The following is a 60,948-nucleotide window of genomic DNA, read 5'->3' as shown; positions in this document are numbered from 1 at the left end:
CACAAGAATAGGGCATCAGAAATTTTTCTGCGTTTATATGAAGCGGTAGGGTCAAACCGATGATCGCTAAAGCGATACGATAGGTGTTTAATAAATTTGGATTGGATATTTTCTACAATCAATCAATGTATGTTTGATATTGAGGATTCGAAATGACAAACTCGGGTTGTGACCTTACATATGACATATTATATAGGAGAATTAATGTGTGTGCTATAGTGAAAGGCTTTGTAATGCGTATAATAAATCCCAATTGTTTATAAGCTTTCTCTAAAATATGTTCAATATGGTCCTTAAATAACATTTTAGAATTTAGCAGTACTCCAAGATCTTCGATTGATTCTACTCGTTGTAGGGGTACATGGTTTAATTTGTAAGTATAATTAATCGGCTGTTTTTTACGCGTAAATATATCCAGTAAGCCAAGTCTTCAGTAAGTTCACCAATTGTTTGTTTTGGGCACAGTTTTTAATTTCAGCAGGTAACATATTAAAACAACTGGGAAGCATATAGTTTAACGTTCTTTGTCCATATTTATTTGTATTCTTAGGTACAATAAGTCCTTCATTAAAGTTAAAACTAGTATTATGATGGTGTTCTAGCCTGTTTATATATAAGGGGTTATTTATGTGCTGAAATATAATTTTGTACCACAGAATTGCTCTCACTGAAAGAATTGTGAGACTGATGTAAGTATGGAATATTATGCCTTTCTTTGTATAATTTTTTTTCATCTTATAATTTAACAAGTGAATTTTGCATGGTTTGAACATGGTCAATATTAGTTTTAAAGGAAAATCCCCAAGCTGTTATTCCTTACCTTCAGATTCAGCTAGAGAAAAATAAACTATTCAAAGTGTGCAGATTGGAACAAATTTTTTTAGTTTATACAATCTGCTTACAATTGATCTTAGTCGTGCACAAACTTGTTTATTTGTATATCCCACTTGAAAAAGCAATCAATATTGATACCTAAATAAACATATTCTTTAACTAGTTCCATATTTTCACATGTACACATTGCAGAAATACCATCGTGTAAGCAATCTGAGGTATGGGTCTTTATTTCTGGTGTAATATATACCTTAACATTAGGGGATCTTATGTGTAACAATTTAGTTTTTTTGGCATTTATTGAAGCCAAAGTCATGAGATCATTTTAAGAGTTCAATGTAGTCTTTTTGTAAAAGGTGTATACAAGTTTGCAAATCACTGCTGAGAATCGTGCCTACACAGAGGGGCCGTAGAAACGTTCGGCTACGGCCCGAACTGATCGGCCGTGCGCCGTCATGACGTAGCAAAATGACCGGCGGTACGCCGTCATTACGTTCCACACAGGCACGATTCTGAGAATCGTGCCTAAACAAAGGATGGCAGTGGTAACGTTCGACCACCAAAATGACCGGCGATACGCCGTCATCGCGTTCCACACGGTTCTCGATTCCGAGAATCGTTAGCGTTCGACCACTGCCCGCGCCCTATAAAACAGGCACAAGGCCCTGAAGAAGGCAGATCGCCAGCAACCATCATCAGCTCTACAACACTCTCTCTGCTCTACCATCTACCTCACTCCGACTCCTGCCTCTGCTCGCCTTCTTTTGCTTCTGACCCTCGCCTCATCCTGCACCACGGACTTCCCTACCTCTTCGGGCCAGACCCGGACTCGGCAACAAGGACAAGCGATCGGACCAGCTCTACAGCGGCTACAGAGACGGGTTGTTCTCCTCCCCCACACCACTGAAGGAACGACATCTTCCGCCTCCATGGATCGAGACCTCCGGTACTTCACAATCTTGTGTATCTCACCCTATCTGATAGAGTTTAAGAGTTTTAATTTCATGCATCGGTTGCTAAGTAATTTTCAACAAGTTTTGGTAGTTTTCCTCTTATTTCTAGTATTTTAAGGACGGGTGGTTTCGGAGAATTTGAACAATTCTTCAAATTTCAAAGTTAATTTTCATGTTCTGTGAAAGATTTTTTCAAGTTCTGTTTTTATTTCAGTTCTTCCAAGCAACTAGCCTATAATGATATAATAACAGAATGTGAATAGGACATTCACAGAACCCGTCAATGAACGTTGAAATTTGATGAATTGTTCAAATTCTCCGAAACAACCCGTCCTAAGTAATTTACCGTGATCAATGGTATCAAAGGCTTTTGAGTAATCTATAAATAAGACTAATGTATGTTTACAACAGTTTAATTCATTATTTATCATGTTGGCAAATTTTTAAAGCAGCAATTCTGTACTCTTTTTTTTTTAAAGAAAAATCTTCTAAATATCTTATTAATTTCATTTGAATATATTTTTCAAGATTTTTTTCTAGTGATGGTAAGATACTAATTGGTCTGTAATTACCCAATACAGTTTGGTCACCTCCCTTATTTATAGGTCTTATAATACTACATTTTAATTCATTGTGAATTTTTGCTTGAAATAAGATTCTATTTAGAAAATGGGTTATAATTGGACCTAAGATTGAAATATGTTTTTTTAATATCTTTCAACCTGATATTATCAATTCCTGGAGAAGAACTCTTCATTTATCTAACAATATTTTCTATATCCGCCGCTGTTGCCCTCGGTGCTTTGAGGCATCTTTTCTGGTTCAAATTCAATTGTCTTATGGTTGCACTTATGTAACACTTTCAGAGAAGTAATCACCAAAATCGTTAGTTAAACTTTCTTTTGTTCGATCTTTCATCAGAAAAATGCTTCTAAATAGAAGCATTTTCATCACAGTCATTTTTACATTTAGTTACTAAAATTTTATTTCACTCCTCCCATGTTTTTTTTGAGTCTTGAAAATAGTTTTTGAATTTATCATTATATTAAGAAGTTTTTAATTTAACTAATAATTTATTCAATACATTTCTAAAACATTTATATTCTTTCTCGTAATATATGTTTGTTGGAGCATTTTCCAACGTTTATATAAGTTATCTATTTTATTAATTTTACATAAAATATCAGAAGATATCCAATCGTTTTTCGCATAAGGTCGGGTTTTGGATTTTTTACTTATCAGAATTGTGCTATTTTTATACAAGTCATCAAAATAATTTGGAATAAATAGTAGAAGAGTCATTTTCTTCTAGAAGTGATTTCCAATAATAATTTTGGATATTATTGTCTATATGTCTCTGCGAAAGAATCGTTATATTTTCAGTTTTGTTAAAGTTTACTTATTCTATAGAATCTAACTGAACAATAATGGCCTTAGCGAGGTTATCTGCAATACATACGCACGAGGAGGTTGAACTCACACCTGCAAAAGCTCCAGTGGATTGTCTTCCGCTAATACTAATGATAGATACACGAGCTATTTATTTTCTGTTGAACTATAACTTCTATTGTTACGTCATCTATACATTTTATTAAATAATTATTTGCAAGGATATTTTCATAAGTTATAATGACAGAATCATTTCTATTTAATAATAAGTTTAAATTTATGTCACCAAAATATATGACATTTTCAATTGGGTAAATATTATTTTTAAACACAGAAGATATTTCAGACAAAATGCTTGTTTATTGAGATTCGGAGGTCGGTCAATTTTCCAAAAACGTTTTCAAAATATTTTGTGTCTACAAATATTTGCGAGAAGGCGAGATTATTTTTAACATATAACAAAATACCTCCACCGGATTTTTAAATTCCTGCAATAGTGAAACGAATTAAATCCGGGAATTTCCAACTTGTTCCGAACGTATTGCTGTTTCACAAAGCAAAAGTATGTCAATGGGATTTATACTGTTTTTAAATTAAGCATTAATGCATATCGACCTAATGTTTAGTTCTACACAAGTTAGATTGTTTGTTTCACATTTCCTTGTAGTCTGTATTTGAATCCATTCATGCAAATTATTAACTTTGCAATAATTTACATCTCTTTCATCATCAATATAACTGAAAGACATTTTTCATTTGAGAATATTCACGTGAAATCCTACCATCCGTATGTTTAGAATGTAATAGAAGCGAATAAAAATAAACAATTATTTTAACGAGAAGGTAACATGTCACAGTGTTATCAATATAAAGTGAATTAGTTTTAGTTACACAGTTTGATATATACATTAAAAAACTTACATTCATTTGCTGCCAACAGTTTAGTGTGAGTTTACATATCACTAACACATATATATTAAATTAATTATCTTCATTAATGTTAATTATAAAAATACTAAAATATAACAAAGGATTCTGATTTAAAATATATTGTAGCATTTTTTTGATATGTAAAAATTAATATTCAATATTTTATTCAGCGATTGCGAGCATTTTTTTTTATATACCTTACAGTTGTTTTTGTCATTTGCCCTATGATCTGGAAATGCCATTTTATATTTTTCATTTTGAATACAACAATTATTGCAATTTGGTTGTTTGTTCTTGTTCCCGCATTCGCTGTGTGTGTGTGATCGAGACCGCACTAACTGTAAACAGGCTTTTCGTCCTTCTCTCTCTGCAGACATCTTGCAGTACCATGTCCGAAGCGTAGACAGTGGTAACATTGCATAACTGGATTTGCGTCTTCAACAAAGATTCTTTGGTATCCGATTTTAATTTTTTCTTTGTTTACGAGTATTCTCTGGGTTTCACTATCTACTTCGACCACATAGTTAGATGTATCATTAAATTTGTTTTTAATTATTTTCTTGACGTTGAAGACAGGTATATGTTCTTTATTTTCCGACATAATTGTAATCGAACGGCTAGGTCTTTTACACAGACTGTATTATAGAGGGCCGTTCAGTCCTTAGGTAGCCGCTAGGTCCGGGTAGAAATCTGCTTTACCCTTGCTCGGGTCGATAGAGGATCTGCTTTTATCATTGCTCCGGTCGGTACAGGAATCTGCTTTATCCTTGCTCAGTTTGGGGCCGGAATCTGCTTTATCCTCAGTGCGGAAAGAGGCAGGAATCCAGGGGGAAGCCAAGTCAAAGAAGATCCAAGTTGAGATCCACAGAGAAGCAGTCAGGAAGAACCGGAGTAGAGTAGCTGGTGGCGGTCCAAGGCAGAGAGTGCCTGCTGAAGGCTGGCACGCCGTATTTATTGCGCAATCCCCCTCTCCCGATTTTGGGGAGGGCGGGGTCAACGCGCTGCCTTCATTCGTGGGCCGTTGATGATCCGCGGGCTGCGACGTCCGATACGATTTATTTAGCGGAGGTCACAACCTTTAGAACTACTCTACTCTTTATGCTCTTTTAATCGATCCTAACCATTCCTCTCTGGCATTTTTATTTATCAATCAATTGTACATATATTCATTAGCGCACTGATGAACCAACGACATCTGGAATGTTCCCGGCTTTAGACCCTATATAAATGCCGCACTACAGTCTCAGCACTCAGTCTAGTACGAGCACCCAGCTACAACTGCGACGGGCGACTATCCCGTCCCATTTGCCAACCGCGCCGCGCCCCCCCACATCCGCCGTCTACCGAGCTACCGACTACATCGCTGTGACCACACTCCACCACCGTTCATCTCCGCTTCTACGGTGTTGAGCATCCGCCTGGTGAATTCACCATCGATTAGCTCCACCGCTGCGGTGTCGAGCAATCGACCTGTAGGATTTCCCATTGATCATCTCCACCACAGTGTCAAGCACCGGTCCGGAGGAGTTCAGCATCCAGTCTCCGCCCGCTGCGCGTCAAGCACGCATTCACACCCACCATGTAGTATCCCATGTACACCGACACAAAGTAAAGATAAATCACGGTGATACCAACCACACCTTTCATTGTCTCTACCGTAACCCACAAATGTTTTGTTGAACCTCCGACATTATGTTATGATCACAATGCTTGTAGGGCTTAGTTACAAAAAACACTTGGAGGTGGACAAAACATGACCAGCTCAACTAAATTATAAGTTAGGTATAAATTTAATATACTTAATTAGTGGATTTACTTGTACCTACAATCTAATTCTAAAGCGCGCAGAAGTAGGGCTCTGGACTCACAGTTTAGATTGTTTAAATAAATATTGAATATTTAAATAACATGAAACAATGTAACTTTGTTTGAACCACTATATATATTTATATATATGTATTTTTTAATAAACGCCTTTAATAAAGCCTTTAACGCCATTTTAATAATGGCAGTTATTATAAAATACATATATAGTGGTTCAAACAAAGTTATATTGTTTCATTTATTTATAATGGATAACCACAAAGTTATAACTACTTTCAAAATTATGAATATTTAAAATATAAAATAAATATTTCATCAAAATTATGAATATTTAAAATATGTATAAAATAAATATTTCAAATAACAGCTTGAGCTTTTTACACCACACAAAAGAATTTCCCTAGAACATTTATTTTAATCACTACCTTTGGACAAAGACACCATAAATACCACGCTATTAAAGCATTCAACAGTCTTCCACTTGAAACAAAAATTGAGGAAAATAAAAATAAATTCAAACACAAAATAAAAAAATGGATTAAAGAACAAAAAGACAATATTACCAAAATTCTATAACATAAAAGAATAAAACATATACACGCAACACAAAAAAATATATAAAACACGCAACACACACAAACACATATATCATTATAAATGCCGATTTACATTCTCTTTTGATATTTTTCTTTTAGTGTTATAATTATATTTTAATTTTTAATCTTTATTTTTATTTTAAATTTATCTTTATTTTAATGTTGTTTTTCTTTTTTTTTTTAAATGTATAAATTCTTAAATTATAAAATGGGGGCCTCAGCACGGGTAAACAACCCAGTGAGGCCAACATTACTGAATTGAAATATGAAATATTGTAAAAAAAAATGTATCAACAATAAAAAAAAAAATAAAAAAAAAAATAAAAAAATTGTTATTGTCCCCTATTTAAACAATAATTCCTTTGTAGTTTGCTGTAAAATAAAAATAAATCTTTATTCTATGGCTAAAGCTGTGTATAAAATATTTTAAACATTGCAGGATCGAAGGTGGAAGGTGGAGTGAAAGGTGGACCACCATCTGTTACATAAATAACAAAAACGCTATATCGGCGCTAGTCCAAAATATTATGTTCAAATGTCTTATTCGTATGTACATCATCCGCTGAGTAGATTGTGACATGCTCCTGATTATCGATATTCCTTATGAAACATGATTTTATTTTGTAACAAATTTTATATTTCATAGGATCGCTGTATTATTGGGAATTTCTTTGAATAAATATTTGTTCAATCCCCCACAAGCAAGGTCCTCTTTTAAGACAAAAGCTTCTCTCTAGAATAGAAAGAGCGCTGAAGAACAAAAGAACGAACAAAGCAAAAAATATAACAGCAAATTACCAACTTCAGAAGTCAACAAATTAAGTAGTGTGGACTTTATAAATATGCCTACAAACTTCCAAAAAGACTTGAAAAAAGAAATTAACGTTTGTGACATCTGTTTGTGATAGCTTACATAGATAAACTTTTGCTCTGTTCTGTTTCAAAACAATGTTCCACTACAAAGCAAAACTTTATTTGGCATAAAATAATATATATTGGTAAAATCAGTACATATTGTGTTCGGAAAAAGCAAAAACAGCAGTTATCAATGGTTAATTATACATAACTTTTAGTTAATTAATCCAAACATCAATATAGTCAACTACAAATGAAACACTAAATATCATATCATATAGGTTCAGTTTAGGATTGGTCCCAGACATATAATAATTACATACATTGCTTATATTAATCATCTTAGTTACATAATTACAACTACGAGTCTAATCAATAATATTGTATGAAGCCCAGATACATCCGTGAGCGGTGACCGGGTATCTCATCTAAATGACAGTTCAACACACCTACAAAAAGTGATGTAAAGTCATGAAAAGTGATGAAATAAAAACTAGGTTAAATAGTTACCGATGTAACCTAGTTTTTGTTTCATCACTTTTATTGACTCTGTATCACTTTTTAAAAGTGTGTTTAACTGTCGTTTTGATGAAATATCATGGAACCATCCGTGAGCATGTACGTGTACGAGAAGGTAGAAACACAGAGAACGGCAAATCATTTCACAGGCGAGCAGCTGCCCTTTTTCTGGTGTTGCCGGCCGAATCCCTTCACATCTTAGCCACTTCCTCTGAGCACCTTCCATCCAGTGTGTAAAAAATGTATCCTTCCTTCCAAAGTGTAAAATCTCCAAGATGAAATCAGTGACAACTCAAGTGTGAAACATTTAACCTTTTCTCTGCGTACAAAATAAATTATTAAATATACAAAGGGCACTTTTAAAATTCCCAATGCAAATGACACGGCGACGGCAACGGCTTGGCGACCATGTTTCATTTCTTTAATACGAGTGAGGGAGATGTAAGATGAGATTCATGCATAGTTGTCTCAATACTATTTAGTGTGTAAGAAAAAGCCGAAACATTATTTTGATAAAGAACGTAGTTTTTATGCATTTTATTTATGCCGTTTCCATAGGAATTTTAAAAGGGTCTAAAATATACTCAAATTTGATCTGGCATTTTTACATTTCTGCAAATCATTGATGGATACATGTACATGGTTCACTCTTGAATCTCTTAGTTGACTTGACCACAATAAAGAAAAAAATTATTTAATTTCTAAAAATGTAGTTTTTCAGAACGACTTCTTTCTTTTTACCTTTCCACTTAATATTTAATAAATTAATCCTGGACATAATCCTGGATTACCCAAAAATATCCTAGGAGGCATTTAATGTTTAGCAAAAAAATAAAAACAGGAAAATTAGAATTCAGAATAGATAAGCTTCACGAAAAAAATGAAATTTTTAAAATTCCTCGTATTCCAAGTTTTTCCAGGTCTCAAGAACTTTTAGCATTGCGGTGCAAATTGAACACCTAACTAACTGGTGCAAACCAAATGCTGAACTAAATACACAGCGGGCCAAGCTGTCCTTTAGCACAGCTCACATTATTTATAAACTTACACAATAATTATTAATACAAATACAATCTCATAAATTTATTTCTAATTCTTAATTTCTACTGAATGCGTTCTTCTTGAAAGTTGAATAACATATTTTTATAAAGATTATTTGGTTTTTATTTTACAAATTGTTAACATTAACTGCTTCCCGGCCGAATTAATTTGCAAAATCTTTTAAAAAACCTACGTATTTATTTTTTGTCATTTATTTAAAGCATATCAATATACATATAATCATAAATAAATATACTTTTTTTTAACTCTCGAAGTCTGAAAAATCATATTTTTCAACCGTATTTGCGTAATTGCCCAGGAAGTAGTTAATAATATTCCTATTAATTTAAAACAATAATAATAGTAATCATACAATACTAACAATAATAATGGCAACAAATAACATTATTATAACAGTCCAGTATCCTGAAACAAAGGAAAAACAAATATAAACTTAACGTAGGCATATTTGGTACAGAGGGATATATACACGTGTTTTAAATTTTACACAACTGGTGAACAACCAGGAGTGAATGAGGGGGAAATGGTTGTTGGCACTGGTACTATCTGTGGCAACTGAGAGTAAAGACGTGCAGTCCATGTTTGGCAATACTACACACCCACTGAACAGACTGTCTCTGAACAGGAACGTACATAGAACTACCGGCAGACAGACATGCAATCACAGGTGCACAACTGGTGAACAACCAGGAGTGAATGTGGGGTAAATGGCACCGGTACTATCTGTGGCAACTGAGAGTAAAGACGTGCAGTCCATGTTTGGCAATACTACACACCCACTGAACAGACTGTCTCTGAACAGGAATGTACATAGAACTACCGGCAGACAGACATGCAATCACAGGTGCACAACTGGTGAACAACCAGGAGTGAATGTGGGGTAAATGGCACCGGTACTATCTGTGGCAACTGAGAGTAAAGACGTGCAGTCCATGTTTGGCAATACTACACACCCACTGAACAGACTGTCTCTGAACAGGAATGTACATAGAACTACCGGCAGACAGACATGCAATCACAGGTGCACAACTGGTGAACAACCAGGAGTGAATGTGGGGTAAATGGCACCGGTACTATCTGTGGCAACTGAGAGTAAAGACGTGCAGTCCATGTTTGGCAATACTACACACCCACTGAACAGACTGTCTCTGAACAGGAACGTACATAGAACTACCGGCAGACAGACATGCAATCACAGGTGCACAACTGGTGAACAACCAGGAGTGAATGTGGGGTAAATGGCACCGGTACTATCTGTGGCAACTGAGAGTAAAGACGTGCAGTCCATGTTTGGCAATACTACACACCCACTGAACAGACTGTCTCTGAACAGGAATGTACATAGAACTACCGGCAGACAGACATGCAATCACAGGTGCACAACTGGTGAACAACCAGGAGTGAATGTGGGGTAAATGGCACCGGTACTATCTGTGGCAACTGAGAGTAAAGACGTGCAGTCCATGTTTGGCAATACTACACACCCACTGAACAGACTGTCTCTGAACAGGAATGTACATAGAACTACCGGCAGACAGACATGCAATCACAGGTGCACAACTGGTGAACAACCAGGAGTGAATGTGGGGTAAATGGCACCGGTACTATCTGTGGCAACTGAGAGTAAAGACGTGCAGTCCATGTTTGGCAATACTACACACCCACTGAACAGACTGTCTCTGAACAGGAATGTACATAGAACTACCGGCAGACAGACATGCAATCACAGGTGCACAACTGGTGAACAACCAGGAGTGAATGTGGGGTAAATGGCACTGGTACTATCTGTGGCAACTGAGAGTAAAGACGTGCAGTCCATGTTTGGCAATACTACACACCCACTGAACAGACTGTCTCTGAACAGGAATGTACATAGAACTACCGGCAGACAGACATGCAATCACAGGTGCACAACTGGTGAACAACCAGGAGTGAATGTGGGGTAAATGGCACCGGTACTATCTGTGGCAACTGAGAGTAAAGACGTGCAGTCCATGTTTGGCAATACTACACACCCACTGAACAGACTGTCTCTGAACAGGAATGTACATAGAACTACCGGCAGACGGACATGCAATCACAGATATCATGACTTGTCCCAGTTTATGATTGAAATGTGGCAACAAACAACGTTGGGGAGTGTTGTGCGAATTGTCATTAGGTGTTAGGTTAAACCTATACACATGATTGAGATTGGCCCTGATTCCTTGATTTGTTTAGAAATGTTTTTGCAAGCGCAACAATGGTATTATGCAGTTAGTAATTAAAAATGAAACCAGTCCAAAGATGTCGATAGCTGATTTGGTCAACTGTTGAAACTGTGTGGAAATAAAAATTAAACAAATAGAATAAAGTTTCCAGGGCTGATTGATAAGTATTCAAAGCCGTGTATAGTATGTAAGCAAAAATTTTTTTTTTTTTTTGGTAATTCTCATACTCATCTTTTGTATTATGAAAAAACGTCAATCATTGCCTCATTAGTACATGTGTGACAGTGTTTGGAAGTGGCAGAGCTGAAAAACTTTTCCAAAATGGAAAAACATAAGGGGATGCAATCTGAAAATGTATTATTTTCTATTTATTTTTTTGGAATAACTTTATTGAGTAAAACCTCAAATTGTAATATTTAATTATTGAAGACAATACTAATCTAAAATCGCTAACGATTTCTAAACGAAAATCTGAAACAGAAAAATCAGAATAGGATACGGTCACATCTAGGACTCGAACTCATGACCCTTGCCTTGCCGGGGCACCGCTCTATCACTGAGCTAATACCACTAAGCTAACTAGGTGAAAAAATGACATTGTTGGTAGTTCTTATTCGAAGTATGATACAGTTAAAAGTGACCGAAGCGGATAGGGTCCCATTAGCTCAGTGGTAGAGCGGTGCCCCGGCAAGACAAGGGTCCTGGGTTCGAGTCCTAGATGTGACCGTATCCTTTTCTGATTTTTCTGTTTCAGATTTTCGTTCAGAAATCGCTAATATTGTCTTCAATAATTAAGTATTATTTTCGTTTCCATTTAGGAAAATTATCAGTTATGAAACTTATGATTGCATTACAATGAAATAATGATGTTTTTATTCCGGAATGTGGGAAGGTTTGTGAAATATCACATCACATAAAGCATACACAATATGTACATACAAGTAAAAAATAAGAATGTTCAAGCAAAGAAATATATAAAAAAATTTAAAAATACATTAATGATCTATAGCATTTAAGATTGACGGGGCCAATAACTTTCTCCAGTGTGCTGCGATGACGGATTCAAGAAATAAGAACATTTGGAGATGTTTATCCTCTCCCTAAACCTGCCATCGGGCTCTTATGAGGGCTGCGAAAGCTGGTACTTGATCCACCGTGAGCATGTTGGAAGTACTGCAGTATCTGAGAAGATCGGACATCATGCAGTAGGTGCTGTTATATTGCATGCGTAGCCTTTCATTGCTGCTCTTCTTAAAGTTGGCCCAAAGCTCGCAAGTATAAAAGGACATACAAAACGTAAGGAATAACTTTAGGAATCTTCTACTGAGCATGCTTGACTTTACACTGAGTGCCTCCGAATCTTTGGTATGTTTGCGGCTTCTAAATACTGATTTTGCACTATTTAGGATTGCATTCTCTATATTTAAATAGAGACAGTTTATGTTTGCACCTGCAGGGTTGTCATCGTCCTCATAGCTCGTAATTTCAAAAATTGAAACATGTGTTGTGTATGTAATAACTCTTGAGACTTACCACAAGTGGCATCCTTTCTGTCCACTGATCTGATCTGCCCTGTCTCATTCTGCATTCTTCCGTCAGTTCTGTCAATGTGGTCAGCCAAGTCATCTATTATTTCTGTTAACATAAATGTAACATCCCATAATACGTACACATGTTTTATAATCTTATATTCTGGTGTCAACATCCCGCCGTTTTATTTCAAAGTTAATAAAATTGGATATCTGGAATTTATCATTATCTCTAAATAGTATAAAATAAAGTGGCTATCCGCATCTGTCTGTTTGTGCCCTTAGTTCTTCTAAACTATGCAAAGGATTTTGATAGGGTTTTCACTATCATTTAGAGAATTTCTTCCGGAAGGTTTATATATATATAACACATGCATATTATATATATAGAAAGTAGAGAGAATTTGAGCAACGCCAGGTACACGTCAGCTAGTTTGTGCTCGCAAAACTCGAAAAGTAGTCGACCGATATTGCTGAAAACTTTTAAGTTTGTTGTTATTAGTGCCAGGAGTGTTTAGAGATGTTTAAATGGACGCCCGAGGAATACTTAACGCAATAACTGAGCACCAGTACAAGATACGGAGTGGAATTAAAGTTGATGTAATGTAGTTTTTTAACATTAACATTGTGGTATACAGTAGTGAATGGTGAAAGAAGTCGTAGGTGCCCAAGAAAGACTTTAGCAATAGCGAAGCATTGCGGGGGATCCACTAATAATTGTAAATATATATTGATAAACATCCTGATGTAAAATTAAAATTAAATATTTATTTATTTATATGAATATGAATTTCACGTTCAGCTGGGCTTTAATACAGGGTGTCCGGGGGTAAAGTGCACTAACTTCGGGAGATGATTCTACGTGATAGTAGTACAAGAAAAAGAAAAAATTACTTCTTTCGAAAACTTCCAACTTTGTAGGGTACTATTTTTAGGTAAAAACTTAAAAATTGGTCCGCCATGTGGGATTGGCATTATTATTTTGCATTGTTGCTACATCTACCGTCCCACGTCCAAACGCTACCATTCCGTCAGTCTATTTACACTGCCAATAACTTTTGTTCTTCTGCCTTGTGTCAATAATCTTATAATTTAATGTGTTCTGCAGATTTAACTTAAAAAACTTGATTGTTTTAAACAAAATTTGTTAATTTAGTATGTCTTTATCTAGTATGGATTTATTAAGACTTATTAAAAGAACATATTTATTCAGTGTGTATTTTCTCTAAAGACTTTTAACATTGTGTTTACTTGTGCGTAATTACTGTGACAATGCCTGGCTTGACCCACGAAGGTCAGACATTCATTAGGTTTACGGGCTACATGATGTAAATACACAAGAAAGTGGATATTTTGAATGTTTTTTAAATTAGTGAGAAGTGATTAATAGTTGAATAATTTTATCATTCAAAGTGTAACTACATTTTGTTAATTTTAGTACAGTTTTCTTTTTGAGTTTGGTTTAAAACACACAATATTGTAGCATAATTGTAAACGCCAAAATCTCGTCCTAATGTTTACGTGGCCTATTGTTTACGTATGGTTTCAATGGATACGGGCCAATCACAATGCTGCCACTTCATTCTCGACAAGTTCACAGCGAATTTATCGGGTAAGTTTGTACCTCACACTAAGGATTTTTAGAAGGTATGTCTTTTTGTATGAGAAAAAAAAGTTGGAATTTCGGAAAAAGTTATTTTATCTTTTTTACTCCTACCATCATGTAGAATCACCTCCCGAAGTTAGTGCACTTTAAACTCGGACATCCATTATGTTTATTTTTTTTGTTAACACAAAGAACATCTAAATAAGTTTCACATCTCAAAAACAAAATACTCTACAATGCAAGATAGAAAAATAGTAGATTAGGAATACAAAGTACAATAAATAAATGAAATAAGTCCAAGCAGAGCTAGGCAGTTTGTTTAAGATTAAACACGAAACTCGTTATATTCTACGTGTTCATAGATGATGTTAATTAATTTATTTTATTAACCTTTTGAACGCGTTGATTTGCTCCGTTTTATCTATACCCGTACGCGGTACATATTTTCAAATACCTATGCACGCAATTAAATGTCAAATTATAGCATTCTGGCATGATTTATTGGACTATATAGACAGAACAGATTATTCTCCACAATATGAAAACAAATCCTAGTGTGTCAACACTCTTAGATGTTTATAAAAACAAAAACATAAAATTTCATACAAAGACGTACCGTATCTTTTGAATGTGGTCCCGCCATTCACTCGGCGTGTGTCTACTTAGGCCACTGCGTTGATAGACACAAGTGGGACACCATGATCACTTATCATTTTTAGTTATGAAAAGTTGTGAATGACATACTAGTACTAACGCTATCCGTTGACAAAAATGTAAACTAAAGGACTAAAAGGCGCGAAGAGGCGCACTTCACAAATGCAGTTATACTGTTATGTCCGCCCATCAAAGAACTATTCTACAATCAGATAATTTTAATAAATTTAGTTGACATAGTAGAGAATCATAATTGACACTTTCCCTTGTCATACCCATTCTGAAGTTCATAAATCGTAAGAATTTATTTTGAATTCTTTCTATCGTGAGAGAATGAATAGCGATCAAAGTATACAATCAAATAATTAACCTCGGTTACAGTTGTTAGCACTACATCATCGATGCAGTAATCATTAATTAATGGATTCTTCATTCTATGAAATCGCATAGTAGTCCAGTCAAGTTAAACATGAAAAGGGGGTTGTGCTTGCAAAAGGTCCAGTCATTCTGATTTTTTTATATGTTGTTAGGACCTAAACCAGTATTAAAAAAAAAAATTTGCAACTTCGAAAGTGCTGTGCGAGCGGCGGTGGACCTAAAAAACCAGAAAATTTTCCGATTTTTTTTAGTTTTTGCTCAATATCTCAGTAAAGGAAGGGTCTTACCGGTGTAGTTGGTATAAATACTTTTAAAGTAGACTAAATTTGCTATAATTTGAGACCAAAGCAAGCTATATACAGCCATTGGTTTTCAAGATACAGTTCTTCAAAAATAGGCAATTTTTTCCAAAAAGTGAAATTTTTTCGAAATGGTCTCTTATTTTGTAAAATAACTTCTAAAATACGCATCCCACGTCAAATATTATGGGAAATAAAGTTGTTGTAAATTTAATTAGCTTTCATTTGAAACTAGATTAATATCTGTAGACTAAACGGTTCTCTCAAAAATGGCAGATAACCAAAAACAGTCATAAGTGGATTTTGGGTGAAATGTAAATAAACTGTTCTCACGTCTTTTTATGGTTTTATTTATCAAACAGTTAACAGATTTTTGTTGAAAAAAAGAAAAGATATTACATCTATCGGGAATTACGTCATCTTCAAACATTGTTTTATATACCTACATACCAAAATGCTTGTACAAACATCATGGTACCTACTATAAGGACAAATTACATGTACACAAAAAATAAAACTAATATAAATCATGTAGGTATTGTGTCTTGGTTGCCAAATCATGTCTTTCTTTTTATCTTAGCTGGGAGAGGCGCCCAGTCTGTAGTCGGGTCATCTTCATCGTCCGAGCATTTCAGCTCCACATCCGGGACGTTAATGCAAAATTTTCCACCGCATGACTGACAGAGGACTGAGCAGTGGAGCCCAGCCTTTCTACACGAGCAGCTCCCAGAGCATCCTTTATTGCATTTACACCAAAATTTTCGCAAAAGGGCAGGAGGTGCGGGATCCATCGTGGTAGGGATGGGGGTGAGTCCTTGAGAAGACAGCTTCCACCCCCATTCAGTGGGATTCAAGTTGACTCCCCGCCACTTCTGCACTTGGAGGTAGCACCTTGCTGCATGGTGGCCTGCAGCATCTTCCGTCGGTGGCAAACGGGCGAGGTTTATGTTTGTTGAAGTGACAAACGTCTTATACCTCAGGAAATCCAAAGTATCCCTCGCGATGTCACCCCCATATAGAGCCACGAAGCACTTGATGCCTGCTTCACTCACGGGTTGTGGGGTAGAGTCTGGCCGAAGGAAGACCTCCACTTGCTCAGCAAGTGGTTCAATCTTGCTCAGAAGTGTGCTGATTTTGGTCTTTCCTTGGCCAAACGGTGCTGAGGTGGTATCGCACCCGGCAAACGCATGGGTAAATAGTACCGTTCCTGGTAATTGTCGGGAGTCCTGGTTGTTGTAGGAGGTCGTAGAGTAGTGACAGCAACCAGCTTCACCCTTCGTGTTCTTCTGAAGATAGACGTTTGTCTCTTCAGCGCCTAAACCATTGAGAAGAACGAGCAGGTCGACATCTTCTCCCACTATGACGACCCGATCGGCATCTGCTCTTTTTGATAACGCCATCATGACAATCTCTCGATCAGCATCTTCTTCGGCAACAGCCACTTCTACTCCCTCCTTCTGAAAGGCGTCACAGAGAAGAGTTATAAGGCGTCTCTTATTGTTTTCATTCCCCAAATATGCTCTTGAGCAATTTGAATTACTGTGGATTCATCGAAAGTCAATTCGTAGCTGGAATGAGCTGCGTAGCGCCGGAGTCGTTCCGCTGTTTTGGTGTTTTTTTTGGTAGCATCTTCGGGGTAGCCGTCAAAAACGATGGAGACGTTCTTCCCAAAGTGGTTTCGGACGTAGGTGATATAACGCGCCAAAAGTGCTCGAACCGTGCTTTTCCTCTGCCACACGACCTTGTACAAGAGGTAGCCAACATCCAAAATGACGTGAGTGCTGGCATCTATCGGCGTGTGGCTGGAAAGAGGAGTGAAGGCAGAGTACAGAGTAGATTTTGTGCCCTTGCGCATCCCTTGTTCATTGAACAGAGACATCGGGAACGGGGCCAACTCATACTTGAAGTCATCCTGTATATCCTGTTCAGATTTCTTTGCAATACACACTCGCTGAAAAATTGTGAGCGGATCCACAGCCACTCTTCTGTTTTTGTCCGGCAGTTTAACGGTTGAGGTGATCGATGCCAGCGTGGTAACTTTATTTTTCCGTTTTATTACTACCTTGTCGTACATTTTCCCCACAATTTTCATTACTCCTTCCGTTCCAACTCTCTGGGCTGTGTGGCAATTAATTTCAGGACCTGCCAGTAAACCACCACTGATAGAAATTAAACTGTCAGTTTTGGGAAATGGAGGGTGGAGAGCAAACCAGTTTTTTAGTTTTTCCACATCACTATTATCTCGGATGATTCGAGAAGATCTCATGTCTACATGCTGCTCTCCAGTATGACATGATAAGCTGCAAAAACTTTCCAGTTCTTCACAAATGTTCAACATAAACACCATTCCTGTTGTCCACCTTGCCAGAACACTTTCGGAGATTCCTCTTCCTTGGGTCAACCCACCGTAGGTTTTCATGGATCGCATCAGCTTCTGCTCAATTGTTAGGTCTGACCACAACCCAGACCAAAACTTGTCAGACCGGCAAATGGTGAAGGATCCTTTTGTAAACATGTCGTATTCGCTTTTATCCATCCGATCTTGTAGATTCATCATATCCTGCAGGTAGAGGTGCGCGCTCTTAGCATACAAAAAATGTCCAGCTGCGTGAAAAAAGGGAGCATCTTGTGGACAGTGTACAAATGAAGGTTCCAATCACCAGCACGCTCTGCCTGGATGAATAGTTTTATCAAAGTGGTCATACGAAAGTATTGCACAACTGTGATGTTGGACCATTCGCTTTAATTTTCTCCAAGGCACTTTTAAATTTTGCCTTTAGTATTTGGTAGGTATCAATTTCTTCTGCTGATATAGTGAGAGACCTTTCAGTGTCTCGCAGCAATTTTTGAGTCTCGTCTCGCTCCTCAGGAGTTATGTCAACCTCATAAAAAACAATGCTGGCCAGTGTGAGGTTTGCCAAAATGTGGGCTCGAACAGCTAGTGAATATGCGTGCCCATTCATATGGGTACCCATGGGTATAGGTACTAATGGGTACTTGAAATTTGAAATAGTTGTAATTATATTATAACCCTAGGATAAACCCACGATGATTAATGGATTTACTTCACAGCACAATAAAACCATAAAAAGACGCGAGAACAGTTTTTTTGCATTTCACCCAAAACCCACTTATGACTGTTTTTGGTTATCTGCCATTTTTGAGAGAACCGTTTAGTCTACAAATATCAATCTAGTCTCAAATAAAAGCTTATTAAATTTACAACAACTTTATTTCAAACAATATTTGACGTGAGATGCGTATTTTAGAAATTATTTTACAAAATAAGAGACCATTTCGAAAAAATTTCACTTTTTGGAAAAAATTGCCTATTTTTGAAGAACTGTATCTTGAAAACCAATCGCTTTATATAGCTTGCTTTGGTCTTAAATTATAGCAAATTTAGTCTACTTTAAAAGTATTTATACCAACTACACCGGTAAGACCCTTCCTTTACTGAGATATTGAGCAAAAACTGAAAAAAATCCGAAAATTTCCTAGTTTTTTAGGTCCACCGCCGCTCGCACAGCACTTTCGAAGTTGCAAAATTTTTTTTTAATACTGGTTTAGGTCCTAACAACATATAAAAAATTCAGAATGACTGGACCTTTTGCAAGCACGGATGTACATCTTGACTGGACTATAGTTAGATATCTGCTTACATTTAGTTGTAAATTGTTCTCTTGGCACCAGACAAAAAGTTCATATAATTTATTTGACAGTCATTAATATTTGTTATAGCTTTCTATATTTTCATCGACCGCAAGCATTAAAACTTGGACATCGTTGGAAATAGTAAGAACATCATTCACAAGTAGCAAAAATTAGATTGTTCCCAAATGTGACCCTTGGGGAATACCGCTGGTAGCAAAGAATTTATATGAAGTAAATCCATCAATTTTAACAGCCAGTTGCAGGTACATTGTAGCTTTCCCGCTTATTGGCAATAATCGTTTGAAGTATGTGTAGAGTAGATGCATTAAATGATTTAACTTAATGTATACGTTGTAATGACGAGAATATTATAGAATACACAAAATGATTACATATGCATGCAGGTAGGAACTGAAACATTTTGATTATAATAAATTTTAACAAGTTGTTACCATTTTGCACAGAAACTTCATTGCCAATATTTTCCGCAATATCCTTCTGCCTTGCAATGATTTTTGATAATTCATCCAAACCCTTGTCTTGATCTGAAAAACACAATGACATAAAAGCTTAAAGATCGATGTAAACCATCACTATTATGTATTAAAGATCGATGTAAACCATCACTATTATGTATTAAAGATCGATGTAAACCATCACTATTATGTATTAAAGATCGATGTAAACCATCACTATTATGTATTCAATAGAATTGAATTGAGAATTTCATAGAGCCTGCATTTAGGTACATACTGTCTGTAGCTAAACTTCAGTTTCAAGAATTTAAACAGCAACCGAGCCAAAAACTACTCCGCAAAGTTACTGGGCAAAAAGCAGAAGGGTTCTTTTTGGGATTTTACTGAAATAGCATTCCATTTTCTTATTTACTACATTATAATAATAGGAAACAAGCTTGTAAAGATAGATAGAAATTTTAATACCAAATGCTCTTGCCAGTGTATTGTATGGTGAGCCGTATACAAACATATATAGATATCATCTAAAAATATAAGCAAGCACAGGATGTGAAACGAAAGTTCAGGTGAACAATACACACTTAGTCTAAACTAAAAACTTACCTTTTTAAGCTGTCGTACCCTTAAATTAAATATACCATTCCTAAGAGAAAGTCCAGTTATATTCAATTTTCCAATTATGTCCTAAATCCTGTATCTAAATTTCGCTAATAAACAATTATATAATGTTAGTCTCAAGTGACCTACAAGGTGAGTATTGTACTGTATATTATCTTCATAAATATTTAAGTAATAACATAGATCACTGTAGAGATGTATTATAAGTTTGTACAGCGCCCTTGATGTGATTTTGCACAAAAACGGCGCTATACAAGTCATCCAATTATTATTATTATTATTAGGCTCGTGTGTATTAGTGCATCTATAATCTATATACGCTTCAAGGAAAATAACAAGTGTATAAATTGATTGGATTAGAATTGATTAGAATGTTATTCCAAGTAAAAACATTGATTGCTTTGATTTTTTGTGGTCCTAATCCCAGGTTACGTTAATTATAATTTGCTTTCTTATTGATAGACATAATTTAGTGTTTGTGAACAGTTATTGTTTTTTTTTTTATTTGGTCGCAACATTTATATTATATGTTCCCAGGGACATCATGGCATCCTTTTCCAAAACAGGGAATGGCAAACATGAAATAAAATAATTTGAAATGAATTTCCTGGATCCATTATTGTTATTTTTTTGTTTTGTTTTTTTTTTTTTTTGATAAATCTTGTCTTTCCTATTTATTTTCTTGTTTTTATTATTTACATTATTTTATTGAATATATGATTTGATTAGAGCTTCAACTCCCTCACAAAGATCATAACTACCAAAAATCAATAGAAATATTATTTTCACATTTTACAATGATACCAAATAAAAATAATAATCATTTTATTTTATTTAATCCATTCCCTCGGATGCAACCCTGGCCCTTTATGTTCTCGTAGGTCTAAACGCCCCATTTTGACTTTATTGATTGATGGTACTTTATTGTTGCAATTAAAAATATTTTTAGTTCATTTGACTCTATTAGGAACATGAAATTAAGTCAATTTCAATAATGCAGGGCTGTCAATAAGGGAATTAGCGAATTTCAAAATAAAAATGACTTCTGTTGGACAGTTTTAGTTTATATTTTCAATGGGAATATTAGGTTTGTAATTTATATGTCTTAAACATCATTATGTTCTTATATGCATAAATATGGGTCAAACAGAGAACCTTCCCAATGCATTTGTATAAGAGTTAAGAGTAGGTACTGTCTTCACTTCAACTCTGGCTGCGATGGCTGTATGCATCATGTATTCATTATATTCCTCACCTTTAATCATCTGATGTTGATTTTTCCTTATATCTTGTATGGACTGGTTTCTTTCAGAGTCCAGAAGATCCTCATCATCAGATCCAGTGCCCCAATTAGCTGAATCTTTGAATTCTCGACCTGCAATATTAATTTAATTAAATAATTTAAAAAAAAAACAATAAAAAAAAAAAAACAACAAAAAAACACTAAAAAAATCACTAACTTTAACCTCTTGTTTGCTAATAATTTCTCCGAGTATAACTGCTATAACGGCTCTTCTGGGGAAATTACTAATGGTAAATTATATATAATTTTTTATAAATATACAAACACATTATCTGGTAAGACAGTACAATTTGTCAAAACAACATAATTTTGCAAAAAAATTTTTACAAAACCTATCGGCTTGGGCGAACAAAAAGTTAAAGAGCTTGGGAATCAGTATGAACATTAAAAGATTTATGCCTAGTTGTTTGAACCCCCCCCCCCATCCTATTTGAGGTCTTCATCAAATCTGTAGTTCTGTCACTTTGAAACTTTGTAAGTAGTTTTGAAGTTTTAAGAAATTACTCTAAGAGCGTTGAATATTTTGGGGTAATTTTATTAATTAAACGGTTCCTGTTAGCCATTAATTCTTTCATTTGGTTATATTTTGAAAAGAGAAGGCTTATATAGATCTGGCTAACAGTCGATAGCTTCGGGCCTCGTCCTACCGTAGCTGTCCCCGAAGAGCTCTCGCTTTTCCCGGTTCAGGTCGGGTTGAGCGCGGGAGCCCGAGCCGTGCACCCCACTGCTGAAGTCGCTCTGCAGCTGTAGATAGCGCGACTGCAGCACCTCCACCTGTCGCCATCTGCGCTCACCCTCCGCATCGGTGCTGTGGAAAGGATCGGTACTTTAGCCAGTGGGCCTCACTGGGTGCTGTGTAATATGAATGTCAAATGAGAGTCCTAAAATCTAGGCCAGGCTCACAGGCCCAATCTGGATCAGAATATATATGATAGAAAGAAATAGTAAAATCACATCAAAATAATTATTTAGGAACTTGCTGTCTATCAGTGCCCTCACTGTTTTTGCGCTAAAATTGTCAAATTAAGCCAAATCTCGACGGTATGAGAAGTAATTATGAACTTACCTTGGGGCAAACGTATTATGCTTCATTTTAGTTGAAATAATAAAGGAAAAACATGGAAAAAAACAGAAAATAGTTTGAGATCGACATTTATTAACAAATTATAAGCGGCCATGTTGATTTCGCTATATGCACAGCGACTAGTCGACAGGGGGCGTGGCCAACATATCCGAGCATACCCAAGGTGTTCCGAGTTGCAAAATCAGTGAAACGCGGTGGGCGGTGAAACGAAACGTCAGAAATGGCGTTGTAATAATATAATGTAAAAAAACCTTTTTAGAACTACGCTAGGTTTGTGTAACATGGTTTGTGATACAAAAGAAAGTGCCCCCTTTATAGCGCCTGCTCGCGTCAAGGCAAGAAAAACATCCCAGTTTTCAAGTAGTTTAGCGGCTACGCTAGGTTTGTGTAACATGGTTTGTGATTCAAAAGAAAGTGTCCCCTTAATACCGCCTGCTCGCGTCAAGGCAAGAAAAACATCCCAGTTTTCAATTAGTTTAGCGGCTACGCTAGGTTTGTGTAACATGGTTTGTGATTCAAAAGAAAGTGTCCCTTTTATACCTATACTTCACTTCGGGTATGCTCGGATATGTTGGCCACGCCCCCTGTCGATTAGTCGTTGTGCATATAGCGACTCCCATCAAGTTCCCGGCAAAAAGTACGATGTAAAATGGCCGCGAAGTGGGATATTTTGATAAATATGTCATATTTATATTGAGTGTAAAAATGAAACGAAGTGAAATTTGTTCTAAGTGAAAGCTTTGCACCTGAGATCAATACCACGGGCACAGTTTGAGGTCATCAGGAATTAGTAATTATGTCGGGAAAGTGTTTAATTTTACTGGGCACTCGTAGTCAGCATATACCATTATTTACTTCGTGAACCAAACCCAAAATTTGTTTAATAATTATTATTTCAAACAAATTATTTGTCTCGATAATTGAACGATAAATATTTACCCAACCGCCGCATTTTAATAGGCATAGATTATAAAAACAACACTTAATTAATTCAAGAATCAACTATTCACATTGGGACAGGTGGTAAAAGGTTTAGTTTCAATCTAAATATGGACGATAATATTTACATCATTTGCTCCCTAGTTGTGTCGTCCAGTTGCTGCTTCAACTGTTTGATTTGTGCGCTATATTGTTTCAGCCTCATGCGGATACTGGCAGAAGAGCTGCCATAAGTAGTGGACTTTCTGCCCTCATTGCTCCAAACCACTAACTGGGACTGAATGTCTCTATAGAGTTTCTCACACGCATCATGGGCCGTGATCCTACAACAATACATTCATTTTTTAAGGAAAAACCATTATAAAACATTGAATACATAAAGTGGCAGGAAAATCAAAGATAAGTATTTTTACCATGGATCATCGTCAAAATAAACTAACGCCATATCAAAGCACCAAAAATATTATTATTATCTTTATACAAAACCGACAAACATAATAAACGGATATATCATAAATAAACCACTCTCATGTCGTGACTAAGCTGTCGATCATAAATAAACCACTCTCCTGTCAATGCAGTCAACAACTGTCAAAGTTATTCAGTGCTGCAAGTTGCAATAAAAATATTAAAATTTTAGTAAAATGGCCTCTACTGCACCTTGCAATAAGCCTATGTTTCTGTCAATTCGTGAATGAAATCGGAACCATGGAGAAAAGCAGTGTTTTTCTTTATTTTTGTTCGAAATTCTAAAACGTGCGGGGCAACGGGACATTAGGTTCAAGACAGTAATAGTACCTAAAAAAATTTTTTTTTTAGTAAAATACTTTATTTATACATTGTTAGAAAAACATCGATAGACGTTAAATAAAATCGTTAAACAAATCTTTATTAAATACCGCGTTTATTTAATATAGATGTTTCGCTTAGAAAATTCGAAAACAATAGTTAATTAATATTAATTATTGTCTATGGTGTTTCCTCCTTGCGGATGGCAACGATGCAGTGTTGCCAAACGTACGAGGTTCCTCGTACAAATACGAGATTTGTGGCCTTCCGTACGAGGTACGAGGAGACTATCAACCTCGTACAATTATGTACGAGATTTTGATAATACCTATGGCTATACGAACATTTTACTATTATATAACAGTAAAAACTAGTGCCATCAGAACTTGTAGGAACTTCTTACACCAAAAATTACATTGCCGTATTTGCGCGATGATTGTCTATGGTAGTTATCCCATCAACCGAGAAATCCCCGAATAATAAAATTATTGAAATTCCTGAATAATAAAACAGTTCGTTCGTTCTTCGCATTAGTCGTCGCTGTGACACAGAGCGCAAATTTCTACTATCTCTGTTTTTTACGAGTTCCATTTGTTGCATGCCGGCCGTGTTTAGTTGTACTACGTTAGTACGTGTAGCTAATTGAAGTTTTTGAAAAGAAGAAGATTTTTATTGTTAAATACCTAGTCTTTTCGTTGTTTCGTCCAATTGTTTAGCGGTGTAATAAAAGAATCGCTATGAGTGATAACAACGAAAACAATAAGAATAAAGATTTTTTTTAATACCACACAAAAGGATGTTTTATTTAGTAGGAAACTTGCAATACTTTATTTCACTGAGTAAAAAGTCCTAAATCCTACCCATAAAGCGGGTTTTGTTTGCCAAGATCTTGTTTTGTTCAAGGTTTGCGAAATGTAGGGAAATTCTAGGGAAATTTCGCCTCGAAATCTGGGGAAATAATTATTTTATGCATACCATCCTTGGTACGAGGTTTGAAAGTCAAAGTACGAGATTTTTAGCTGATCCGTACGAGGGAATTTTTTTTACGGTTGGCAACCCTGCAACGATGGCATGATGGCAAACAAAAAATATTGATATATATTAGATACGCACGCCATCATATAGAAATTTCCTGCGCTGTGTAATAGGTATCTTGTAAACAGTGAAGAATTATTGCGTATCAAAAATTTCGAGAGTCACGGTATTTCAGCACCGTAAGTTTAAAGCGTTCGATTTCGTAAAAAACAGTGAGTGCATCTGGTATTTGAAACAAAAACAAAGAAAGGAATTTCGTGCCTAATCAGCTGATTGCGTCACACGAAGCCGTCACCATTGTATGAAAACATAAAAACAAAGTCGCAATAGCAATTTTGCTCCAACAATACAAGTGAAATTTTCGTACAAATTTTGAAGAAAATGAAGTTCCTGTACAAGGAAGAACACTCCTTCGAGAAGAGAAAGGCGGAGGGAGAGAAGATTCGTCGTAAATACCCTGATCGCGTCCCTGTCATCGTCGAGAAGGCTGCCAAGGCGAGATTGGGCGACCTTGATAAGAAGAAATACTTGGTTCCCTCCGACCTCACCGTGGGACAGTTCTACTTCTTGATCCGCAAGCGAATCCATCTGAGGCCGGAAGATGCTTTGTTCTTCTTCGTAAACAACGTCATTCCTCCGACATCTGCCACCATGGGCTCTTTGTACCAGGAACACCACGACGAGGACTTCTTCCTGTACATCGCCTTTTCCGACGAGAATGTGTACGGAAACTAAGACTTAATCCAACCATCGCTACGCCTGTCCTTTAGTGTTTATTATTGTTTCACACGATAATGTTATCTTCTCCTGCTTTCAATCCAAACAGATCTGACACAAGATGTTTTCTGATGCATCTTGACTTTTTTGTTACCATTTAAATTCCGTAGCCATTCACTAAAGAGACAGTTTTATTTTCCTGTATTAAATTGTATTTTTATTATATTTAATATAGTTATAAGGTTTGGATAAAAAAAAAATAATGTAAATTTATGTTTTACCATATTAAATGTCTTAGCCGCTATTCCCTGCATTTTTGTGGTATGTAATTTTGTATTAATAGAGTTCTTCTTTTAAATAAAATATAATGAACAAAAAACATTCAAAATCCGCCGTTTCTTTGTGTTTTATCCTGTGCACCGAGGTGGACTAGACTTATATCTATTTAGCTTATTTAAGAAAAAATATATTATAATACATTAATATTATTTACACCATTTTGAGTTTTCTTCTCCAATGCGATACCTTCTTACTACTGTTCCTCTATTAATTATGGGGATTTCCCACAGTCTCATCTCTAGGGCATTATCCAGGACTTTTTGTTGCAACAAGCTGAAAATCTAGTGTGCTTTTTTGAATTACAAAGTTCAAGGTTACGGCAAGAATATTATTTAAAAAACGGAACCCCAATAGAACATGGTAAGATCAAACACAATACTTAAGTCAGGACATATGTATATCAAGACTCAGTATAATATATTAAAGCGGATACAACTAACTAAACATCACAAAGAAATGGTGTGATGTTTAGTTGCAAACATTTACATCAGGTAGTTTCTTCTGCATCCTGCAAAAGTTGAAAATCATTTAAATAAATTTATCAGTTCAACAACCTCCACACATTCTGGAGTAAAGAATTTACTATTATAATATTTCTAAAACATAAATTTGCTACACTCCTACATAAATCATGACACATTCTCTGTATTTGTTTTCAATAAATTCATAGATCTGATAAACTTCCCTGTGTTTATGTTTTGTTTTTTAACCTGTTGAAGGCCGGAGCATAAAACAGACAAATATTAGTGTAACTTAAAATTTTATTAGCCCAAAAGATGCTGATTTTGTTTTTCAATCAGTTTTCGAAGCATTAAGGTCAAAATCGCATCGCAAATTATTCTAAAAAGGATAATATTAGAATGTTTGCCTGTTCTCCAGAGAACCATCGGCGTTCCACTGGTTAAGATAAGCATTTTGTGGAAAAATCACACAGCTTATAACGCCAATGACTTGATAATGTTATAATCTTCTCAGAATGTAGTAACTGTTTTTTATTATTGGGATTTTATTCTTCAAGATGTTTTTTTTTTAATGTGAATACCGCACAAGTCTCAACTGCTCCCAACTGTCCTAATTGGGGTATGTTGCTAATAACTGTAATAACAATCCAAGTACCGTGAGGCTGAAGGTAGTGGAGATGGGGAAGAGAAAGGTGGGGGAGTACCTGGCTATTCAGATCTGGCCACCAAACACGGCTAAAGACTTTAAATCACCATACACGTGTCATATCGCCAGTTCAAAGATGAATTACTCGCACGACAAAACTGTGGTACCTTAGTAATTAATTCTCGGCGCTATGACGGATTATAATATTTCTGTTTAGATATAAGAATAATTGCTCCACATTAACACATACAGATACTGTTGAATTTTAACCCAATAAATACGCAAACAACTGGCCCAAACAGTCAGTTGTCCGACGACTTTCGTGAAGTTGTTTCATTGCAAATCTTTCCCCGAGGTACCCCCGTGAGGAAATCGGCATTTTACAGTCGATGTCACTTGTGTAGGTGTGCAGTACATTTTTATTGTCCTTCGACCCGGATTTTCCTCAGAAATCGAGAAACATGACTCCGTCACTGCGCTCCTGGAAAGGCGCCGATGCACCTGCTTCCAGGAGAGGATTAGTGCCGGCACCCGAAGACAGCGGCAATTCACGCTCTACTTGGGAAACAGTAAGGTAACAAACAACGTCAACTAGAATAAGATGGGCGCCTATAAGAAGAGGAGACTGCACGGCATTTGGATGCACTGATTGCATCTTTCCAGGGTGACTGAAAGTCCACCCTCACAATATTGGCTGAGGATAACCTGCAGACTTCGTTCTCACCTCAGCAGATTACGCCAGATGGATTCACGGCTGTGATGGACATTCCACAGTTACCGTCGACCTCTGAGCAGATGCTTCGAAATAATGAAGAATGTGAAAATGTACACAGTGCTACTCGTCAAGGTGGCTAGAAGTCCACCCTCACAATTCTGCCTGAGTATGTACCGGAGCTACAGCCACCGTTAACCTCTATGTGGCAGCTTCATAAAAATGAAGAATGTATTGAAAAAACATTATCGCTAGGGAATGTAAGCGAAAAGAAACGACTCACAAGGGAAGGGGTCGACAAACAGTGACATAATATGGTGCTGATGGGAAGTGAAATTACCGATGCCGCACAACCATTCACAAGGACGATTCAAGATTTGTGAAAATTGTTAAAAATGTTAAATTTATGAATCTGCCAAGTGATATTTATCAGCAAATTAATCTATGTGAAATCGGAACACTAGCGGCACAAGAAGTGTATCCACAAATAATATTAATCGAACGAGTTAATGGTGACACCTTTGTTACACAAGAAAATAATGAAGAAAGTGTTTATGTTAAGGCTATAATGGCGTCCGAAAACACAAGCCATGAGAAAATAAACAATAATAACGAGATTGCGCACGCGGTAGTTGTGCCTGAAGGAATCTTCCAATATAAACAATGGAGAGAGTCAAATTGGTTCCTAGATACGGGACAAAGAATCGCCGTTGCAGTGAAAATGAAAGAAATGTTTCTCCAGGTGGAAATGAAAACAGAAGACCAGAAAAAGTTATTTCTGTCGGGCGAGAATCACCTGGAAGAACCATGCACATATAATATGACGAAATCAAAGTTCATTGACGCGCAAGATGGAATAAGTGAATTTTCCAACGCTACTGCAGATACTGATAGTATCATAGTAATCCAAATAGCACGAGTGGAATAAGGTTGTTGCTGCACAAGCTGCTAGTTTCATCCTCTGAGCCGAGGAATAAAAAACGCACAAGGCGTGATAACGATTGAAATAAAGATTGGAATAAATAATAAGAAACCAGATAAGGTTCAGACAAACTCAATTAAAGAAGGTAGTGGAGATGGGGAGAGACAGTAAAAAAATAACACTGATTCTTGAACTTGAATTATTAACGAAAGATTTGTTTATTATAAGTAAATACCTCACATGTAAACATTTGACAATTTTAAATCATATTTGACATGTGGTCCACATAACTTGATAATGGGTTAGAGTAACAAGAGAATGATCGCTTCATGCCGTGAAAAAGATACGGATTTTTAATCGTCATTTAAGACAACATAGCCGTACCTCGCAATGAGAGAAACTACAACGAATACCTACACCTGGAAGACATCAACACACCTTCCGTGAAAACCATCGTGTTCAACCCCTTAAGAAGATACTTTACTGTCCGAGGAAACTATTTGGTGAAAAATACTTTTTCATGTTGGGGGTGTACCAGACAGCAGATAGATGTATCGAAATAATTAAGGAAATGAATATTTATCTGTTATCATACAATTTACGATGCTGAATCCTTTGAGGCTTTTCTCGCATGATGAGGCTTCTCAATAAGATTTTTAATCACCGTAAACGTGTCATATCGCCAGTTCAAGGATGAATAACTCGCACGACAAAACTGTGCGACCTTAGTAATTAATTCTGCGCGCTATGACGCATTATAATATTTCTGTTTAGATTATAAGAATAATTGCTCCACATTAATAATTATCCACTTAACCAGTAGAACGCCGATGGGTCTCTGGAGAGCAGGAAAACATTCTAATATTATAGTTTTTAGAATAATTTGCGATGCGATTTTGACCTGGACAGACTGTGCAATAATTACAATAGCGTATTATCTAAGGTTGATATTTTCAGTTGCGAACTTACCAAATACAAGAGGTCCATAAAAGAATATTTCTCTGATGGTTTGTGAATAATGTTTATGTCTCTATTGTTTATATCTCTATTATGATTTGATTTATATCTACAACCTCTCTCCATGGCTATAAATGTATTGTTTTGTAAATTTTTCGTTTCATATAATCTTTTGTTTTGTATAATTTTTTTAATTGATATTCCTTTCTCACAAATTTAAATTATGCTGTCTCAGTTAAAGTCACAAGGAGGAAATCCATAATTGGTTTTATTTTACTAAATAACATTATGTACAAACTGATTAAATGTAAACTGTCGATTTTCCAAAAATGAATTAACATGTGTGGAAACTGTTAAATTTTAACCCAATAAATACGCAAACAGATGGCCCAATCAGTCAGTTGTCCGACGACTTTCGTGAAGTTGTGTTTCATTGCAAATTCTTCCCCGAGGTACCTCCCAAAAGGAAACTGACATTTTACAGTCAATGTCACTGGCGTAGTTTTCCAGTACAGGCAGTTTTAAAATGTCAACAGGAAATTTCAAAGAGCACAATATGTTTTTTTAAATGTATTTTTAAAAATGTGTAATTTTCATATAATATAGTGACATCACAAGCTGAAACACTTATTTTGTAGCATTTCATTATTCTAATAATTCATGTCAATTATTCCAAGTCAATTGAAAATGCATGCAAAAAGATCCAATGGATAATGGCGAAATTAATTGCCAATTTAAATAGGAAAACGCTGAAAAGTGGGTATTAATTAGGTAAACAAAAAATATGTTTTAATATTTATTTAAAAACGGAATGTTAAATCACAGGGACTATTATCTTTATTCATTTTCAAAACAGTTTTATATAAAAATCAAGTTTTTTCGCAAATCACAAACTGAGCAATCACTGATACATATAAGGAACTGCAAGTTACCTAACAACAAAATTTATTTATTTAATAATACCTACTATACTACAAAACAAATAACAAAAAAACATTTTAAATGGAGACAAACTAAAATATAAACGAAGTTTTCCAAAACATAGGTAATTTATGTAGAGTCAGTTCGTTTTTACTGTAATAAAGAATGAGTTGCATAATTATGCATTGTTATTATTTTTCTGATTACCACATAAAGGAAAGATAATGTGTATAATAAACTCCAAGGTAAAATAGAAGAAGCGCGCACTCTATGATATTTATTTAATTTGCCAACACAAGGAAGCGCTTCATTCATATTATATTGCAAAATCCAATGAAATAATAAGACACAATAGCCCACACAACTAATGCAACGGAAAAAAAAAACAATTTAACGAGGAATTCAGTAAAGTTAATATTTACACACTAACAACTGGTGTTTTACTCAATTAATTTGTTACACAGTGGAAATTATGTTGTGAGCTGAAAAATAATTACAACTTTTGATAGATTATGCTGTTTCAGATAAATAGATTTATGCTCTTTTTCCAATTGACAGGAATAATTCAAACAAGGAAGTGAATTTAAACCGCTGCATTATATTTATATATAATATTATGTTTGACACATTATACCTATTATATGCAATGACATTAGAAAACCTTTAGACATGTTGTAGAGATCCAAGCAAAAGATACGGTAATTGCCGTCCTTTAATTTAGTGAGATAGGGATAGACATTTGAAGACAGACATTCTTCAAATGTCTATCCAATAGCCCAGCGCTCTAACTCACTTACACTCGCCTGACATTGTAAATCTCCATCACATTTTAAATTTGTAAACACAATTTTGAATTGAAAATTTAAGCCTCAACAACCGGCACTTTTTGTGTTATTCTTTATTCTATGTACATAACCAACATTTGAATTAAGAATTTACTGGAAACAGGTGTTTGTTACCTGCCACTTGATGGGTTCATTTTTTGAGAAAATAACGTGTCTACGATTATAAGCAATTGAATTAAAGGAAAAGAAATTAAATTAAAAAAACGAAGTTGGAAGCTAGTCAATCACCGCAACAATATTAAAGCCTTTATGGAATAAAATACAACTATTTGGTGTTAATTTATTCGATCATAATATACTAATAATTGATAGACGCAAACGTGAGAGTATAAGAATCAAAGCAATCAGTCTTTGTATGAAATACTCGAAATACATATGCATGTACAATTTTACGTTATTCCCACTAGGTCGACGTAAGCAGATAGGAAAGAGCACCACACACATTCCACCTTGACATAGAAGCATTTTTCATAGCTTCTTTCACAACCTCACTTCATTCTAACTTGTGTTGGTCCGTTTCTACAGCAGCTAACACTGCACATATCCTTCTAACATTAGGTAGATACTACATAATAATATATGAAGTTTTAGAAATGATTTTTTTAAATGCATAAGAGAAAACATCTGTGTCTTTATGCTTAATCAGCTTTGTACAACCTGAACACATTCATCATAACATTATTTACATTACATTGGCCCAACCAACGGCAGCTGGAGCTGCAGCTACTCGCTAAGGTCATAAAATATATCTCTGTACTTATGATTAATGATTATGTTAAATAAAATTAAGTATGTCAAACAAAAATGATAAAGTAAATCAAGGTCTTACCTCACACGGGAGCTTCTTTTGCAAACATTTTCTTTTAAACAACAAAATTTTTCAAAATAATCTATCAAATCTGTCTGCAAGAATCACTAGGTAGGTACACAACATATGTATACATATTTATAGTTGCATAATGACAAAAATTACCGAATTAATGCATTTAAAAAAAATTGTGTCATAAAGATTGCAATTATGAGAAAAATAAGAATATGAATTTATTTGGACTGATTGAGCAAACCCATAACTTTTTATTGACACCATTGAGCACGGAGTAGGCACTAAATTGTTTAGAAATAATTGGGGCCGTGAATAATGAATTTGCTTTGCACTGCAAACTGTCATTCTATCTTCGTCTTCTCTAAGGAGGGGTTGTTTCGGAGAATTTAAACAATTCATCAAATTTCAACATTCATTTTCGGGTTTTGTGAAAGTCCTATTAGAGTTCTGTTATTATATCATTATAGGCTAGTTGCTTGACAGAACTGAAATAAAAACAGAATTTTAAAAAATCTTTCACGGAACTTGAAAATTAACTTTGAAATTTGATGAATTGTTCAAATTCTCCGAAACAACCCATCCTTAAAATAATGTATTTAAATGAATCTACAGATTTTTTGTTTGTAATTCGTAGAACTCCATTTATTATTTTTAAAATTTAATTAAAATTGAATTTAATTAAAATTAAATTTAATAATATAATTATCAAGTTCTGCAAGTATTTTTTGGTTTTTGTTATTGTTACAGCTGTTTCGGCTTTCAAGGCCATTTTCAAACTGTGGTTTTAACCATGTTTATACAACTTATTTATATGATTCTATTTTACCCCCTCCCAATGTAAAATGATTTATTACCGGTTAAAACGATTAACTAATAAAATAATTGTGACGATAGATTTCATATTCTGTGGGGGTATTTTGAAGTCTGTTTTCCCCACATTAATGTTATCTTAATTGTTTAATAATGATGTGGCTGCTATTAATTTATTTAAAGGTGTTATATTGTTTAGGTTTTGTGAACATACTTAGAAGAAGGGAATAAATAATTTTTCTTACTTTATTAATTAAAGTAATATTAGGGTCATTGGTTCTTTTATTGATTTCAAATAAATTTAATCTAAGGCCCTTTCTTTCTATATGTAAGGGTTTAAGTTTAACCCCCTTGACAACAGTATAAACATATATTATTAAGCAAAGGTCGGTCAGTGGGTGAGTCCCCTTGTTCATTTACAATAATGTATTCTGATATGTATTGTGTATTTTGTTCTTTAAACATTTATTACAAGTCATTCCGAAAAATACTATTTCTTTGAATTCCGTTTCCCAGCTACCCGCCTACGTTAAGAAACAACACACCTAAACTAAACTAAACCCATGCCCGTGAGAAGGTATAGTAGTGGATGTCTGGCTTCAGACACGCTTAACTATTTTAGTTTTGGTGCGCCCTAAGGGCAAAGTCTGATTCCAGACAGACGGATTCCAGACGGATTCTAGGTAGCAATTGGCTAAGTAGCCAATTGCTAAGTAGCCAAAAAATATACTTGCAGAACTTAATAATTATATTATTAAATTTGATTTTAATTAAATTTTTAAAGAATCTAAAGAACTTTATTTCGACGACTTTAAGTCACGGGATTAAATTATCATTGAGCTCAAGCTTGATAAATATAAATTTGTCGGTTAGACGTCACACATAATTGAAATATAACACAACAGAGTGACAGAATAAGTTATTACTTTAGAAAGATTGCATACCTTCTGATAATGTCAAAAAATTACCCTTTATAATTACATTTTATGCAAAATGACCCAAGAGAATTTATCTTCTTTAAAATAATGCCCATTATTGAATATTCCAAATATTTTTCCACACATTTAAGGACAACACAAATAAAAATTAAGAAATAACCCACATAAAACTCCAATTTTTATACATTGTACTGCGAAGGTCATACCTTATTCATAAATAATTAACTTAAAAATCCGGTATTAAAATCAGACAAGAAATAATAAACACACATTAGATTCATAAATTGGTATCGGCCTAATATGTACAGTAGAATCATTTAAAAGAGATGCTTGTATAGTGGTGTAATGTATCATAAGACTACTGCGGGGAAGGGGGGACTGTGGCGGATGTTCCAAACTATTTCAAACCAATTTGAAGCACTATCGGCGGGCACAAATCCAGAGCTTAATGTCAAACAACGTTATCTACAACAAAAACATGCAAGCAATTCTAGAGCTTGAGGTCAAGCAATGTTATCTACAAAGAACATACCAATCATCGAGGGATTAAAATCAAAAAACCTCATTTATACAAAAACATAGCAACAATAATAATTATTGGTATTTCTTTTCGTAGATAATGTTATTTGACATTAAGCCCTTGAAATGTTACAATCAAATGTGCGCTCTGATTTACCTGTACCTACCTACGTACATATTTGGAGAGTTCAGAGATAATAATAACTGAATACATTTGTTATTTAAAAAATAATGTACTAATTAATATTGTGCCAGAATAAAAGCAACCTGATTCAACCACTCCATTGTCTCACAATATCTAGTTTAATTTTTAAAAAACATTTAAATGTAAGGAAAGAATGAATACATAGTCATACAAACACAATGCAAAGATATTTCTAGAAAAGTAGTTTCAGTAAAACACAAAAGGAATGAATTTACACTTACACAAGTACAAAAGGGTGGAATTTCTATTACACAATGCAAAATTGGGAATGCAAACAATATACATATGTATATATAGACTTTCCCACATTGTACATGTGTTACATGTAAATTACCAATAGAGGGGAATGTCTTATTTCTTTAATTTAGGAATGTTTAGATTTTTATACAAAACGTAGATTGTCGGAGAATCATACAAAACAGAAGGAAAGGATTACATGTCTTATATAAAGGCAGATGTCGGAAGGAATGTCTAGTTTTTTACACAAAAGGAAAAAATGCTAGGGCGTCATCACAGAAGGGATATCTATTTACATACAAATTAGAGAAATAGTTAAAGATAATAAGTATATATTTTGGCAAAGGGATTCTTGGACCACTAGAAAGGAATGTACCCTGAAAGTTATATATAGATTAGAGATAGGTATATAATATAGTATAATATGAATATATAAAGATAAAGATTGAGACAAAGTCTTTAAGACAGTTATAAAATAGATAGATAAATTCACAACATTTTATAATACACCCCGAAAAATTCAAAACCTACAAAGTAAATAGGATAATTTCAAAATATATTCATAGCTTATTCTTTAATATCTTATTTTAATAATTGACTGCTAATCAGTGTACTTGAAATTTTACTATTAATTCACTATGAATTACACAAAGGGGACTCTATATGTATACAGTAAAATGGAAAGTGCATTCTTTACAATGTATGTATATATAGATATAGTCGATACTTCAGACTAGTCATTCTCATTCGTAGTGTGGCCATGAACATTGCACACTCTTCTTCTTAGTGGAGGAAATATATAATATTTTATGCATGTTTTTATACGGCCACACCTGGAGCTCGGCTTACAAACAGGAGCGTGACAATCTCACCTCATTCTCTTGGCCTGCTGACCATTTTTAGTGCTCTAAAGTGCCACATCAAATTTTGGAAAAACCATAAATTGTGTTTTTATCAAGCCACTGGCCAGTGAAGTCAAGAAACATGATTATATAACGCATTAGACAGGAATGTTGAACTATGTTCATATTGCATACCTCCACTATATTTATCTATGAATATTATTTACTTTATACATTACATTATATTTATCACGGAATCTGCTTCACACTTGTAAACAAATGTGACTACATATATATTCATTTCTTATAATGATTATAATAAATTGTGCCTCTGAGGAATTTACACATATATTATTATTAGATAAAAAAAAACAAACAGAATAATAAATTTTACATATACCTTATTGCGGGCGGCTAGTTCTAATACTAGTTTCATAATTATTGTAACGATAAAACTGTAAATCGATGTTTAAGTAATAAAATTTATAATTTAATCTGTCAAACAGCATTATCAATAAATTCAGATCATAGTTCCAGCTCAATAAATTCACGGTCAACTGTACAATTATTAAAATAGGAAAGTAAGGTAAGAATATCGTTACTGCAATTCTGTCTGAAGGGGGTAAATGTCCTAAGGAATAAATAGAAATAAAATCTGATTATCTACATCGATTATTAATAGTGTGCACTAAACGCTTGTAAAACAGACACAAATCGTAAAATGTAACATAAAGATAAAATATTATGTATATTCACTACAGGACATCCTCACAGATCAGAGGGCCCCAAGGGAAATGATATCCGTAGAGTTAAAAAATAAAATAAAAACAAACTGGAAAATTTGGTAGTAGGATTGGGTATTCGTGCATCTTTTACTAGTGCAAATAACTTCAAAGAGAGCGAAATTAATATTGCATTATCATCACATAGAGATTATTCATTAGCGTAGAATTAGTCATAACTCTACAAATGCCCAGCTTGGTGGCGATATAGTTGGAGTGCTTTTTGTAAATAGAAAATTGATAGATGCATTACATCAGAGTAGATGAAATTCCCCTGATATGCAAATAACAGTGATATGTTACCTTTTGGTTCTGATAATGTCTTAGGACGGGTTGGTTACCTGCTAGTAATGAGAAGATTTGGCATTTTAATAAGAGTGGAATAACGGATAATGGAGTTGGCGTAGTTTCATTCGGAGCATTTGACATTAATATTCTTAAATACATTTTAGTAACATTCATAAATATTATACTTATCGTATGGCAAATTATAATTTAGTAAGTGTATTACCTAATTATTGTAAAATAAAATGACTAAAGAAGTAAACGTGTTTGGGTAACATTAGTGTAATGGCAATTCAGAAGGTATCAATATCACTTTGTGGAGGAGCGGCCGGGCCCGAGGAGTGGAAGAAGCGAGGGTCCGGGATCTCCTCACTGCTGCTGATGCGTTCCATGATCTTAGCTACTATCGAGGAAGGTGGAACGTGTGGGTGACCTGGAAATACACAAAATATTCTTACTAAATTAGGTAGGTGGGTAATTTCTTAACAAATGTCATCTTTTGGCATGCTGTGTTAAGAGACCAGTTGGAGAGGTCAAAGGTTCTCCTCAAACCAGCCTCTCCCAATCCTGTGTCCAGTCCTGTGCAGGCGCAATTGAAGCAATCCGCTCCGGGAGCCAACTTGCCAAGGAGCCAAAGTGCTGATAATAATCTAACACCCAATGCCATGCCTTTGAGGTTTTTGCAGCACCAGGTGAAGTTAGGTTCAGGGCCATCCCTGGGAAGGGCTGTAGTACACAATGCTACGTCGTCTATAGTCAAAAATGTATGTGCAATAAATATATGTGCATTGGGATATGTGCGCATCAATGCCATATTAATTAAATGGTTCATTGCAACATCCAACTTCTTCAATCGGTTTTATGAGAAGCGCATTTAAAATGTTAAATGAAAGTTTATATGATATGGTAGAAGTAGAATACATAAATCATTTAATTCTATAGCAGATTATTTGCTCAATGATTACATTGTTGACATTATGTAAAGGATTGTCTCTGTAGATTACATTTGATCATAATTTTTTAAAAGATAATAAATAAAGTATACCAGCCTTTATAATAAACGTTTTTAAATTTGATTCAACTGATAAACAACCGTTTACCAGAGAAAATGGTTGTTTGTCAGTTGTTTAAAATTAAAAACAGATTTATTACTACGGCCCTACATGTTTGTAATTATAATTACTGATAAAAACATGCACAAAAACACAGTTAAAAATAAACCATATTATGTAATCATAAGAATTTGAATACAGCTGAGAAACAAAACAACCTGCTGATGCTTCCTTGTGAACCTATTATACATGCAAAGATGTCACAGAGAAGAAGAGTGGTTACAACGGAGCCCCCAGTGCTATGCCTTTAACAGCTGATGGCAGATAAGGATATTATCACGTTATTGCAAAAGGCTATTCAAAACATTTCATATTTATCACTTCAGCTAGTCACGATGGCATTTTTAAAATTATTTCTATTACATATAAATATATAAAACTTATGACGGACATAATCAAAATAATTTGAAATGATCAATCGTAAAGAATTGGTTGAAAGCATCTTCACATTGAAGATGATGACTCCCTAATGATTGACACTGCCAGACTGACCAAAATGCTGGCTCAAGTAATTGGTTGAAAGCATCATCACATTGAAGATGATGACGCCCTAATGATTGACAATACCAGACTGTCCAAAGCGTTGAATAAAGAAAGAGGAAGAAGCATAATGTGGCTGATTAGCCCAAAAATCAAATAACATAAATAATCTATACATGTATACAAGAAGAGTGTCTGTGGTAGAGTGGAAGCATGGCTTTGATTTTTTATACAAATCTTTAAAATTTTGCTTCGCCTTCAAAACAGGTACAAGGTTTTGACGAATCACCCTACCTCTTGTACCCACCCCCTAAAGAAGAAATTTGTACACTTGACATACAAAATAAAAGGAAAGTTGCTGTCTGCATCTGATTTGGAAAAGGTGTATGTAAAACCCAAGCAGTACTTTAATGTAGCCTAGATTATGCACATGTCTAGAGTAGACCACATACAAGTTGTGACACTTACAATAAAGCAGTAACTATATATTATCTACATACTAGTCAAGCGCCTCTAAAACCTGATGCAAAAGAAAAGTCAGTTTTTATTTTGGATTCGATAAAATGTAAAACACAACAATTCTGAAAGGAGTTACTGAATCAATGAAAGAATTAATTCCCCTGATTTTATTTATTATACTGGTTTACAGATTGTTTACATTATTGATTGGTAGGAATCCATCTGAATTGGGATATTATTATCATTGTGTCTACTACAGACCACTATTATAATATACATGCTAGGATAGATACGAAAATTGTGTCTTCAATTCTCATAATGTCGAATACGTGCATATTGACATGGAAAATTAAACAGCTGACGAACGAAGATGCATTTAACAGTAACAGGTGTTCTGGGGGTCTAGCACGATCAAATTGATAACTTAACAATATTGTATCGATAAGATCAACTTCTGATGATTTTATATCGATGTTGTGCTGTCGATAGCCAAACCAATATTGACATGAAATAAATAAGAAATCGTTATACAATGGCAACACTGGTGTTTTGAAACTGAAAAGGGAGCTAATTATCTAATGAGGTCTTTAGTCATAACCAGTGATATTTGAACAACATTTCTCCAAGCTTGAACGGAATCAATTGATCGCGTCTTAGATAAATTAATTAAGTCTATGGATTGCGAATACATTTTTTTCAATTCTAAGAGCTGCGATAGTTCACCTCCATTCATTAATAAGCCAGTTATTTCGCGCAACGAATGACATTATTCAAAAAGTTGTGTATATTGACATTTAACCGACAACTTGGAGGCGGCTCTAAGAGCGGCAGCTTTTGTCTACCGATTGTCGAAATCATATGGTGACTGTATTACATATATGAAAGTTTTAATCAACATCTTATTGACAGGGTTTTATCGATCGACCGTGCTAGACACCCAGGGCTAGAGAAGACATGAAAATATTAAACATCACACAATAGCGGTCGGAAGAAATTCCCACTTGGATTGCTTTAGGCTTATGCCTTCCCTTCTAATGTAATTATACAATACAGATAAGGAGTAACTTTTACTAAGTACATTAAAAAAAAAAATCAACTCTTCGCTCATGCCGACTACACAAAGTTAAAACATTAAAACTTTACAAAAAAAAATTACCTACTTACATAATACGCAATAACTAAATATTGCAACACTAAATTTAAAACAAATAAAAATATTAAAATAAGAAAATAATGTATTTCAAAATAAGGATTTAATACAAAGTTAAAGCATGGTACAATAGAAAGCATCACAAAGAGTTATAATGAGTTTCTTACTGCACGGTGACCACGGGGAGAACAGGGCCAGAGCAGGCCCGTGGTCGCTGCTGATCGGGGCTCTTCATGAAGCGGCATACTGCCGTACAATTGTCTGGTTAGTAGCAATACATAATATATAGTGTTAGTTATGTTAGTCACCTGGCTTATTCACTGATCAGTGGTCACCCATCCTTCGTGCATTCAACCTAAACTGATAATCCTAAAATATACAGTAAAACTCGCATCAGAAGTTCCCACTTAAGAAGTTTTGTTTATCCATTCCTTGAAATTGCATACAAAAAACTGCAAAATACACAATATTTATGGCAAAACTGATTCCCGCCTAAGAATTTTTAAAAGTTCGGCAATGAATTCTTTACAAATGAAAACTAGTGGTGAAATCTACCCGAAAAATGTCCCTTTTTAGTTCCAGTTAAGACATTATTTTAGGAGTTCAGCAGTAAAACCAACATAAACCGAAACTAGCTTCAAAACATAGGTACCTGAAATGAACCTTTTTTTAATATATCATAAAATGTACGACTTTGTTGAAGCAAATTACAGGAGACTTGGAAAGTGGGTAAACCAACCCTCTTTCTACCACAAATAATAAAAAATTCAGTAAACATACAGACAGATTATTTTCTGGGGCCTTCTAGCCGGAAACAATAAAATATATTTAATTCATTTTACTTATGAAATTTTAAAATACATAATACTAATTACTAAATATGTGTATAATACTAGGAAAACACTTGATTTAAAAAAATTACCAAACTTGGATCCCACTTTTTTTGGAGAAATTACTCTTGGAAAATTACTTAAGAGAGTTTCACAGTACATATTAGGAAAATTTAAATATATGTTAGTATATAACTTTATTTTAACTTTAAAAAGAAAAAACACAGTTAAATACAAGCATAAATTTTAAAGTTTGTTATAGTAAAAGTGCACTTGTAGTGAAATGACACTAAACTGCACTGTTTAATTATTATTATAACAAGGCATTACAATAATAATTATAATAAGGTTCTCAAATAAGAAGATTAGTTTTACGTTGCATGAAAAATGAAAAATGCTTGAAAAAAGGTACAATTTGAACACTCGTACAAAGTCTGTATATTATGCCGCAGATAAACAGGACAAAACAAGCAGCGAATTATGGAAAAGGAACGAAGCAACCACATATGGCGTGAAATGCCGCTTGCGGTTGCTTTGTTCCTTTCCCGTAATTCATGACTCTCTTTGTCCTGTTCATACGCACCCTTAGAAGTAATCATGACACTTTCACTATGTACAAAATATCCTTAAAAATCTACTACCCACTGAGTGCATTGTATCAGAAACATGAAGGTTGAAAATAAGGTGTATTTTCTATCCAAAATTATAAAACAACTCCTTGAGAAGAAAATACAGAAAGCACTTAAGGATATTTCTTTTGGCAATATTTAGAATGATTGTGAATGAAACAATGTTGAAACGAACGGTATCTTCGAATTTGAAAGTTGACTATTTGAATAAAAAGGTAAGTTGAAGTTGAAGTTGCTTAAGGAGTTGAAAGTAGCGTTCACGTTCACATCTCAGATGTGCTCAGAAGTCCAATACCAATGCAATGCAATGGTACCAATGTAACCGAATTTGAAGAATTTGTTGGACAAGTGGCCATGAACCCATTGGATAAATGAAAGCAATTACCTGTTAGTCCTCGATATCCAAATACTCCGCATTCATGCAATTTCATAGATTTTTGTTCTTCTTTTATAAACTGTTCCGTGTTCACTCCTTTCACCTGTAAGAACATGCAATTAATTAACTTAATAGAAATATTGAGGCAAAAAACAAATATATATATATATGTATCGTTACTAATATAAATAATATTATATTATACAAGGGAATGGCAAACTGGTCTCAATCAAATATAAAGAAAAACTGCACATCTACGGCAGTTATCCCAATTAAAAATACCATCTCCCCTCTAATTTATGTAGGGATACCAGATGTATTACGATATGAAAGAATGACTTAATGATTTAATCCACTTTCATCATTATCCAAAAATACCCATACATTTTTATAAAAGTCTGTGTGTACCCATTACACATTTCAAATACTGTCCCAGTTTGATGCTTGATTTTCTCTCAGACACTTCTAGGAGTTCCATGATCCCCATTACGTATGCAACATAACATAGAGGATTGAGTGAATCTACATCAATTCCGCATGACATCCGCTTTAACCACTCACTATAGGTATCTGCTACTCAATACCTTCTGGGAAAATATTTTAGATTATCAAAATATGTCAAGCTGGAAAGCCCCATTCATATGATGTAGCTTTAATAGGCATAAATTCATAGAATGTATTTGAATTTGATAAAAAAACCCCTCATAATATAGATTTTACCATTTTGCGCTAGGTTGTAACCTTCATCTTCTTGAAAATTCTTGAAAAATCAGCGAGCATACTCAAAGTGTAAAACTGTCATTGAAGCAGAAAAAACAGCGAGCATACTCAAAGTGTAAAACTGTCATTGAAGCAGAAAAAACAGCGAGCATACTCAAAGTGTAAAACTGTCATTGAAGCAGAAAAAATAGCGAGCATACTCAAAGTGTAAAACTGTCATTGAAGCAGAAAAAACAGCGAGCATACTCAAAGTGTAAAACTGTCATTGAAGCAGAAAAAACAGCGAGCATACTCAAAGTGTAAAACTGTCATTGAAGCAGAAAAAACAGCGAGCATACTCAAAGTGTAAAACTGTCATTGAAGCAGAAAAAACAGCGAGCATACTCAAAGTGTAAAACTGTCATTGAAGCAGAAAAAACAGCGAGCATACTCAAAGTGTAAAACTGTCATTGAAGCAGAAAAAACAGCGAGCATACTCAAAGTGTAAAACTGTCATTGAAGCAGAAAAAACAGCGAGCATACTCAAAGTGTAAAACTGTCATTGAAGCAGAAAATTTCGGCACACGACACATCACATCATCCTAGCAAGATAAAACATGGTGTCAAAATGAGGGGAAATTTTCAACTTTGATTGAAAAAAAAAAACTTTAATGCACATTTTACAATCTCCCCTGATGCAAATATTTGTTTCGTATAGTAATTACGTAAGTTGAAACGATAATGAAATAATTTATGCGTACATATTAAGAAGTAAGCAGAGTACGGTAATTTTAGGGAAATATATTGAAGACAAAAGAAAACTTGAGAACGATTGATTACTTTATCGTATAAAAGTAGTTGCTCCGACTATTTACACAGGTTGTGGGTTGTCAATAAATATTTCTTGGCACACTAGAGGTTCAAAATTGTAACATTTTCCCAATTCTGTTGGCTGAAACTGTTTGGTGGCTGTGATTGCACTTTTTGAAAGAAAAGTTACCTGCGAAGGTTTCAGAAATCTATCAGGTATCCGGGCGAGCTGCTGGCGGGCCGGGCTGGGTCCGAAGCCGACTCCTCGCAGCACAGCCTCCGCGTCCACTCTCCGCGACTCCAGCAAGCTCTCCACACTGGATGCCCGGCTGGTGGCCCCCTCTGACTGAAAGGACACACCACGCTAAACACACATACAACAACATAACACAACTAATTATTATAAGCATACTCACATTGAAATATACAAATCCGGATTGAATAGTTAGGTACTGACCATATTGGAAATGTATTTTTTTCTGCAAATTACATATTAAAGAGATGCTACTACCGAATATAGGCCATGCAAAATTTTCCAGTTACACAGATGTTTTTAAATAAATTTTTTTCATAAATAAATTAAACATGTTAATTTGAAGCCTGGTTTGAATGTAATGAAATCACATTTATATAACATTTTGCAAGAATCCTGCAAAAGTGGGACAGATTCGGCGAAATCATGTTACACACTTCAAGGTCTGTGGTGCAAGTCTCAGTACTGCTACATTATTATACGACCTGTTTTAATTCATTTTATCGTAATATTGTTAGGTGAGAGAAATGTATAAAACTTTGAATTACCGTTTACTAATTGAAGAAACTTTAATAATGGAATAGAAAAATCACTTAATTAACCCAACTAATAATGCCTCCTTTGTGAAGTAACACTTGAAGAGCCCTGGGTTGTTTCACCAAATAATCATTACGAAGGAAATGGCTACCCAAAACTTAACTTAATTTACTAACTTGACCTGAATTAACTCAGTTCAAATAAAAGATGTACAGGGCGGATGAAATATAATAATCTTAAATTGAGAGATAAAACTGCAAAAAAGTGTTCTAATGAGCAGATATACTGAAGGTTAACTTTATATAACCTTTTTCAATTTGTCAGTCCTGGAAAAAAGTATAAATACTTATTTTTCTCAAAGGTAATTTGGTTCGTACATGGGATATTATCATCTTCTAAAATTTAAGTAAGGTTTTAAAAGGATTCTGAATATATAATTCAAATGACTTTTCACAAAAATGCAGCTATTAATCATCCAAATATTACCAGTAATATTTCTTAGAACAAACTGATGTCATGATAAAAAAGTTTAAAATTAATAATTGTAAAAGTTTGGCAAATTACAAATTACCTGTAGGGATGAATCTCTGAACAGGGCATTTTTATGGCGGGGGCTATTTCCTTCCGAGTTGATGGACCTATCCCTGAAGAAGGGAGGCTTGGTCCGTTTCACCAGAGTGCTGTCCACTGAACTGGAGTACAGGTCCAACTTTGGCTCACACGCCTCCGTGCGGGCACTGGTCCCCATCTCAAACACATCACTGTCCTCGTTACTTCCACTGGACAGAAACTTGTCCCGCTTGTTCAGACAAAGCGGAGCACTGCTACTCTCAACGCTTACACTTTTGACGGGAGAGACCAGTTGGTTCACTGTCTCCGAAGTCACACTGATGTCGTCTTGAGAAGTGGCTCGGACCACCGGCTTCTGGTCCTGCCGAGGGATCGAGTCTACCCACTGTTGGACAGGACTTTTACGACGCATATCAACTAACACACCACCCAGCCAATGGCGAAACCGAATACCCCACAAGGGAGACTTGTTCGCCGATGACGTTCCTGGAAAACAAACGATATATTGGTATTGGGCGACGTCCATTAGCGACAGACACTACCGCTCGCTAACCGCTACGTTAATACTGACAGAATTTGCAAACCTGATTTGGAATCCATCCTCAGAACAGAGTAGCAGCATGCAATAAACGAACATGTAATACACAAATATCGAGTACACACAACACAACATGGAAAAATAAAACGCTTACCTAAATGAATTTCGATTGGCCGATCAATATAAAAATGTCAATTGGACAATTATTATTGACAACATATTTATTAGACGTGACAGTTATCAGTCAGCTGAAAGATTTCTCGGAAGATAATTATCAACAGGTAGGCATGTATACGAAACTGTACTAACCGTGCGCGCCTTTTGACACTGACACTTCGAATATCTGCTCAGCAGTGTTGCCATGTTGCCAACTCGAGATTTTTAGAGGCCAGACGTTACTCGAAAAAGAGCTAAAGAGGAGCAAAAATCTTGTATCAGCCAAAGTCGGAACCGAAAAATCTTTGTATAACTTTTTTGTAAGGCTGGCTTTACACTCATAGACCAGCGATACCGAATATTTACCAAATTTACGACTTACGTAAGTTTTTGATAAGTTACTCACTGGAGCGTTTACATATGCGTCTAACTCATGATAATTAATGCCATTCATTTATGATTAATGCTCACGGAAGTTTAACTTACGTAAGTGCTCACAACAACCGCTAAACCCGTAATTTTGTCAATAAAGACGAAAAGGCCCAAATAAAGTGTTGGAATAAGTTGTTCTTTAGTTGGTTTAAAATAAACAATTTTCCAAGCGCTTTTATTCTGTTTCAACGACGAAATTGAATGGAGTTCTATTTCATCCAAATGACAGCAATCGACTTCGAATTCAAATGAGTAATGTTATAAACAGAAACGTTGAGATTAGAAAAGATTGGACCGATAGTTAAAAATAAGGATGCTCATTTTCAGAAAGCTTTTTCCGCCTGAAAAATAAACAATATCTCTTCGCTTTTTGAAATTAGAAAATTTTCTTTCCGTTTAAATTTGTTTTCGTAGTGCTTGTTTAACTTGTATCTAGTGTTATTTTTTATATCATTTTCGGGAGTTACTTTTCAACTTATCCTAATCAGATTTTAGTTCACATAATGAATAAAACTAGTTTTTATAGGAATAAAATCCTACGAAAACCTGTCTTTTAATTTTGGACATTTCGGTTCAATGGCGCGGTTAGGTACTATTTCTTACGGTAAGCGTCTCAACCTATCAAACTGATTTCGTAACCTGTGAGAAGGCTGGAAGTTCGCGCGGACGTCAAAAACTTACAGCTCTTTGACCTCTGTAACTTGCTGTAAATTATGTTAAGAGACTTTAGTGTCGTTTACATTGGGAATTTTGCCATAAGTCCACATAAGTGAACGACTTATGGGAAAAAAACTCACGTATCTAAAGTCAGCCTAAGGTTAAGAAAACAACATTTTTCTGAAACTTCATTACCTCCCTGAACGTAAGCCACAACATGATAATAGCACAATAGAGAATATAATACATCAATGAATAGCATATATTTCTACAAATACTTATATACGTGAACGAGATCTCGTCTTGGTGCATTTCATGGCCAGTCATTGGGGAGGCGATTGTAAATATAATTAATCAGATTATAATTAATTGCCCAGTATAAAATGAATCAAACTTTTAATGTTGGGGTTTTTTAAACTTTTAACCTGAAATCATAGTGTATAATACGTAGTGATGTATGTATAATCATGGTGTATTTCAATATCGTTAAAATTTACACACGATCGTGTATCATCTTTCTTTCTTTCCATTTGCTTTTTGCTTGCTTCTATATGTCAAATGGTGAAGTTTATATTAATGCTTTGAATATTCTATACTGTTAGCAGCGCATTCAAATACTGCCGCCACAGTGTTTAGTTCACCAATTGGCCGCCAGAGGCGCCACTCTCATCACTGTCAGCCAATCAGGCATCTACACTTCGCGAGTGGTTCACAGTATGGCCGGCAGAGGCGCTGCTGGTTGAAGGCGGGAGCGACTCCACCGCCACCTACCGGCCACCCGCGGGACGAGCAAGGATTGCAAGCGGCTGAGACTGGGAACTGCGCAATGCGCGATATAACCTTACTGAATATTGGATGTTATTATTGTAATAGACCGTGAAGACAATATAATATTTCATCATAACAATTTACTTAGCGTTTTATTATTGCTAACAATACTTATAATCTTCACAATATTTTGTTAATATAAACTATGTAAAATTTGTATGTAAAATGGCAGACCGAACGCCCTCGATTTAACAGGCCACGATAACCAGTCAAAAGCTCTATATTTTGTTAACAATACCGCCAGTAATTATTTCGTTAACTTTCTAATTCAAAGGCCTCATACACGATAGATTGGATGATGGTAGAGGAGAGAGGCATCGCGTAGTTTGTGGATTTTTCGTGGCTTGTAACATAGCCACAAAACTGCTTCCGTCTGGCTTGTGTTCACACAGCCAGGCCCCAACACCTTACAGCCGGCCGGAGAAATCCAGCCGGCCTGGAGCAGGCGCACTCGCCCCCACTGCCCTTTTCAAGGCAATCTTCGCAATTCACTCACGTCGCCCCAACTGCCTTTCTCAAGGCATTCCGCAAAATACTCAAATAATATTAATTTTTCTCGTTTCAGAATAAACCAACTCAAAAATGCCTTACCACCGCACACCAAGAGGAACAGCGACATTCAAGCGCAACAAGCCCCTGCCTATGGCATTCCCGGAGGGAGCCACTGGCTGGAGAATAAATCCAGATACACATGAGCCAGAGTTCAAGTTTGGATCCTCGCAGACCAGCTCCGGCTCGGAAACCGGATCACCAAGAGCCACATCACTTATGAAAGAGGAATGGACGAGGGCTACGGCTTCAAAGCGTCCCCATTCCCCCCCAAAGCCCATTTTTCGTCTGGTTCACGAAAATAAATACGAACCCTTACATCAAGTAAGAGAACCAGCTCAGGAAATCTCGTCGCCACCGACGAAGAAACGCCCGACGCCACCAGGACCAGTGGCGTCCACAAGCCGAGACCAGGCGCCCACCAGCCGAAGACCTATGACTACAACGACTCTTGGGAAGAGTACACGAGTCCCACCCGTAATCATGACCATAGGGTCAATGACGCGACGGCGACATTACGGAAGAAGTGCAGAGGCACCTTGGAAATGCCAACTTCAACTTGAGGGTATGCCAAAGGAGGCAAAATTAGCGTTGTGGTGAGCTCAGTAGAAGCCCACAAAAAACTGACAGCAGCCCTACGTCGAGAAGAGAAGCCTTTCCACACCTTCACCACAGAAGCGGAAAAATTAAAGAAGACCGTCATCAGGGGACTCCCGAAGTTGTCACCAGATGAGATAATGGAAGACCTTGAGAATCAAGGCTTCCCGGCAAGGACTGTGGTCAAGATGACCACCCCGGGAACAGAATACCCGCTTTACCTGCACACTTTGGCCAGGAAACAAACATGGGCCACCTGAGAGCCACAGTGGTCTACCTGTGCCACTGCAGGATTACAATGAGGAAGTACCGAAGCAATCACCTCCAACACGGAACACAGTGCAACAGATGCCAAAATTTCGGACATGGGTCCAGAAATTGCGCACACGTCGCCCGCTGCGTCAAATGCGAAGGAAGTCACGCCACACCGGAGTGCCCCAAAACCAATCGAGAAGAGCCGGCCGTCTGCTGCAATTGCGGCGGAGCCCATCCTGCAAACTACGGCAAATGCCCCAACAGGGTGGCATACGTAGCTGCTCTCCAGCGCAGACAGGAGCAATCCAACGCCCAGAGGCGCAAAGAGGCAGAGCCCCGGGCACAGAGACCCGCGGCCCGAGTAGACGGCCGGCCCTGGGCAGACGTAGCGGGCCGAAGCAACCACCAGCAACAGGCTCCTGAACAACAGGAACCACGAAGAGCCACACCGGAACAACGCCAAGCGCCAAACACCGGATCCTCTGATGACGAGGACATAATGATCCTACTGCAAGGCCTCATCAGGGTACGCGAAACACTGGCCTCCTGTTCATCCAAAGCAGAGAAACTGATTATCCTAATGGAGCTTCTCAAGGAGACCTCACCGTGAAGCTTCATGAGAAAAATTACAGCGATGGCGAAGAAAAGGTATCCTTTTTTAATATAACAAAATGTGTTTTTTTCTCCCACAGGATTTCTCTCCCAAACTTTTTTGCAGGACCACCGAAGCGAAAAGGACGCAGCCAAATCATGAAAAAATGAAATACTTAAATTCAGTAAATCACAAAGTAAAACAGCGTAAAAAGTTCAGAACTTATTGTTTTTCTTTTTCTTGTCATTTGTATGAGGTTTTTTATCCAGTTAAGAATTTTTCCTCATAAAACTTATTAATGTAACATAAATTCAGTCAATTAAATACAACCATCAGATGGTGATAGTAATAAGGCTAATCAGCCGCAGTACTAGTTAGTTAGAAACATGAAGGGTATTGTTATAAGCCCTAGCTAGTTAGAGGATTACGAAAGAATCCATAAAATCAAAAAAAAAAAATCAGGCCTCATACACTATGTGTCGTATGATATCAGGTTACTGCTGCCACTACCTAGTATGTAGATATAAACTTTACATTTCTTTTTAACTAATTTACGTTTGAATACCTAGTAGGCATATTCTTTTCTTTGTTCAACAGGTTTATACCTACAAATAATTATTGTATGCATTTACTATTTACTTGCTGTTATAATAATATGTCAAATGGATATGGTTATATATATATATATTTTTTAAATTTATATTTATTCAATAAAAAAATTTACAATGTGTGATATACATATATATATTTCACTAGTAATCAGATAAAAGATATTATGATATGATTAATATTTATTATTTTTCAATGTTCTCCCATAATAAGCAATTGCTTGTGTGTGTGGGATGAGGTATTATTTGTTTAGTTTCTTAGATTTTTTTTTTAAATTTTTAAATTTTTGTTTTTGTTTTTCTTTTATTTATTTACGTTTTTTTTATTTAGTTTAGGTTTTCAGTATATTTTTTTAATTGTGTTTTGAATTCTTTGAAACTATCATTTAGTGATCTTATATTTTCTGGCAATTTATTGAAGAAATTTGTTCCAAAGTATTTGTAGTTTTGCTGACCCAAAGTTTTTTTACAAATATGTATTATTACTGTTACTATTGTGAACCTTGAATCTTCAGAATATATTTTTTTATAAACTATGTATGTAAAAGCCCAATGGGCGTAAAAATAAATATCTCTTAGGCACGAATGTGGTTTCCAAAACTTCAAACTATAATTTCAATTTAATGGGCAGGGATAAAACCAATAAAGATCCTTATCTATTTATTGCACAGTTATATTAAATAAAAAGTAGATACAAAATAGGTAAGTATATTAATTTTTAAATTTTTTTTTCAAATATTTTTATTCATTCGTTTTTTTAAATTTATTTTACAAAGGTTTTACAAAAGTGGGTAAAAATCTCTCGCTTTACATATTTATTCGTTTTTACTATAGGTATTACCAGTAAGTTTTATTTCTAATACTTATCTTAAAAGTTTTACTTGTTTTGATACGTATTATATTAAACATAGGGTTTATTCCTTACAACGGAAGTAGTATAAGTATTAAAACTAGGTTTAATTTCTGACTATTTTCTACGGTACCTACCTACATATGTAGTTATGCGATTGCATAATATTGTATCGCTTTCACGTATTTGTTTTCATGGTTAACGGAGGTAGAAAGACCCGACTATTGTTTAATTTTCGAAATGTTATTAAATTCACGAGGTAAATTTCAATTGAAAAATCATTGATAAGTATGTCATAAATAACCTCGTTTTTTTCCTAAAACAAGAGGCTCAATTTACAATATGACATTACGAAACTCTCAAAAGGTAACACAAAAAATATTAAATATGTTGAATTATACCACTGTAATCAAAGATATTAGAAGAACGAGATATGCTATGTTGGCCACCGGACCGTAGCCGGAGTACTACCTAATTAGGGTACTTTGAACGGTATCGGGACGTGTACGCACAGAAATCTGTTCTATGTATTAGTGCGGATACCTTAGCGCAAGCGAAGGTGTGCAGTAGTATTGGTGAACAAAACCGGTGACACTCGGCAAAACAATTCCACTCAGTACGAACTGCGCATAGCACATCTCGTTCTTCTAATATCTTTGATTGTAATAGTGAATTGGACAATATAATAGAAATTATGAACAAAAACATGATTTGAATCGCACATCACGAATCAAAATTCATTTGGCTCGTGGCACTTTTTAACCATCAATCACAAACAGTTTCATGTACTTTGGCATAAGTTTTAACATTTATACATATATGGGGACTTGGTAGTGAGACAATAAAATATGATGTTGTTGTTGTCGCAGCGTTTATTGTGAGTCAGTATAACACATCAGTTGAGTTGCGCAGTTGGGAGATGGCTCTGGATCGATGATGATGAGGACATCAGGCGTAGACGGCGATGACTGCGGTAGAATGGTCGAGATGCGGGTCAGTGGGTCGACACCGCGTTGATGGAGATCAGACTCGTGGGCTTGTTCAGCACTGGTGAAGGCGAGGAGTCTTCCGGGTACATCAGTGTGAACGAGGTAGCCGAAGGTGCGATGGACCTGGTCGGCAGATGAGCGGGAGTTGCAGGCTGGCGACGAAAGTCGTGGGGCCGAGGCGCAGACCGGCGATGATGTGGTCGCAGGGTCTAGTCGCGTGAGGTCAGCGCTGGCCAGGAATGATGGCCTGGGCCAGGGCGTTGAGGTGAAATCCCAAAGAGTCCATAGTTGTAGTCCGTGCGAAGTCGGGTGTAGGTGTGTAGCGATGAGGTGAAGAAAGATCTAAGCGTGACGCGGGGGAAACCGGCCATAATGGCCGATTCCTCCACTACGCCGAGTCGGAATTCTCGAGTGGGATGATGTCGCGTCGAATTTGTTGAGTGGAATGATGTGGAATGATGATGTACTTAGGTCCTCCAACGTTTATATAGCTGCTGATTCCTTCTTATCTGCCACGAGTTGGAGTAGCGTCTGGACGTTTGTAGCAGTTCAATTTTGCCCCGCTCCCGAGTCCCTAACACCTGTCAAGACCTTGCACTTGTTGATGTGTCGCATGCGGTATGGCAACTTCCAGATGAGAAGCTTCCAGCTCGAGACTGAATTGCGGAAACACCATCGCCACGAAATTCAGTATTATTCGGGCACCCAGCTGGGATCGTTGTGTCTTCAGAGGAGATACAAGCGAGCACTCCAGTCGACAAATCTTACGTGCAGCGATGACGCCATCAGCTTGTAGAATTTTTACTCTGGTCATCGGATCGCAATGTTTTATAAATTTAACAACGCTCTATGCGTAGTTTGGCGCCCTTCACACTTTAAATCAGGTCAGATAATTTTATGTCTTCACACCAATGTCACACTTCAATGTAATTTAAATTCCGTCTGTGCGCAAGATCTTCGATCTGACGCACACGCCATGAGATATAATCATAATGTTAAATAGAGTTCTCTTGTTCTATAAGTTGTAGGAATAAATTTAATTTTGGAAACCTTTTATCCCCTTTATTCTAACAAACTAAGCAATTTCCAGACTGTTGCAATGGCGGACTCTCGTGGTCGAGCCCGGTATATTTTACAATGAACGATTATAATCAATGGCGCACAACGTGCCGTGTTCCTTTTATATTTTACGTTTTAATTTATTTTTACTTTTATATTTGACCCCCAGGATCGCTGATTCGGTTCATTGTATGATCGTTTGCATCACCATATATGCAAACATTCTCTTATCAGCAGTTTACGTATCGCGGTCCCGCTTTTTCAATTGATGTTTCGCAAGTCTTATTGTCGACTCAGCTTTTTAACTCGTGCAGTTTGGTTATGATATGATGACCCTTGGAGCGGTGAGGTAACCGCTACACATAGAACATCGATGACAAACATAAACTCCTGATAGTCCATCTGATAGTATTATTGCGCTAGCGTCTGGACGATCTAGGCCCTCTGATTGGTCGAATTTATATAGTATGTTTAGGGTAAATCCCGAATAGGGGGTCTGCAGGCAAAATTCGACCACTCTGCCCCTCTGGCGGTATAAAAATGAACCAAATGACTGGCGCGAATATTTAAATATGCAGCAAACATTACGCATAGTTACGAAAAATTACTTGACCATTAACAAGCGTTTAATAAGAAGATTTCTTCTAGAAGCTTATCACTTTGTGATGGAATTATTTATTTTATTAAAACATAAATAACTTTGTTTAAATCACTTAATTACATACAACCTCTACATGTTTCATGAACGAAATTCATCTCATCAGAAGTAAGTATACATTGAAGTAAAAAATTAAATATAGATTACAATTGGAAAGAAGAAAAAAAAAACGGGAAAGACCAGTTGAGTGGGAAAATATTTAAAAGAGGGTATATATTTTTTGTTTATTAATTATATCTGATTTTATATTGACATGTTTACTTATTTCTAAAATTTCAAAATTATTTATTTATTTATATATTTTAGGAAAAGTTGACAGCAAATCTTTAATTATACAACGATTCAATAATAATATAATTAATTATGCTGATTATGAACTTTCCACTGATGAATAATTAATGGTAAGGTGTACAATGTCATAGAGATGTTATCTTAAATTAATTTCTTTTTAAGTAAGAAAATATTAAAATAAAGGAGGGTGGGGGGGGGGGGGGAGGAGGAGGAGGAAATATAGGATTAGGATTAAGAGGCAAAGGACGGGAATATATAGGAATTGAAGTTCTAGTTTGAGTTTTGTTGATTATTGAGTTTTTGTTTTATGTCGCGTAAAGTCGAATTAAAAATGTCAATATGGTAATAATTTAAGTTAAATGAATATGTGGATCTGTAGATAAATGCGTTTTGTTTGGAATTGGTCTTACAATGAGGGAGATTAAAAGTAGGCGACTGTCTGCTGTTGCGATTGGGAACATGGAATAATAAGCGTTGAAGAAAATCAGGACTATCGATTAAATAATGTGTAATTTTAAATAAAATTACCGAATCTGCTATATTTCTTCGGAAAGTTAACGTCTGTATATTGAAAAACTTTGCAGAGTCTTCATTACTAATATGAGATCGAAAAGAGCGGAAATTAAGTTACCTTAAAAATCTACTTTGAACACTTTCAATTCTATTTTTATGTATTGCATAGCCTGGGTTCCACACTTGTGATGCGTATTTAAGGACACTACGAACGTATGAAAAACACAGTATTTTGAAGATAGTAATATCTTTGAATTGTTTACAGGAACAGATTATGAAACCCAGCATAGAAGATGCGTTAGTGACTATGTGGTCAATATGTTTATTGAAATTCAGTTTACTATCAAATATAACCCCAAGGTCTTTAATTTCTGATTTGGTAGATGAAGGTTGATGATTAATTGAGTATTCATGTAAAAATATGTTTTTGTTTCTAGTAAAGCGTACGATGAAGTATTTGGATATATTTAATTCGATACAATGGGCATTAACATACGCGTTTAAACGTTGTAAATCCTCTTGCAGCTTGTGACAGTCTTCGATTGAGTTTATAGGTGAGAAGATTTTAATGTCATCTGCATATAAGATGGTCTGCGAGTATAAAAAGCAGTGACCAATATCATTGACATAGATATTAAATAGTAATGGTCCTAACAGGCTGCCTTGAGGAACTCCCGATGTAACAGCAACAGAGTCGGACTTAAATCCGAAGCAACCACTACTATTTGACTACGGTTGGAGATATAATAAGAGAGCCAACGATAAAGATTGCCGTGAATACCAATCTTTAAAAGCTTGTTCAACAAGGTTGAGTGATTGACCTTGTCAAACGCCTTACTATAGTCGGTATAGACAGTGTCCTTTTGTATTCTGTTATCCAAATTATCCTGCAGGTACTCTGTGAAGGTAAAAAGATTTGTGGTTGTAGATTTACCACTAATGAAACCGTGTTGGGTCGTATTCAGGCTGGGCTTAAGAGCAGAATATAGTTGGTCATAGACTATTTTTTCAAAAATTTTGTTAAATATACAAAGTTTGGAGATTGGCCTGTAGTTTTAAACGTCGGTTTTTTTTACCATTTTTGAAGATAGGATACACAAAAGCAGATTTCCATATAACAGGGACAGTGCAATCGGTTAGGGAACGATTGAAAATTAAAGAAAGGGGTAAGGCTAGATTGTGTGCACATTGTTTGATAAGGATTGAAGGTATTTCGTCAGGACCGGCACCTTTGCGAGTATCAATTTCCTTAAGGTATTTTAAGACAATTTTTCGTGTCACCTCAATATTGCTTATATTGGATGTATGGTTCCCGACGTCAGTTGGATCAAGGGTAAGTGAATCGGAGGGTTTACTGAAAACTGAACTGAAATATTTTGAAAATAAATTTGCAATTTCCGTTCCATTATTGACTTTCAGCTCTCCAAAATACATACATTTTGGGACACCTTGGGATGCGTTCGAAGATTTGACGTGGCTCCAGAAGTTTTTAGGGTTTAAGGATAACTTAATATTTAAATCTGTGATAAATAAGTGTTTTATTACCAATTTAAGTGTTTTTTTTTTCTAATAATTTTGTTACTATTTATTTTCTTGTTGAAACTAATGTTTAACTCGGCGAACACTTTTTCTCCTCAAATACATTTTTTTCCTACAATTATATTTCAACAATACAATAATGTCAAAATCAATAATTTATTTTTCTATACTCTTAAAACACTACCATGTCTGACTCATTATTTGAAGAGATAGACTCATCTTTTAATATTTCGGAAAATATTTGTTTAACTAGTTTTTTATTTTATTTTTTATATTAACTCCACACAGGAGGCCCCGAAGAAAATAATTTCCCTCAGGGCCTATGACGTCTTTGGGGATGCTGTGTGGAGGGTCTTTTTGTGAAGAGGAAGGAGTGAACATGGGTCTTGAAGAGTCCCATGTTGTAGGAGGAAGGAAACACAGAGGCCGGCAGTTCGTTCCACAGCTGAGCTGTTGAACTTAAGAAAGAATCGTAGAAACGACCCGTTCTCATGTGACAAATGTCAACCGTGTACAAATGTTGGGCGCGCGTTTGGCGTGTATCCCGACTACGCACCGGTGCCGAAGGGATCAATGACGCTAGTTCCTCAGAGCATCTTCCATTGTAATACCGATAGAACAAGGACAGCATACCTACCTGACGTCTGTGCTCTAAAGATTGCAGTCCGTTTGTTAAGATTTGGGAATCTATCAAACGGACCGCCCGTTTTTGCACAGAGTCAAGGATTTTTTTCAGGTATTTAGGGGCTCCGGACCAGAGATGGCTGCCAAATTCGACAGTAGGGCGCACTTGCGATTTGTACAGGGTCAGCAGTTGTGTACTATTAAAGTATCTGCGGGCCCTGTACAGTACGCCCAGCTTCTGAGAGGCCAGCTTTACTCTGGCTTCGATGGAGCCCCCGTACCTGAGCTAGTCACTTATAGTTACACCAAGCATATCAATGAAAGGCCTGTTCGGAAGATTGCTCCCGTTGAAGGAGACTAGATTATCATTTGGATCCCTTTTAGACGTAATCAGACAGGATTGGGTCTTTGAAACATTAAATTCGACGAGATTATTTTTACCCCAGGAGGAAATACTCTCGAGATAACCGTCCATTCTCTGCTTCAAAGCCCTCCGAGCCGTTGGAGTTTGTGTGCCCTTTGGGGGCTTGTCAAACAAAAAGCTATCATGAACTGTATAGTGTCGAATGTAATAGCACATTATTAGAAATAGATCCTCTAAAAGCATTAACAATCCTTCACCTAAATATTCGAAGTGTCTCGAAAAATTTTGATCATTTTACACTTGTATTAAACGAACTCACTCATAAACCATATTGTATTGAGTTGTCTGAAGCCAGAATTAGCGGCTACTCAGGTACCTATAATTTACCTGGTTACAAATACTTTGTCACAACTTACAAAATAAATCAAAACAGCGGAATCATTGTTTTTGTAAAATCTATTCATGAGAATATTTCCGTTAATGAAATTCATATCGATCTTGTAAATTGTCTTCACATTCGAATTATTATAAATCACACGTTTTATGATATAATAGCATTATATAGAATACATAACTCGAGCATTAGTAATTTCACCGAGAATCTGAAATCTATTATAAATACTAATTGTTCTCAAAATGCATTTGTTGTAGGCGATGTTAATATTGATATATCTAATGAATTTGAAAACAATAGAAATAAAGAAAAAAACTGAATATATCAACACATTAACGGAACTAAATTTTAAACCATGTATAAAAAAATATACGAGAGAATTTCATGGACAAAGGCCAACATGCATAGATCATATCTGGTTTAATACTAATGAAACTGAAAAAATAAAAAAAAATATTTGGAAAAATAACATTACTGATCATCACACATGCATTGTAGCTTTTAAAACTACAAAATAGATGTGAATAATTACTCCCGCAATCATTTTCCAAAAATTATTATTAATTACGAAAAATTACATTAAAACCTCAATATTGAAAATTGGGAAACTGTTCTATCCTCTAATAACACCGACTTATGTTCACTAAATTTTGAAGCAATCTTGAATAAGCACATCAAATCTTCCTCTTCCATTATAAAATACTCTCCAAAAACTAAATTTAAAAAATTAAAACCGTGGATCACTCAAGGAATCATAATTTCAATTAGACATAAAGAAAAAAATTATAAAGAACATAAAAAGTTTCCAGAAAACTATAAACTATATGAATATTTTTAAAAATTCAGAAATAAACTATGCTACATTATTCGGAAAACAAAAGAAGATTTCTATAAAGAAAAAATCAATATTTCTGGCAACAATAATAGAAAGATATGGCAAACTATAAATGAAATTATCAATAAAAAACCAAAAAAATCTAACATAAACAAAATCACAGATATTGATAACAAACATTACGATGTAAACACGGATCCAACGAAATTTGCAAATATTTTTAACAGTTATTTTGGGTCAGTTGGTGAAAAATTAGCACTCAAAATAAAAAAAAACACTGATAATAATGAAAAATTAGCACTTAAAATAAATAACACTGATAATAAAGATCTACCGTCACCATCCAATAATTGTAACACCTTGAGTCAATTTCAACGAACTAATGTTGATGAAATTAAACAAATTGTTAATGAATTAAAAGTTAATTCTTCCCCTGGTTTTGACAACACTTCTGTAGAAATACTTTAAAAAAATTCTGACTCACTCTGTAAACCATTGGCTCACAACATAAATACAAGTTTTGAAAATGGCAACTTTCCCTTTAACTACAAAAAAACTATTATTTCCCCAATTTTTAAATCTGGGGACCCCAATCTAAGTAGTAACTATAGGCCAATTTCGCTCACCTCAAACATTGCCAAAATATTTGAAAAAATTGTAAAAAAACAAATATTTAAATTTCTAAAAGAAAATAATATTTTAAATGCACATCAATATGGTTTTAGATAAAATATGAGCACTCAAGATGCTATCGTTGACTTAACATCTGAAATATATAAATCTTTAGATAGTAAAAAAAAATGCATTGGAACACTTGTCGACTTAAGAAAAGCATTTGATAGTATATCACACTTTAATCGTATCTCGAAACAAGCGAAAATTGGTATAACTAACAATGCTTTAACGTGGATCGAAAATTACCTATTTAATAGAGAGCAATTTGTAAAGTTAAATGGCTCTCTGAGTGATTCGCAGACCACGAATTTTGGCATCTCGCAGGGAACTGTTCTAGGTCCAATTCTTTTCATCATTTATGTCAACGATATTTTTAAACTCTCAATTATGTCTAAACTTATTTCATACGCTGACGACACATCAATTTTAACTGAGGGATTAACTTGGAATGAAATCCAAAGAACAGCAGAGTTAGATATAAACATACTAAAAAAATGGTTCGATAAAAATTTGTTAACACTTAATACTGAAAAAAATTTTATAATACCTTTCACCATTAGTAAAAATTCATTCCCTGATAATTTAAAGATAAGTATACACTCATGTTATTGTAATAGAATTTCAAATTTATATAAACCTGACTGCTCTGTACTTACTGTTAAAACTAATGTAAAATATCAAGGTGTAATTATAGATAGTAACATAAAGTGGAAATTACAAATCAATGCAATAGTAGAAAGGTTAAGAAAATTATTGTACATTTTTCTTAGAATACGAAACATACTAAATTTTAAATTATTAAGAACCATCTATTTTTCACTAATTCAATCAGTATTACAACATGGAATTGTTGGTTGGGGTGGAGCATTCAAAACTTTTCTCTTACCTTTAGAAATCATCCAAAGAATATTAGTAAAAATAATTTTGAAAAAACCGTATGATTACCCCACAATTAGATTATTTCAAGAATTTAAAGCCCCTTCACTTCATATTATTTATAAAAAAATAACTCTTTTTCAAATACATAAAGATTGTTTCAACAATGACAACTTAATAACTTTTTCAAACAGCAATAGACAAAGTATTCTTGGCTCTATAACTATCCCGCGCTGTAACACCACCACAGCCCAACAATTTTATAAATATTTTGGTGTCAAATGGTTTAACCAATTACCTCTTAACTTAAGATTGGAAACGAATTATAAAAAAATCAAAAGCTCAATAAAAACACTATATCAATAGCATATTAAAATCGTTTATACTTAAAAATACAATATAATCTCTCAATTATTATTAGTTTGAAATCCTTTTCTCTTATTTCTTATTCTTATCTCTTTCCTTCTTTTACATCCTTTTCTCTTTTCTATTTGATAAAATTTTGTTAAATATAAAATTTTTATTTTGTTATATTAAAAAATAAAAATTCTTTTAATTATCTTTACACTCTCTGAAAAAATATGTTAAATTACTATTTACACGCGTTTCTCCGCCTTTTTAACACGAGTATTTGCTCTAAACAAAGGTGTATCACGATGTACTGTAA

General features: G+C 35.2%; 3 protein-coding genes across 6 annotated transcripts; 1 reads left to right on the top strand and 2 right to left on the bottom strand.

Annotated features, from left to right (window-relative positions):
- Positions 1 to 6,333: 6,333 nt before the first annotated feature.
- On the bottom strand, positions 6,334 to 24,287 carry LOC149422770 (syntaxin-8-like). The gene is made up of 7 exons (XM_089633950.1): positions 24,126 to 24,287; positions 23,841 to 24,035; positions 22,337 to 22,497; positions 21,642 to 21,761; positions 19,745 to 19,837; positions 12,706 to 12,807; positions 6,334 to 9,367 (listed from the first exon to the last, which is right to left on the bottom strand). The coding sequence occupies exons 1-7, from the start codon at positions 24,155 to 24,157 to the stop codon at positions 9,309 to 9,311; spliced, it is 762 nt and encodes a 253-aa protein (XP_089490076.1). The 5' UTR covers positions 24,158 to 24,287; the 3' UTR covers positions 6,334 to 9,308.
- Positions 24,288 to 25,588: 1,301 nt separating this feature from the next.
- Positions 25,589 to 26,750, top strand: LOC149422769 (gamma-aminobutyric acid receptor-associated protein). The gene has a single exon (XM_089633949.1). The coding sequence runs from the start codon at positions 25,918 to 25,920 to the stop codon at positions 26,269 to 26,271; it is 354 nt and encodes a 117-aa protein (XP_089490075.1). The 5' UTR covers positions 25,589 to 25,917; the 3' UTR covers positions 26,272 to 26,750.
- Positions 26,751 to 31,104: 4,354 nt separating this feature from the next.
- LOC149422768 (uncharacterized) lies at positions 31,105 to 46,249 on the bottom strand. Of its 4 annotated transcripts, XM_089633496.1 has the most exons (6): positions 45,987 to 46,062; positions 45,404 to 45,888; positions 44,233 to 44,406; positions 42,543 to 42,636; positions 40,866 to 40,959; positions 31,105 to 37,930 (listed from the first exon to the last, which is right to left on the bottom strand). In XM_089633496.1, exons 1-6 carry the CDS (start codon positions 46,000 to 46,002, stop codon positions 37,894 to 37,896), a joined length of 900 nt encoding a protein of 299 aa, XP_089489622.1. In that variant the 5' UTR covers positions 46,003 to 46,062; the 3' UTR covers positions 31,105 to 37,893. The 4 variants fall into 4 exon arrangements, with proteins under 4 accessions (XP_089489622.1, XP_089489625.1, XP_089489621.1 ...); XM_089633499.1 differs by lacking the exons at positions 40,866 to 40,959; positions 45,987 to 46,062 and adding an exon at positions 46,095 to 46,249; XM_089633495.1 differs by lacking the exon at positions 40,866 to 40,959.
- Between the last annotated feature and the right edge of the window lie 14,699 nt (positions 46,250 to 60,948).

The sequence above is a fragment of the Hesperophylax consimilis genome, chromosome 7 (genome assembly GCF_061612785.1).
Source record: "Hesperophylax consimilis isolate HC1 chromosome 7, BYU_Hcon_1.0, whole genome shotgun sequence".
Lineage (NCBI taxonomy): Eukaryota > Metazoa > Arthropoda > Insecta > Trichoptera > Limnephilidae > Hesperophylax > Hesperophylax consimilis.
Note: the sequence above shows the minus strand (reverse complement) of the source record. Positions and strands in the feature narration are given on the sequence as shown.

Excerpts from the sequence above, each read along its gene's own strand:
- LOC149422770 (XM_089633950.1), bottom strand. The coding sequence starts at position 24,157 with ATGGCGTTAGTTTATTTTGACGATGATCCATG. Across the intron at positions 24,036-24,125 it reads TATTTTGACGATGATCCATG|GATCACGGCCCATGATGCGT; the intron begins GTAAAAATACTT and ends GTATTGTTGTAG. Across the intron at positions 22,498-23,840 it reads ACAACTAGGGAGCAAATGAT|CACCGATGCGGAGGGTGAGC; the intron begins GTAAATATTATC and ends TCCTTTCCACAG.
- LOC149422769 (XM_089633949.1), top strand. The coding sequence starts at position 25,918 with ATGAAGTTCCTGTACAAGGAAGAACACTCCTTCGAGAAGAGAAAGGCG.
- LOC149422768 (XM_089633495.1), bottom strand. Across the intron at positions 44,407-45,403 it reads TCAGAGATTCATCCCTACAG|CGTGGTGTGTCCTTTCAGTC; the intron begins GTAATTTGTAAT and ends ATGTGTGTTTAG. Across the intron at positions 42,637-44,232 it reads GATTTCTGAAACCTTCGCAG|GTGAAAGGAGTGAACACGGA; the intron begins GTAACTTTTCTT and ends ATGTTCTTACAG.